This window comes from Anastrepha obliqua, chromosome 6 (assembly GCF_027943255.1).
Source record: "Anastrepha obliqua isolate idAnaObli1 chromosome 6, idAnaObli1_1.0, whole genome shotgun sequence".
Classification (NCBI taxonomy): domain Eukaryota; kingdom Metazoa; phylum Arthropoda; class Insecta; order Diptera; family Tephritidae; genus Anastrepha; species Anastrepha obliqua.
In genome coordinates, this window is record NC_072897.1 from 13,626,040 (window position 1) to 13,698,128 (window position 72,089).

At 38.5% G+C, this 72,089-nt stretch overlaps 2 protein-coding genes and 1 pseudogene across 2 annotated transcripts; all 3 read right to left on the minus strand.

The window, feature by feature from the left end:
- Positions 1 to 15,385: 15,385 nt before the first annotated feature.
- Positions 15,386 to 17,782, minus strand: LOC129250134 (protein aubergine-like; annotated as a pseudogene).
- Positions 17,783 to 45,595: 27,813 nt separating this feature from the next.
- LOC129250135 (uncharacterized) lies at positions 45,596 to 46,828 on the minus strand. The gene has a single exon (XM_054889778.1). The coding sequence runs from the start codon at positions 46,826 to 46,828 to the stop codon at positions 45,596 to 45,598; it is 1,233 nt and encodes a 410-aa protein (XP_054745753.1).
- A 492-nt stretch (positions 46,829 to 47,320) lies between these two features.
- On the minus strand, positions 47,321 to 49,860 carry LOC129250136 (uncharacterized). The gene is made up of 2 exons (XM_054889780.1): positions 49,177 to 49,860; positions 47,321 to 49,114 (listed from the first exon to the last, which is right to left on the minus strand). The coding sequence occupies exons 1-2, from the start codon at positions 49,858 to 49,860 to the stop codon at positions 47,321 to 47,323; spliced, it is 2,478 nt and encodes an 825-aa protein (XP_054745755.1).
- Between the last annotated feature and the right edge of the window lie 22,229 nt (positions 49,861 to 72,089).

Genomic DNA, 72,089 nt, shown 5'->3' on the forward strand with positions numbered 1-72,089 from the left:
ATTGTACATTATCCACTTATGAATTGGCAATTTTTATCGCGCATGGTCTTTTTAGAACCCCACGGCCCAAGTCTCCCAGTATACCTTCATCGCAATCGGATAACTCTTGTTCTTCAGGTGGAAATAAATTCACATCGATGCAATTCGCATTTCTGATGTCATCTTTAATAACTGCATTATCGTCCTCATTCAGATCTTCGAGCCATCCAATTATTTCCTCAGTTGTTGCTTGTCTATAAAAAGGTATTATAGGTATATGAATGCCCCTAAAGCCAAACTGGGGTAGCGTTTACGTATGATAAAACATACGCAATGATTTACAAAAAGATAAAACACATTTCGGGGCAAATTCACTGCATTTTATATGTATTCAATGCCTCATGGTTTCAACTTTGAGTTAATGCACGTTTTTATGTATATAATACTGTTGCTTGGTGTTTTTTAAGATATAAAACTCACCTGTCTGGCATTATTCACTTTTCCGAAAAACACTACATGAATTGGCGCAAAAATGTTAACAAAAGAGCTTTAAATTACAACTAAAAAGTTTTTCTTTTCAAATTACTCTTTTATCTCACTCGCCCTGCAAATATAATAAAACCTTTTTAACCAACCTTATAATATTGGGTTTTTGGTGAATTTTTGAAAAAAGCTCTTTTTGCGTATGATATATCATACTTTGTCATTAATGGGTTGAGGCTTCCAGTGATTTTTTATGAGCCATCGTACATTCATCCCATACAATAATTCTACATGTTTGTAAAACCTTTCCCATTCCAGAATTCTTAGAAATGTAGCAAGTTGGTTCTTCATTTACTGGCATATTTAATGGTAACTTTAATGCAGAATGTGCAGTGTGACCGCCGTCCAATAAAGTTGCCGCTATTCCAGATGATGCCAAAGCCAATGCAATATTATTCTGTGATCGAATGGTGGCCAAAATTAACGACAACAAAAACGTTTTTCCAGTCCCACCTGGTGCATCTAAGAAGAATATTCCTCCTCTTTCATTTGCAACATTGTCTATAATTGTGTCATATGCCTGCCTTTGTTCTGTGTTTAATTTTGGTAGGTTTGTTGTTACAAATGTGTTCAGATCATTTCGATCATATTCTTTTTCACGTCTTAATTCTGCATTGTATGCATCATGCATCGGACGATTTGGTGAGATCATACCTAACTCACTCAGAGTTTTATTTGCAATCATCAGGCAAAAGTCTTCGATTTTAATTAATGCTTCATTATATAATTCATCTGTATAATTCAAATTTGGATTTGCAGTAATGCGACGTACTTGATGTAGGATATCTTCTGTCATGTATTCTTGTCATGCATCCCACTGATTATCATTTTCAAGCAAATTCAATTCTTTGCATGCTGGCTGATAAGTACAACAAAGATGACCATTAACTCGTTTCAAACTTTCGAATGATCTTGGGCCGGGAATATCAACTAAGAGTAAACGTAAATAGAAACATTCCACTTTACTTGGATGCACAGTGTAAAGCCGTGCGATTGCATCACCCAAATGAACACCTGGATATCCATCTATAGGTATTCCTCGTAGCCTTCGTACCCACGATCTTGATGATGCATTCCAAGTATGATATTTAGGAACATTTGAATAAAGCAATGTTCTTGCAAATGAATCTGTTTCACATAAGTTGAAAAATGTAGTTAGTGTTGTTTCTGGTGGTCGTTCGGTCATTTGTTGAGCAATATTTTCAGTGAAATAAACGCTTTGTTCATTTTCTAAATGGACTGAAAAATGAATAACAGCTGGATGGCGATCATGAATCGGAAATGATATATTAATATTCTCCAAACTGCTTCGTTCCTACTTATGTATCTTTCCATTTGGTAATTAGTAATTTAATCATTTCGATTTACAACTCCAAATACTGCCATGTCACATCCTTTATTGATATATTTGCATATGTATTTGATGGATTTTACGGAGTTACAATATTCAACATTTATATAATATGTGCGTTAAATGTTTTCGATAATAATTTGGAATACGGAACTATCCAACGGTTATCGATCTCCACATCTTGATTATTTACTTTCACAGTGACTGTTTTTCCATTATCTTCTGGTGATCTTCTACGGTACAATGGATATCCATCATTTCCAGTCATTGTTTCAGCAATTAATTGCCTTGGGTAGTTTTTTGAACATTTACCATCAACCATACATGGAGAATTTTGATTTAACGTACCACACGGTTCATGAATCATGTTTTTGGTTACAGTAGTATGTAATTCTGGATCTTCATTTATATCTGGAATTTCAGCACATATAATATGATCAATTTTATCTGTGGTTAGTTTTTGTTTTAACCAAATCAAAATATGCGCATGAGGCAAGCCTCTTTTTTGCCATTCCACAGAATACATGAAACATTGTACATCTCCGTAAACTTTATGTTTTACAAGGAAATCCATTAGAGACTGTAGCTTTCGTCGAAACACTCTTGCAATAATGTCATGCCTAGCGGTAGCTGATTGCCCAGTATATAAATGATTCTTAATATCATCCCATTTCGGATTGCATGTGAAAGTTATGAATAAGTCGGGTCGACCATAATTTCTGCATAACACATTGCATCTTGGGCGTATTCATGCATATGCCTTGGACTGCCTGTATACGATGAAGGTAATATTACCATTTGACCAATGTTATTAACGTTGGTATCGTTGTTAATTACATCTCGTAAATGTATGTATTCGTCACAGCGTAATTGTCTTTGGTTGAATCTAATGTAATTCAATCGTTTTGTTTCTATTTTCGCATACATGTCAACAATATACTGATGGAATAATTTACGACATTTTAAAATGTGATTCTCTTGATTTTCTCTTATCATGATTCTGCATGATTCTGTATGCATAATAATTCATTGCGCTTACAGTTTTATTTGTTTCTTGACCATTTTCTGTATTTATTTGTTTTATATCAATCGAATAACCATCTTCACCACGACAGAACATAAGAGGATATTATAATGCATCATATTTTCGATGCGTTTCATTAACACGTTGCAGTGTATCATTTCTTCTTTGCAAAACAATATCTCTTGGTTGAAATTCATCTCCAGATATAACAATTGCAACCTCGTTGCTTGAAGTTGGTTGATTGTATCTTCCACGATGTTCGCCGGCAGGCGTTTTATTTGCATCAATTTTAATTTTATGATTATCAGTTGACAATTTTTCGATTGTTGTTTTAAAACTTTGCACCAAAACATTGTGTGTGTGTAATAAATCTTGTAACTCTCTCATAATGACTCTGTTTATATTTCTGAAAAATGCACACCGTGCTTCAAGTTCATCATCGTTGTCATTAATGAAATAAATTTGCAAAAATTTTGACTCTTGATCGGGTAGTGGTAGTAATGAACCTATTAAGTGATATGCTTGCCCTTGAATCTGAAAAAAGCCATAATTTGTGTCCATAAAATCTAATGATTCATTAGATGTGTCAGCAAATGTTGTTGAACGTTGAAGTTTATGTTGACTTAACCTATCAGCATGATTTACCTCACTTTCATTTTGTCTGTGATTTTACACATTTCTATTCTGACGTGTATTACGTCCGATGTTAGCATGTCTTCTACCTCTTGGCATTTCTTTTACCGAATCAAAGTGGTATTCTTTATGTCACTCTGAGCTCTTGATTGCTACTTTTCTTGTTTTTAAACTGGAATTCAAATTAACATACTGTTAGCGCCATATTTCAAAAATATAATTGAACTGTGAGCACGCGTTGAAATGAAAATTACGCAGAACAGAAATGGGAAATGATCAGCAAAAATAATATATATTTTTGAAATTTTTCTTGAAAATATCTACGGAAAGTGTGAAAACAATGTCTTTTCTTAAATAATATCTTGATCGGGTAGTGGTAGTAATGAACCTATTAAGTGATATGCTTGCGCTTGAATCTGAAAAAAGCCATAATTTGTGTCCATAAAATCTAATGATTCATTAGATGTGTCAGCGAATGTTGTTAAACGTTGAAGTTTTTGTATTACCTTGAACGTTGGCATGAAGTTATCGGTTATAATTTTTCCAGCACCAAAAGATGTCATTTGAAAACATGAATTATATGTGGAAATTTTTTGAAGAAAATGTTTCGAATCGGGTGATGTTCCCGCTAGTGGTTCGGGCGGATATTGTATGTCTGGTAAACGAACTTTTCCTGCAGCGCAACACATGCCTGGTGTTTCAGTTTTGAATTTCAATGCTTGACAAAATCCGCAAATTTTATCCATACTTCCAATGACAACGTATTTGTGAGATGAATAATCTAGTTGTGGATTATATTGAAATGCTGCACCATTCAAATTTACAGAATTGATATTTATTGGCCGATTTTGAGAACGTGACCTAGTACGATCTCTTTGTTGACTTAATCTATCAGCATGATTTACCTCACTTTCATTTTGTCTGTGATTTTACACATTTCTATTGTGACGTATATTACGTCCGATGTTAGCATGTCTTCTACCTCTTGGCATTTCTTTTACCGAATCAAAGTGGTCTTCTTTATGTCACTCTGAGCTCTTGATTGCTACTTTTCTTGTTTTTAAACTGGAATTCAAATTAACATACTGTTAGCGCCATGTTTTAAAAATATAATTGAACTGTGAGCACGCGTTGAAATGAAACTTACACAGAATAGAAATGGGAAATGATCAGCAAAAATAAACAATAGTTTTGAAATTTTTCTTGAAAATATCTACGGAAAGTGTGAAAACAATCTCTTTTCTTAAATATCTTAAGTAAAAACTTCTAAAATATTAATTATTTTTGCCGGCTTCTGTTGTGTGTATTTTTCACACCATTTATTCACTGTTTCACTTGTTATCAATCATTTGCAAAATTAATATATATTTTGTAAATTTTTCGTGAAAATGTCGTTGGAAAATGTGAAAACAATCTCTTCTCTTAAATATTTCTGATGCACTTTTTTATCGCTTTGGTTGATGGCTGGAATCTGCTTCACTTGTACACTTTACCAAATAAAACACTTCCTTGTTAGTTTTAACACTTACTTTCACTATATAGTATTACTGATAACCTTTGGTAATCTCCTAAGAAAACGGCCTTGCTTAAGTACTTTTTTAGCGACGACCTGTTCAGGTTCGTTGAGCTAATGGTTTTGCTTCGGTTATGCCGAAGTGTGGGTGTAAAGATAACAACAACACGCGTAAAAAGAATGCTGCCTCGTGTATACTGTGTGTTGACGAAGAAGTAAAGGAGATTTTAACCAAACATAGTTACAAACCTTCGCCACATGTGTCTCTTCAATGTGGCAAAGTTTGGTTAAAATCGGTTGAGCCATTCTCCGTAAAGTTCATCACAACGCGAAAAACAGCTGAATTTTTATATATATAGAAGATGTGATTGAATATACCATTCTAACTGGTTGTAGTACATAAGAATGCAATCTCTTAACCTGAAGGTTCCCAATTGGTCTATATCTGGAGTCCTTAGTTACCCAGCGAAAAGAAAAGTCCTCTTTTCATTAGCATTTATCAACAACTTACAATGGATACTCATGTGGTTCAAACACATCCTAGGGTTATCCAGGTCCACGTTTTGGTCTATACCTCGAGACCCTAGCTACGGAGGGGCATTAAAAATACTCTATACTATAGCAATCATCAACAGCTCCCATTTGCTACACATATTGTACAAACACATCCTTAAGTTATCGGGGTCCACATTTTGGCCGATATCTCGAGACCCTAGTCACGGAGCGGCATCAAAAATACTCTATACTATAGCAATCATCAGCAGCTTCCATTTGCTACCCATATTGTACGAACACATCCTAGGGTTACCCGGGTCCACGGTTTGGCCTATATCTCGAGACCCTAGTCACGGAACGGTATGAAAAATACTCTATACTATAGCAATCATCAGCAGCTTCCATGTGCTACCTATATTGTACAAGCACATCCTAGGGTTACCCGGGTCCACGTTTTGGCCTATATCCCGAGACCCTAGTATCCAATTCTTAAAATTTCAAAACACAAACCATCTACTGAATAGTCCAAACAAAGTCTAGAAATTGGGTTAAAATCGGTTGAGCCATTCTCCGTAAAGTTCATCACAACGCGAAAAACGGCTGAATTTGTATATATATAGATAGATATATAATTGAAAAAACTTTTCCGCTATTGGAAAAAACTTTTCCTTAATTTTGGTGTTTCACCGAGATTCGAACCTACGTTTTCTTTGTGAATTCCGAAGGGTGGTCACGCGCCAACAGATTCGGCTACGGCGATTGCAATAGTACAGTGGTTTAATATGCTCATTATAGAAAGAAGCTCCGTTCGTAGGTTATCAACCTTTGCCAGTAGCGCTAGTTTTTCTTCATGTAGAGATCGAAGTACACGGACATTCTCTGCTCTAAGCCCAGCTAATTCTTTCATTACAGCAGTGAACGTAGCCTTACCTTTGCCCTTTTGTTGCCCATTGTTTAGTTTTTGTGTAACGAGCGGAACGGGCCATCTGTTCTTGTTTTTTTGGCACATGAGCAATAACAGCATCCGAATTATCCACAGGCGTTTCAGGGTGGAGGCGGGGAGTGAATAGAGTTTCGCCGCACTTTTGGACAAATTGCGCAGAAAAATTCACGATCCGACATACATAAAAAGTCGATAAAATTTATTTTAAAAATACATTATAAGTAGATACTGAATCAGTTTCTTTTAACAGCTAAGTGATATTTCTAAGATTGTGATTTATATAATATAATAGACGGAGAGCTGGCGGCCGCGGAGGTACTACGATAACACCGACGAGAAGTGGTTGGGAGAACCATGAAACAGTGCCATTTGCAAGGATTTTGCTCAAAACCCCTGCAAAAAAGACGTCAGACGACTTAAAGTTGCAAAAAAAAGTTGCTAAAAAAATTTTCGTACCTCCGGCTGAAAATTTGTAGGCTTACTGTTTGAAGGTCACAAATGCTGTATATATAATAAATCGTCAGACGTCTAGATCGCTGCAAAAGTAGTGTCAGACGACCCCAAATTTGTAAATTTTTTTCGAAATTTTTTTTTTTTACCTCCGTCTGACGTTCTCACATATTATAGTAGGCACTATTTTAAGTGTATATTTAAATCGTCAGACGGAAATACCGCTGCTAAGTCATCCTACAATATCCGTGAAGTTCCGGTCTGCCTGAATTTTTTTTTTTTTCGGAATTTATTTTTGTTACCTCCGTCTGACATTTTTACATACTATTGCAAAAAGCATTTCAAGTACACATTTAAATTGTCAGACGAAAATACCGTTGCAAAATACCTCTGCGATAGGCCCTAAGCCACATTTGCGCATGCTCGTAACACATACACACGCATTTATGGCTATATATCTATACATTCTACGCAGTATATTTAGTCCCCAGCCTGTTCCCTATTCCTCTCCCCGTCTCAATATACAAAGCGGACATAGCGGCTAGGCCCTAAGACACATTTGCGTATGTTCGTGACACATATACACACACACACACGCACACATTTATGGCTACGTATTTATAGTCATCTGACGTCTTTTTTGCAGGGGTTTTGAGCAAAATCCTTGCAAATGGCACTGTTTCATGGTTCTCCCAACCACTTCTCAAAATTCTAGCCGGAGGTGTTATCGTAGTACCTCTGCGGCCGCCAGCTCTTAGTCTATAAAGTCGATCGGCCGTTTGCGTTGGAGTCGACGGGTTTGCATGAGTTCTTGTATTGGAAGTAAATTTACTTCGTTGTTATAGTGTGTTTCTATCGTTGCCTTGTACTTTCTGCTGACCTTTGTTATTTCTTCTTTGATTTTGGTAATGTCCAGTTCTCTGTGTAAATCGTGATTTGAGATATATCAGGGTGCACCAGTTATTATTCTTAAAATTTTTTATTGCTATCTTTGTATAATATTAGTGTTTGATTTTTTTGCTGTTCCCCATAGTTGTATTCCTTAAGTCCAGATAGGTTTTATAATTGTTGTGTAGATTAAAACTTTAGACAGAGTTGAGTTTTTGTTTAGCAGCCAGTAGAGTTGTTTGAATCTATTTTTGATTTGGTCCTTCTTATTGGTAATGTGATGATTCCATAGTAATTTGCTGTTCAGATGTATATCTAGATATTTCGCAGCTAAGGATGTAGGAATAGGAATTCCATTTATAGTGACGTTTCTTGGTATGAAGTTCCTTTTTGTTGTGTATATAACCTGCTGCGTTTTCAGAGCATTTATTTTAATGTTCCACGAGTCGAACCATTCTTTGGTTTTGTTAAATAGTTGTTGGATCTTCTTTGTAGCTTTGTAGCTGAGGTATTGTTGTTAAACTTAACGTAGAAATGTGGATCCGATATGTAACTTTCCAGTAGTTTGCGTTTATTGTTAGGAAGCACTAGTCATAACTTAGTGATCAGTCTTTGGTACCAAATCTTGTCAAAGGCTTTTCCTATGGCCAAATAAATGCCAACACAAAATTTATTTGCTTCTAGCGCACTTAATATTTTATATGATACTCGGTGTATTTGTTGTATTGTTGAGTGTTTTTGTCTGAAACCAAATTGATGTTCAGGGATCACTTTGTGTTGGTCAATAATTGCTCTTATTTTCATAAGCTTCAGCTTTTCAGCTTTTCGAATATCTTACTCATAATAGGAAGTAGGCTATGATGATGCTATTGCTGGATCCTTGCCAGGTTTGGTAATAGCAATTATTTCGGCTATTTTCCAAACCTTCGGGAAATATTTAAGCCTAAATATAGCGTTAAATATGTTGCGTATGTAGGCTATTGCGCGAGATGGTAGTTTTTTTAATATAAGTCCTGTGACTTGTTCAAATCCAAGGGACTTATGGTTTTATATCAGTCTTTATTATTTTTTGGATTTCTCGTGTAGTCAGTGGTCTTAATTTATAATCTTGAATGTGAGTTCGCTCTGATGCAAACGGGAAGGTATTGGGAGTTGTAGAACTTGAAAATATTTTTGCGTAATAATCAGTTAGTGTTGCTGCCTATTCTTTATTCGTTCTTGCCCAGTTTCCGTTTTCCTTCCTTATAGCCGGTTGGTGAATTGTTTTGTTTAGGAGCTTTTTGGTTGCTTTACAGATTGAACAATTAGTTTCTGCTGTTGTCGATAATTTTTTTTAAAGAGTGGGAGATGTCACTTTCGGATTTTGTTTTTAAGACTTGGTTTATGTTTTTAGTTGCTATGTTTAGTTTAGTTTCATCTGGGGGATACCTACTTTTTCGCCATTTTTTGTAAGTTCCCTTTTCTCTAAAACAAGTTTCTTAATAATATGACAATTCGCGTTGTTTTTATGGATTTTGTCTTTCAAATAAGGTGTCGACTTATGAGCTGGTTCTTGTATGATGTCATTAATGTAAACTATCGAGCTTTCGATGTCAGCACTAGATTTTAAAGCAATGTGTAATTGTGGATTTAAATCTATATAATCACGAATCCCAGTCAGGTTTTCCATTTGTTAGCTTATTAGGTTTTCCTGCCCTACTAACTTATTCCCCGTACGTTAGTAAGATTGGTGAGTGATCAGATGAAAGCTCGTACAGGCTTAGAAAAGATGGCAGTCCAAGTTTTTTACGACGCAATAATCGAGTAAGTCAGGTGTTTTATTTATGTCAGAGGACCAATATGTTGGTTATCCCGTACTTATGTGCTTTCCTCTTATAGATTGGATTGCTTGTGCGAGAATCTTCCCTTTTTTATTTGTAATTTTTGTAGATATTGTTCTGCAGAGATTTTGTGTTTAGGTGGGCTGTTAAGTGCCGAGATTGTGAGTACACTTTTTCCATCACTGATTTGTATATTTGAAGATTGAATATAATCTTTTTTGAAAGGTCCCACCTCTGTGAATTTTGTTGTGTTTTTAATTATTACTGCTGTTCCAGCATGCCATGTGGTTTGTATTTATGATATTATTGTGTATCGCGGAATTTTTAAGCAATGTTTTTGTGTGAAGTGCGTTTCTGAAATAAGTTCTATGTCTATAACGTTGTCGCTAAGGAATTGCTTTATTTCATGAGCGTGGTTAAACAATCCGTTTGCATTCCAGACAAGGATTTTAAGCTTCTGCTCCCTTTTTGCCAAAATAAAAATAGCACACTGAAAATTAACTAAACGTAGGCACATCCGAGCAGCTCGACAACATAAGCCAAAAATTTATGCCACTGCTCGCAGCCCATCTTCTTAGTTTCCCCAGAGCTCCTTCTCGTATTTCGCTAATAGTAGAAGTAAATAAACCTGTTGTTAGAATCACGACGTCATCTGTGAGTACATTTACTTCCCCTCTGTTGAGTTGCAGTATAATACTGTTTAAGGCACATAAACGTGGAGACAGAACCCCACCCTGTGGAGTATCTCTGCTTACAAATTGGGTAGCCGATGGGCCTCCGTTTGATGCTAGAATAATTTTATTGACTCCGATAGTTACTAACGAATCGTTTATGGTTTCTACTGATATATTGTTAAAGGCCCCTTTTATGTCCAGAAAAGTTGCCATAGTAAATTGTTTCTGATGTAATGACTTCTCAATATGACCAATTACTTTATGAAGTGCTGTTTCCGTAAATTTACCTTTCATGTAGGCGTGCTGCGCTTTCGATAGTAGACGTAACGCTTCTAGGAATTCTTGAGCAGAGCTTATCCATTCTCCAACCTCACTTGACCAGTCCTGTGACCAAATTGAACAACTTTTTTTCCTCTTCCTTTCCTCCCCTCTCTTCACGCGCAAATATATTCCATACGTGGCATTAATTTTTTTCCGCGTTCGATGTTCACTCAGTAACGAACAGCGTGGAACTAAAATCATCAACAAATCCACCCGTGCGTGGCGAAATGAGTTTCAACCGATTGTTTTGATTTGTTTCCCGTCTGTGGCATTTTTTTCCGAAATTGTTGTTCTTGCTCTCCTTCGAGCAGTCAAATCTCTTTCTCGCAACTCTAGTCTTGCCTAGTTTTGGATATAAAAAAGCATTAAAATGGTCATTTAAAGTGCAGGAAATAAAAAAAATTTAAATTAAAAACTTTGTATGCGAGACAAATTTACTACATACGTTTTTTAAAATAAATGTGTAATGGTTATGTATTGTACAATAGACTGTAATGCTAAGTTTCCACCGCAGCCGCTATCGTGTTCTCTGCCGCTATCGTGTTCTTAGCGCAAACACGAAACAAAACTCCTGTCAAATCCCATACAAAATTAAAACACAACTCCATACCTAAACTCACTTTCAAAGCGTGTTTTGTGGGTTTGCGTCTAATTTAAAGCGTGTTTTGTTGGGTTTGCGTCTAATTTAATTATTAAGTGGTGGCAATGTTGCTCATTTTCCTCATTTATTATTGCATTCTTATCGAAACATGGCAACAATGATTGCAATTTGTCAATATGACATTTGATTGACGGCCGCCGTAGCCGAGTGGGTTGGTGCGTGATCACCATTCGGAATTCACAGAGAGGTCGTTGGTTCGAATCTCGGTGAAAGCAAAATTAATAAAAACATTTTTCTAATAGCGGTCGCCCCTCGGCAGGCAATGGCAAACCTCCGAGTGTATTTCTGCCATGAAAAAAATCTGCTCATAAACATATCATAAAACAAAATGAAATAAATGTATAAAAAAAAAAAAATTTTTTTGTGATTCGAACCAAGGATTTCGGATCGGAAGCCCACATTGCTAGCCGCTGGGCTATCGCGCTGTGCTGTCGCCGCAAAATAATGTATCATAAATCTGCTTACCATACCAAAGACCATACACTTTGCAAACACATTTCGGTGGAAACAGTTGACAGTTCTCCCAAACACAACTCCTGCAAACACGGTGTTTGCTTTTGGTGGAAACGTAATATAAGACAAGAACAGAGTTTCAAGATTCCATCTTTGTACTTAAAACTTATGTTAAAAGAATCTCTTTAAAAAAGGGTCGAAACACACTTCTTGATTGAGGTTATGGTACGACAAACTACTCCTATTTCGTTACGGTTTTTTCAATGGTATCAGTTTTTTTGTGTTTTTTTACTATAATTACACCTCGTATCCGGTAAATTCAAAGGCCTTTGCAGATTACCTGCAAAATTGACAATCAGCTGTCAATACTGCTTTGAAAGGTTTTTCTTCATAGAAATTATTTTGGTGGAATATTTCAGTGTTTTTGGTTTCTTTAATTATCATTAATGATATGAAGAAAATACAAGAGAAGGAATAGCTAATTTAATTGCGCAATTGGCTGCTAATAATAAACAGTTGGAGGAAATCCGTATGTGACGTTTACTGAGGTTGCAAAAAATTATGGCAGCAATGCGCATGGGATTTTCTATATTACCTTTTATAATAAGTAATAAGAGGACAAAACATTTATGGACACACGCTTTTTTCTGTAAAATGAATCCATAATTAATATTGTAATATTTAACAAAAATATTATTAAAACTATATTTACAGACTATGTTTTCTTTGCCGGCATCCAAGTTAACACCACAGTTAACTCGCTCACATGCAGCAGAAGCACACCCGTGTATTGAAATATGCTGACAGTGCGTCTGCTTAATGCAATGTGATCCACACGAGCATCCGGCAGACAGCAACTTCACATGAAATGAACAACATCGTGGGAACCGCTGTGTCAGCAGAGTTAGGGTAGGAATAAGGCTAGTTTAAGTATAAAAGGTTCAGTGTGTGGCGCGGCGCGGGTAGCCTTGCACCGGTAGTGTCCAATCGGGATTCTGTTCAGGAAACATAATAAATTATATTGTCTAATACATACAATAAAGAAGGAGAATTAATTATAGCACAAGGCAAGTAAGTATAACGTAACGGGCCAAGTGGTTGGCCCGCAACTTTAATTTTTTGAACGATGTCCTGCGGGACACGTTAACTGGCGCCCGAGCAGGGACCCCTCTTTTTTTCAAAGATGGGGTACCTAACAAGGATCTCCGCAAGGGAGTCCTTGTGGCATAGTGGAAGTAGGAAAAAAGTGAAAATAAAAAAGTGAGTGCGCCGTGTCATAAAAAAAAAATGTGAAATAAAATTTAACCTGATAAAATAAAATAAATCAAATTGTAACTAAAATTAAATTAAAATTAGACAAGAAACCAAAATTGGGATCATAGCTACATTTTTTAATGTAAATTAACACAAAATAAATTAAGTTCAAATGAAATTAAATTTAATAAATATATTAAAAATCGGAGTTAACCAAATAAACTAAAATTAAAAGTGAATTTGAAATAAATTCAAATTAAATCTAATTAAGTGTTTGAAAAAATTCACGGCGCAAAACGAAAAATCACTTGCAAATGCCCTTCCACAATGTGAAGCCGCACTTGTGCAAAATAACAGCCGCAATGCGAGCTTCACAAAGGATTCCCTTGTTTAGTAAGGGAATATCCGACGAAATGGAGCAGAGTGCGACGATAATTTTGTGAGGTGCAGTGAAGGGTGGAAGCTCAAATAAAAAAAATTGTAATAAACATGAATCTCGAAGTAAATTGCTCAGCGATTCACCACCTACGGGGGGACCCTCCTGGCAATTTACTCACGAGGATGAAAGGTTTGTGAGGTGCAGTGAAGGGTGAATGCTCAAATAAAAAAAAAAATTTAATTATAAAATAAATATGAATCTCGAAGTAAATTGCTCAGCGATTCACCACCTACGGGAGGACCCTCCTGGCAATTTACTCACGAGGATGAAAGGAAATTTCTAAAATTTGTGAACTAAGTAAAACATTACTTATAACTACACTACTGCAATAAATAAATATAAAACTCGGAGTATATTGCTCAGCGATTCACTACCTACGGGGGGACCCTCCTGGCAATTTACTCACGAGGATAAAAAAAAAAAAAAATGTTTTTCTAAAATTTGTAAATTAAATAAAACATTACTTATAACTGCACTACTGCGATAAATAAATATAAAACTCGGAGGATATTGCTCAGCGATTCACCACCTACGGGGGGACCCTCCTGGCAATTCACTCACGAGGATAAAAGAAGATGGCTAAAATTTGCCAAGGAAATAAAACAAAAATGTTACTTGTTACTGCACCACAGCAATTTTTCGTCTGCGCTCGGTGACATTAGAATTGCCACAGGAGGCCGTATGCCTACGCCTACTAGGACGGACTCCTGCGACTATAATGTCGGTCGGTGACAGTCTTGTGTGCCCGCAATAGTAGTCATGCTACACCTTCCACATTGGAGATTGCATGGGGCCAAGTACTTGTTAATTAACTAAATGCCTTATTTTATAAAAAAGGCTGCAAAAATAAAAAAAATTTTTTTTAAAGATAATTACGCAGAGAATCGTATTAAAATCCCTGACAAATTGGTGGGCACTGTGAAACACTCATAGTGCAAGGTTCGACTCCTCGTCAGAAGGAAAGAATATAAAAAGAATAAAAAAGAATACAAAAAGATGCTTGAGAAAAATTACATATTTTAAATCTGTGGCGAATTGGTGGGTGCCATTGGCACAAGGTTCGACTCCTTGCCCGGATTCGTAAATATCAAAAAAAAAGAGGAAAAATCTTAATTGGCTAGTGTAATTACAGCCATGTTCATAAGTAAATTGGGTAACGTCAACGATCTCGGCATGATAAAGCAGCTGCAGCCAGTGGACTGGATACGCCCTATCTGGGTGCACGTTGTCGTTCACATGGGAACACGCCAACCATTTCTGGCCTCTGGCAGCTAAATTAGAAGTTGTTTAGGCTTCCGAGAATCGTGTGAAGGAAGCGTCCTAAGTAGGTTGCCTACAATCTGATTGCAGGACGACTAAAAAGGGTTCCCACGTCCCTTCCGTGACCTTAACCAATAAAATATAATAAAATAAAAAAAATGGTCATTACTACAGGAGCAGGCTTGTTAGTGGGATGAATCGTGCCCTAGTAGGCTCGTAGTGCCATCGAATTTGACAAATGGCTACACTACTTCCAAACGGGATTCTGGCGATCTCTCCGTAGCTGGTTCGAGAACAGTATGGCCCTCTGTCCTATACAAGAATCGAAAATGCCTCCTTCGCATAATCCGTTGGAGAAGGAAGAAAAAAAAAAAACAAAGAAACAAAATTTCTGAAAAACGAAAAATCGTTACCAACAAACATTAAAGAGGAAAAAACCCAACATATTTACCTTTTTATTTTTTCCTAATTTTTTGTTCCTTTTTATTTTTATTTATGAAAACTTTTGTAGTAACAATATAAAGTAAATTTACACAAATTTTTCTTTTTAATGTTGGAATACCCTTATCGACGCTAACACCTTTAATAAGGTAGTTGTCTCAAAGAATCGTCCCAAGGAAAAATTGAAATGGATAAAATTTAGTTTATCTCATTATGTATAAAATATATAAACTTTCAAACTGTTTAAAGGAAATCAAGTTGCTTTTCTAAAGCGTTGCTTGGCAAACGATGAATGCTCTCAGCAATAAGGAATGCAAGTTTGTGCACGTATTGGCACACGGCAGGTACACGGCAAGTGCCACTCCAACTATAATACAGATGGGTCATTTTGTATGTTAACATTTGTAATTTGTCGGCATCGAAACCCATGGTGTGGTAAATAACATTGTAACTAGTAGGCGAAATAGTTCCCTGACGCACTGATTGGGAAATCAAAAAGAAATCATAACGTTCCGGTAGAGTGATCACATCATCAACTACGGAACCTGGAGGTGGATTCCTGCCATTAATGAAGTAACGAGTATTAATTCGCTTCGATACTACTATAAACGCCAAGGGGCAACTCGTAGGTTTCTTCTCATAATCAGAATACATTTTGTTTAACCTTTCTATCAAAAATTTCACTTCGGTGCTGAAAACTTGATGCAATTGCCCATCACCGACTCCGTCACGATAGAAGAGGATTTTCTTTGGTAACATACCATGCTCTTGTTGATATGCTTTCAAAGCATAGCCCATGCGCAATGCTATTTCGTTTGATAGCTCCTGGCCTTTCACATGCTCTGAAACTGAAGAGGAGTAGATGGGCTTCGACTTCAGATCCATTGTGGCTACTAATACGCCGTAAGATTTAGTTTTCTCTCTGGAAGAATGACAAACATCAAAACCAACAGTCATTAGACCACTTACTGGAATTTCGGTTAACCAAGATGCTCCCATGAGTTTTGCATTCATTTGTATAACAACTTTACTGGCTATAGACATCAAACCAGCGGCTTTGTCTCCACGAGGGGCAATAGTACGTAGTGTCACTACCTGAGATGGCATTGGACGGTCAACGCAACACTTCTTTTTGACGAAACCATATTTTTTTCTTCATTTGCAGATACCAGAAGTACCATCACGATTTGAGGATCTCCAGTAGAAAACTGATTGCTTGTGAATAAGATCCACTACGATCGTCACTAATTTGTTGATATATAGGCTCTGCAATGCCCATACGCATTCCATTAGCTGCTCTTATACACATTTGTACGAAATTTTGAACTTCACGTAAATTCCGTGATGGCGTAATCACGTACCACCTCTTAATGTCAACGTGTTTGTACATTGAATTATTTCGAAATTCTCGCGTCCAATCTGCAAATTCATTGCAATCGTAACGTTTTTTATAATAGTCAATATACGAAATCTCTCCGTCTTTGGTTGGAAATTTCGACTTGGGTGACTGTTGGAAATCCACGTCATTTATCCGATATGTTTTATTATTATAGTCGGTAAGGATTATTGTTCCAACGATTTCTCTTTTAAAAGCATCATGGTAGTCTGGTTTACCGACGCAATCTTGTAGAATTTTATATAACGTATCAATGCGCATTACTTTATGAGCAATTTCAGCACTTAAGAGAATGTCTTGCTCATGTTGTCGTATTGAAGTTTAATATCCAGGTCATAATTCGAGGTAAAAACTGTTTAGACACTGCTTTGCCTTCGGATCAAAGAAACTACGCCCAACAAGTTCTAAATTCAGCCCTGCTATAGCACGACATAAAATAAGATTTAGCACTTGTAGCTGCTGTGAATCAGTCACCTCCAATTGCCCAAGGTGTTTAATTTTTGGATAGTTTCACCCTCACGATTTTTATGGGGGGAGGCACAGTACAAAGAAAAGCAGCTCTCTTCCAACCCATAAAATTGGTGGATATTCTTTGAATATCGGGGTTCGACTCCTCATAAGGAAGAGTGAATGAGTAAAAAATATACAAAAAATATATACCTATATATATACAATATAAAAAGAATGACACTTTAAAAGAAAGAAAAAATTATAATTAAAAATTTTTTTTTTTAACTATTATTAATACACAGAATTTTAATTAATTAATTAATACACAAAATTATAAAGTAAAACTAAAATTTAAAAACAAATATTTTTATATGAAACAATTTTTTATATTTAAGAAAAAAAGAGAGAAAGAAACTGTTAATCAAAAAAGACAGAAAAGAGAAAAAAACACGCCAAATTTATTCAAATAATGTAGGGCGTTGTAAATTGTACAAAAAAAATATTTTTTTTTTGCCATATATGTAACGCTCCTCTTTTCCCGAAAGCCACTTGTTTTAATATAAACGATGAAATGCTTTTTCTCCCTTTTCCTTTCAAAGGATATTCTGATTAGGAACAGGTTGCTTTCAAGAAAAGAACACGCGCAACTGGCAATATTAGCTTAAGGCTGAAACAAGAAGTTACCGATTTTTGTTACGTTATTTTATTGCCACACTAAGAAAATTTGTAAATTTTTATTGAAAATTTTATCAAGCTAGATTACTCGTAATCCCCTGCGTTTGCGGATTCAACATCTTCGGCTACGATGCCCCATTGGTAGCGATAAATCAAGGTCAAGGCTGGATAGTAAATGGCCATTTTAAATTGATACATAAGATTGATTTGAATCTCTTCAGTGAAGCATTGGAGAAATTCGAAACGGCTGCAAAGGGCATGAGGAATGATGTCGCAAAATCCTTTGCGGCATACAACTTGAACCACATTAGCCAACGCCTCGCCGAACTTCGGGCCACTAAACCCCGTAAAATCCGGTCAATCAATTGGCTTGGATCGGCCTGGAAATGGGTTGCCGGCTCGCCTGACCGGACAGACTGGGACACAATCCTCAGAAGTCAGGATGATGTAATCGCAAACAGCAACCACCAATTTAAAATAAATGAGGAACTCTTCAATGCCACTCGGGAATCTATGAACCAGATCAATTAGATGACACGTTACGTGAACACCATTGGGAAAGAAGTTGGCACTACGGCTGCTGAAACCGTACTGCTTAACCGTATACAGATCCTTAAGGAAGAAATAAGTGAGGTAGTACGCGCATGTCAAATGGCAAAGTCGGGCATAGTCAACACCAACCTCTTAAACCCGGTTGAGTTACATCAGCTAATTTCTGAAGAAGAGGCTTTACCCTATCAAAATGCCATTGAGGCAATTGAATATGCGAAGCCCTCCTTATTTTCAAACGGCTCTCTGCTGCTTTATGTACTCGCAATCCCTAAGGTCAGAACAGATGAATTCCGCTTTCTAATGACAAGAGCTGCGGTTCATGCAGGTATGAGGGTAGTGGCAAACTACACGAAAATGTTGGTCAGCAAGGAAGAAACGTACGGCATAATAAGTGAATGTCCTTCGATCAAAAATTCAACGATCTGCGAGATGAGCCATATGCAAAGATTACCCGAAGATGGATGCCTGGCACGTCTAATTAAGGGGGGTGATGCTGAATGCCACTTCGAACCTGAAAATGGAGAAACTATCGAATTAATTAGTGAAGGTACATTATTTCTAACCAACTTTCAGGGGACTGTTCGTAATGATAATCGCAAGAGCGTCCTTAACGGCACATTCCTCATCCAGTTCAGCAATGAGACAATTTGGGTGAAGAATGAAACCTTTTCCAACAGAGCATCGAAGAGCTTGCAGGTATTGCCAGCGGCGGTTACCAACGTGAAAAACCAAGGATTTAAACCAAGTCTAGAATACGTTCACGAGTTGAGCATGACGAATATCAACCATCTGGGCAAACTGGGCCAGAGATTCCATGTCTCTTTGGCTGTTGACGCTTTTTTTATTTGCATATTGGCCGTGGTCTCCTACTGGATTTGGAGAAAGATAACAGCAAGCCTTGACCTCCCTCCGATACGCCAACCTACCATTCCGATGCCTGTTGCTACCTACGCAAAGGAGACACCCGACGATTCCCGGAATACGCATGTCAATCTGCGGGACGCAAATATTTAGAGGGGGGGCAGTTAACACCACAGTTAACTCGCTCACATGCAGCAGAAGCACACCCGTGTATTGAAATATGCTGACAGTGCGTCTGCTTAATGCAATGTGATCCACACGAGCATCCGGCAGACAGCAACTTCACATGAAATGAACAACATCGTGGGAACCGCTGTGTCAGCAGAGTTAGGGTAGGAATAAGGCTAGTTTAAGTATAAAAGGTTCAGTGTGTGGCGCGGCGCGGGTAGCCTTGCACCGGTAGTGTCCAATCGGGATTCTGTTCAGGAAACATAATAAATTATATTGTCTAATACATACAATAAAGAAGGAGAATTAATTATAGCACAAGGCAAGTAAGTATAACGTAACGGGCCAAGTGGTTGGCCCGCAACTTTAATTTTTTGAACGATGTCCTGCGGGACACGTTAACTTCCATTTCATTTAGTTTTTATTTAGATGTTTCTACTTACATTCGCAATAATAACACAGTCCTGCGAGGGTGAGTTTCTAGAATGGCTGTACTTGTTTCTTGTAGTTTTTTATGCGCTGAAAACGAATCTGACCTTCAAAATGCACCATCACGTCAGGATTTTTGGTAAATGAAGCCTAAAAGGTCAAAAAATGGCCATTTTAGCCATTTTTGATAATTTTTTTTGGGATAGAAAATTTTTTTTTCAATTTTCGACGAAAAGGTCGCATAGTACAACTCTTTAGCTTTAAAACCCATTTTTTTAAATTATTGTACGATTTTTTAAAAGAAAGTTATGACATTTTGAAATTAACAGCTTCAGTTACGTGTACGTTGGGTATAACGTCTATTGGCGTAACTGAAACTGTTAATTTCAAAATGTCATAACTTTTTTTTTTTAAAATCGTACAATAATTTAAAAAAATGGGTTTTAAAGCTAAAGAGTTGTACTATGCGACTTTTTGTCGAAAATTGAAAAAAAAAATTTTCTGTCCCAAAAAAATTATCAAAAATGGCTAAAATGGCCATTTTCTGACCTTTTAGGCTTCATTTACCAAAAATCCTGACGTGATGGAGCATTTTGAAGGTCAGATTCGTTTTCAGCGCATAAAGAACTACAAGAAACAAGTACAGCCATTCTAGAAACTGAAAAAAGTTAAATTTCGCAGGCCTGTGTAATTATCGATAACACAGAACACACAGGGCTGTATGTCAAAAAATATTGTTTTATCTTGGATTATTTTACAACCTTCGATTTTGGGAGAGAAATTTTGTATGGGAAATCGCGCTTTTTAATTACGGATTTTGAGTTAAGAGCGAAAAAGTAGATTATCTACTTACATGTGAACGTATTATAATTCTCAGCGAAGGTTGTGCGCAACATATTGCCATGTAATAGCGCTCACACTCAACAACGCAAACATACATAAACTAACGAGAGCCCCATGTAGATGAAAAATCACCACCGTTCCGTTACGTAGTATCGTAGATCGTGTACGTGGGTGAATTACAAATTTTGGATTGTTTCGTAAAAACGTGTCAGCTGATTGCTCTCTCACCATACAATGTTGCCAAAAAGTACATTTCGAAACCATTTACAAAATAAACTTAAACAAATTTAAATTTGTTTTAAAATAACTTAAAAACAATATTGAATAATATTAATTATAAATAAATGAACTATTTGCATTTGTTGCTTTTTGGCTTTTATTTATTGTACATGTACAATGAAAACAAACCAACACAAACCGATGTATGGTGTAAATATGTAAATGTTGCGTATTTTACGGGCAATAAACAGGGAATACGACAACGTCGGTGAGTGCGAGTACCATAAGGCTTGACTACTTCCGAAGAGCGCAGGATTGAGTCTCCGTATATGAAACTCCAAATGATAGAAAAAGTTTTTTCTAATAGCGGTCACAATGGCAATGGCAAATCTTCGAGTGTATTTCGGCCATGAAAAAGCTCCTCAGAAACAAAACCATCTGCCGTTCGGAGTCGGCTTAAAACTGTAGATCCATCCATTTGTGGAACAACATCAAGACGTTACAAATACGTGGAGGAGCTCGGCCAAATACCCAAAATGGGCCAATTGCATATATATTATATATATATATACATAAATGTATATTATAAGAGTACAAAAATGTGTAAGAAACTATTTGCAATCGCAACAAAATAATAAGTTAATGCTTTGCATTGTCGGATATTTCGGTGCCCTGTGCGAAATTGCAAAACAGCGTTTATTACCACTGCGTCGAAAGTATCTACGTGCAGAAATATCAAATATTGAGTATTAACAGAGATTTGTTAAGCAATTTAAATCAAAGAAACCTTGCTGAAAAATAAGATCTATTATTTATGTCACACTTACATTTAAAAATGTTAAAATTATTTACTTCTTACCTATATGATTTATTTAAGTATATATGTACATACAGTGAGTCAAAAAAGTGTTGGCACACTCTAAAAATCAAAGTTCTTAGTGAAAGTATAAGAAAATAGAAAACGGTATTTTCTAAACGTATTTATTTATTACTTATCTGAACAAAAAAAAATTAATATGGACACAGGATTACAAGCTCAACCTTGAAATGCGTTCAGTGTATTTACTTTTACGTAATTACAACAAACTTAACAAAAAATATAGAATGAATAAGGTATTAGGTAGTATGAAATTTAGCAAACAAAAACAAATTTAAATAAAAAATGGTATCAAGAATATTGTTATTGTTTATATATATGTATGTACATAACGGCCACCTTATTATTAAAATTATTGATATCTTTCGGGACACCCTCTACAAATGTAAAAACAACTAAAAAACTACCAAATATTAAATATCAAGCCAATCTGAGTTGATTTAAAGTTTATGACTTGAGCTTTAACTTAAGAAAATCGTAGATTTTCGAAAAGTACGATCACATAATGTAAAAAAGTTATTTATATATATATTTTTTTCATTTCAACCATCATTGCAATCATTCGTTTAGATTTAAGTGTGTTTACACACTACTGATGATCAGAATCGCTTGATCACAGTATTGTGAAGGTTAAATTTAAAAAAAATTAAGCAAGGAGGAGCTAAACTTTAATTCTCTAAAAATCAGTATCTTACATTAAAAAAATATTGTTTACACTTACATATTTCACTAAGTGCTCATATAACTCCTTGCAATGATTTAGTTTTCTGGTGTTGTTTGGCTATAAATAGGTTTTCAATTTATATTTTTTTTGCAAAGTGCACGTGCGCACTCACAAAAGAATCTTATTGTTGTGATTGTTCTTAAAAAAATGAAGTTCAAAACAAATTTTTTTTTTTTTGCAACTCTCTCAGCCTTTTGTGTTGTACTTTCTTTCTATTGCTGTACGTTGGTTACATTAATATCACTAAGCTGGATGCTTGTGAAATTCGATCATTGGTCAGCTACTTGATCATTTCCAGGCGTCCAGGATGTATGCTTGGAATTATTAAAACAGCAATTCTAAAAGATAAACAAAAATTAGATCGATTGAATGCAGAAGAAAGCCGGAAGTGAAAGCATATTGATGAAAGTAATAAGTCAATAGGAATCAGTTTTCAGGGGTATGAAAAATGAGTATTTAATTTAATTCACTAAATTTAATGCTCAAAATAAATTTTGATTAGATCAAGAAATTTTTCTTTCGTCGGAAAGCGATATCGAAACACAAGATGATCCGAAACTTGAAATGATGGATACAGAAGTACTGGGGCCATTGAGAAGAGGCAAAAATAAATTCCTTACGCCACGACTTCTTGAAGCTTTGAACAGGTGGACAATTTCTGATAGGTCGGCTATTCATTTAATTATTGCAGTCGCAGAAGCACTTGAACATCCCGTTGAAACACTTGTAATAAATCGCACAACATTACAGGAGGAACGTAAAAAAAGCCGATTGATAATATCTACAAGTGTTGAAAATAATTTCATGGTATGGAAGAATTGAATTTTTAAATTGTTTTTATTTTGTATAATTGAATATATAAAAATATTTTTCTTTATAGCTTGCAGCTGGAGTAGTACACTGGGATGGGAAAATGCTTCCTGAATTAACATTACTAGAGAAAGTAGATCGTTTCTAAGTCAATTTCTCTCATGCAAATGGTGAACAACTATTGGGAGTTCCGAAATTAACTACTTCAACTGGCCTAGAAATTGCTGAGGTTGTTCACGGACTGTTGGTCGATTGGAGTGCTGAAAAAACAATTGGAAGAGTGCAAGGAGCTGCTACTTTATTAGAGAATATGCTAGATGTCGAACCATGCAAACGTATACAATTGAAAGTGGCTGATGCTGGGACATTTGTAAAAAAACAATTGTCAGATTTAATAACGCCACATACTTGGAGTTTTTTTGAACGTTTCGATATTTCCAAAGAGTTTTTAAAGAATAATCCAGATTTTTGGGACCCGGACGAAAATTTCAAAAAAGGGTTGGAAATTATTAGCAAAATTAAAGTTGTTAATGACACTGCTGAGCGTGGTGTTAAATTTCTTCGAACGTACAATAAAAAACTTACGAAGAATGAAGAAGATCTACAAAACTTACTGCAAGGCGCGAAAATTATTATTGAAACATAATATTTGTTTACTTTTTTTAATATTTAGATAACTATAAAATCATTATTTCTTAGAAACTATTATATGATAGCTTTAAAAACACAATATCTTAATTCTACAAGTGCAATCTTTCGAGCAGTAAACATACATAAACAATTTTTATTTTACTTAACTTGAGATTGAACTTGATTTTAAAAAATACTAATTTTTCTTTATTTTTCAACTTTAGGCTCTAGTCGGAACCTCTAAATTTTTTTCGATTGGCTTCAGATTTCATAATTTGCAGTTTTTTAGGTAACCTCACATTTCTAGAGGGTGTCCCGCAATAAATAAAGGTGTTTTATTTTTTCCATATGAATAACGGCCACCGTAATATACATATACATATATACAAATAATTGGCGCGTACACTCTGTTTGAGTGTTTGGCCGAGCTCCTCCTCCTATTTGTGGGATGTGTATGCGTTTTGATGTTGTTCCTCAAATGGAAGAACCTACAGTTTTAAGCCAACTCCGAACGGCAGCTATAATTTGGGGAGCGGTCTTTGACTTATTTCTTGTTAAGTTTTAAATAATTTGGTCTGTGAAAATTCGCTCTCTGTTGTGGCGCTTTTATGTGATAAGCATGACGATGTTCCTACCGATGCTCTTCTTGGCATTTTTTTTTATTTTAAAAATTAAAATTTTTTTACTTCATTCGTTACGTACAGACCTGATTCATCTAGCTCTACCGAACGTAATATAGTTCATTCTGGGGATGCAAACAGCAGGAATAGTGCATGTGATAACTTAAGGACTTCATATTTTTCTGTATTGAATATATCATATTATATCTCTCTACCCAGTGCTTCTGGGTAAGAAGTAACTCCTTCTTCAATCAGATCCTTTCCGAAAGCGGCATCGGTAGTGAACCAGCAGAATAACCGGAATATATCATCGGCTGCTGTAGGTAACTGAGTATCCGGGAAATGGTGAAATTAAGGAAATGGTGCCTACTAGGAAGGCAATTAAATTTTTAAGTTCAAAGGCAACTGAAGTCGATAATAGTAATAAAATTAGTCTGGATGTATCACTACTTGATAGCTCTTTATATTCAGGCAATGAGGTTTTATCACGAATATTGAAATTGGAATGGTATTAATGTAAACCTTGCGATGGCTGGAGTTATGAGCCCTATGGAATAAAAGGATATGATGTAATTTTGCGAAAACCTCTTCGGAAAATTAACGCTGTACCATATTTAGAAGTATTTGTAAGTTAAGTGTATGTCTATATCATGTGGTGTATGTTTTCTTGTGTGAATTTCCTTTTTATATATCTAGAAAAAGGTAATTTTCAAAATTAGAATGTGTCTTTGCGGAAATTTGTATTAAGAATAAAAAAATTAATACTGTATAGTTATAATGTGCTCTTGAAATCTCTTGTAATTATTTAAATGAAATAACTTTTAACTGTGAAATGCTAGAAATTTACGATAAAACTCCCTGTAAAAGCAAATACATAAGTGCATGCCTATGTACTCTGCAACATTTCAATAGATCGGAAAGCTAAATAAGCATAATTCACTGAGTAATCCTTTTCCTACATTGCGAACACGCCACTTTTCAATAATCGCTTCCGCTGTAGCGTTTAATTTCTAGTCTTTGCTTGTAACGAGTTTGAAGGGCGTGGCTTACTGCTGCTATAAGCATTGCATTGCAATGAGCTAACCGTATATCAAATAGTTATCTTTGTCGCACACCTCTGCATAACCATTCGATCTGAGATGTCTGTAGTTACTGCTGCTATTACTACAAGCAAATTCCGATTGGCCAGAGCACAGCCATTATAGGTTGGAGTGGTTCGGAGGTAACGAAAAGCTACTGCTGCATGTAATAGCATTTCAGAGGCGTTGAGGATTCGCCATGCCTTCAACTAGTTACAGCACGAAGCAAGAAGCTCAAATATGCTCATGCACATTCCACCTGCTTGTGTACGTTATATTTTATGCCTGGATATATCTATTCACATTCAGATTTGACCACCAGCCCTTCTTTTATGCCGTGTAAATAATTTATGGCGATGTATATTAATGGTAGCTCATATGAAAAAAATTATAAAGTGTTTTATAATTACGGATACGGATATTAAATTGATAACTTTGAAGTCGTTTTTCTCAGCATTTCAGTTTTTTGGATTATAACACTTTTGCAGCAAATTGGCGTTATGTACATACATAAATATATGCTTATATCGGGTGACCACCAACGTCCAATATACGCATTCACGGGGGGATGCTAATTTCGAACTTAGTTGCTTAAATTTTGCAAATGAATATTTTATAGTTTAGAAATAAAAGAGAATGGGTCTTTAAATTTATATGTTTTATATATATTATATTTTTGAACCCTGTTTTACCAGTTTGCAAGTAATCCACAAATAAAACTCCTTCCGCATCCCAAAAAACTGATGCTAAATCTTCTTGGCCGATTTCTGGACACGAACTCGATTCGGAGTCGAAGAGCAAGATTCACACACACCTCTTTAGCCTCCTTTTTTGATTTAGGACCATAGTGATCATCATCTATGGTGATGAATCGACGCATAAAATCCACTTTATTCTTTCTAAAACGTTCTAAATGTTGCTGGGAATGTCGTATTCGAATGTGTTTTTGTTCCATTGTATGCGGTACCCATTGTAAAATCTAATACTTGCGTCAAAATATTGCTTACGCTGCTCAATGAGATGCCTAGGGCTTCTACTAAATTTCTATTAGTCCCTTGACGATTTTTCAATAGGATTTCCAGAATTTTTTCTCCGATTTATGATGTTGTTGCTGTTTTTGGACGTCTTTGACGGGGATCGTCTTCAAGGCTTGTACGACCACGTTGAAATTCAGCAGCCTATCTTTCTAAATATTAGACTAACTGATGGAGAAAAAGCCTTATACACTTTCAACATTCGTTCATAAATTTCCTTTGCTTTTAAACTTTCCAAAAATAAAAATTCAATCACCGAACGATACTTAATTTTTTCCATTCTAGAAAATACTGTGACACGTCGGTACTAAATGGCTTGTAATCAAAGAATAAATTGACAGATTGAAATGAAACTTCACATATGCCCGTATGAAGAGTGTACCAACATAACAAAAAAAAAAATTAGGCTAGTAGCAATACCCTCTCTTATAGAACCGCAAAACTTATTGAACAACCTGGTATATATTCTTAAAAATATGTGTATGTACATGTATACAAAGATATAGTGTTGGACGATTACGTTTGAAGCGTGGAGCCCTAATTGATAAGCTCACTTGGTATGTTCACGCAAATGATTTCTTTGCTTGTCCTTACACAAAATAGGCTCTTAAATATATTGTAAAATTAAAATTCTACAAAAATTAAAAGCCCTTTGCAGACCATTCAACATCTTTGTTTAAGGTGACGACCAGATTGAGCGCTGAAAGCCGAGCCGAGATTGTCAGTGCGATAAAGATTGTCAGTGCGATAAAACTGATTACATACAAGTCAATACAAATAAGCTTGTGTATAACACAGTAAACGCCGACAAGAGCAGAGAGCAAAGCCGATGAGTGCGAGAAAACAGTTTCAAAGCGTTTTGCGCGCTTTTTTTAGAGTGCAGTTGTGTTTTTTAATGGTTTAAAAAAAATGGATATCAATCAAATAATAAGTGAAATTTTTTCCCGGCCTGCTTTGTGGGAGCAAAAAAACAAATTGTATCACAATCGTGTTTGTGTGGAAAAACTGTGGACATCGGTTACAGCAGAAATAAAAGTACCAAGTAAGTAATATTACATAATATTTGAGTTTATTGAAGCATAGATAGTTACAAAAATGATCTCTAATTAATCTACCATTCTTGATGCTAGTTTTATTGAATTCATTTTGCGGTTCTTTTGTGTTTTGCTTCTCAACTTCTTCTCTCAAGTTTTCATCCAAACCCTCTCGATCAATGATAATATTGTGCAGTAGGCAAATTGCCTTAACAATTACTTCGGCAAAGGAAGGATCGGTTTCTATCGGTTTCCATAAAATTCTAAATTTGGCATTTATAAGTCCAAAAGCGCATTCAATGCACTTTCTAGCCCTTGAAAGGCGCGCATTAAAATACTCTTGGTCTTCAGTGCAGTCTCTTCTGCTATATGGCCGTAATAAACATTCCAAAAGGAGATAGGCTTCATCACCACGAAAAACATATGGCAAAGTTTGGTTAGTATTTGGTAGACTTGTGCTTCGTGGTACCTGTAGTTCCCCAGTTTTTAAAAGTTTATAAATTTGAGAAGAACTGAAAGTACCACCATCACTTTGCTTTCCATACCCTCCAACTTCGATCGCAATAAATTTGCAGTTGGCATCGGAAATACCTTGTAACACAATGGAAAAAAAATGTTTGTAATTATAAAACATTGAGCCAGAACTTGCTGGACACTTGATACGTATGTGCTTTCCATCAATAGCACCAATGCAATTTGGGAAGTTCCATAAATTCCAGTATTGCGCTGCAACTTCTTCCAAGTGTTTTTTAGTTGGCGGCGGCATATGGACAGGAAATAACTCCTCCCATAGCGTTTGAGTTGTTTCTTTTACAATTAGTCCAACAGTTGATTTGCCAAGTCTAAACGAAAAAGCCAGCGACGCAAACCATGCACCAGTAGCCAAATATCTAAATAAAGAGATTGTCTTTTGTTAAAATGTTTGTAATATGAAAAATTTGTTTTTTCAGAGGAAGATTTGAAGAAAAAATGGAAATATTTGCGCGACCAATTCTGGAGTGAACTGAGGAAGTTTCCAACACCAAAGTCTGGTGACACTGCATCACTAATCACTTCAACTTGGCCATACTTCCAGTCTCTCCTTTTTTTAAAGGATCAGATGAAATATAGAAATTTAAGTGGAAATTTAAAGCCAACGAAATTTAAGAATAGTGAGGTGGAGTAGTATGAAAATGAAGACGTCCACAACACATCACAAGTTGAGGAAATTGAGGAAATGTATGAAAGCTTTGAAACAAACCCTGAATCATGCCCAAAGAGGAAACGGACTGCGAACAGCAGCAGTGCCGAACTGTTAGAAATAGAAAAAAAAAATACTTTTGATTGAAAAAAGAAATTCAGAAAAAAAAACAGTCTTGGACGAAGATGAGTCCTTTTTCTTAACATTACTGCCGGATGGAAATGCACAATACACTGTACAAATATGTGTATGGCAAAGCCATAAAGTTATAAAAAAAAAATACACTTTTTGAAATATTGAATTTCGAAAAAATTTCAATTTTTTTTCTTTTTTGCTAAATAAAAAATTTTCAACTACTTTTTTGCAATTATTTCTACATGAAGTCACTCGTGTAAGTAATGACGATCATTTAGAACCCAGAATTATTAAAATCGGTTCATTTTGACTAAGTTATGGGCATTTAAAAAAAACAATTTTCTTATATAATTAAAAAAAATCGATTTTGAGCCGAAAAACAAAATTGCCGATAACTCTTGAAAAAAATTTTTTTTCGGGCGAGCAAAAAAATACGTGTCTCATTATTTTGACCAGAGAGTAACATATTTGAGTTACATCGAAATCGAAGAACATGACCCGAATAGCCCGGTTGAATTGAAATGGAAAGCATCCACTCTAAGTGTTTTAGAAATCATAAACCAAAGATTTTTCAAACAATGAATAAATTTGAACTTACTTTCAGCATTATTCTTTATATAATTTTTAAGTTAAACTTTTGTTTTATTATTTCTTAGGTGCTGTCACACCGTTGTCGTTGGTGTAAAAATACTGAATAGAATGTAATAAGAAATAAAGAGTGAATTAAGAGAAAAAGGTCATAAAGTCACAAATATATTTAATATAACACAAAGAACAACAAAAAAACCATTACCACTATTTTTTATTGAACTGGAAACAAATACTAATATAATAACAAAGACATTTACAACATAGACAAATTAATGCACTGCATCGTATCGTTTGAGGCGCCACATCATAAACGGATAATTGCACAATGCACGAAATGTCAGAAGTATGGGCATACAAAGAATTATTGCACAAGAGACTCAGTATGTGTAAAATGTGCAGGAAAACATTTAACAAGCGAATGCAACAATCCAACCATTCAAGTGAAATGCGCACTATGTGGAGGTAATCATACCGCCAATTACAAAGGCTGCGAAATATATAAAGCCATAAAAATTCAACGATTCCCACCTTTACGCAAAAAGGAAGTCATAACAAACCAAAACACAAATATCACAAAATCAACAGTAATACCAGGTATAAGTTATGCTGATGCAATAGCCTCATCAAATCCACAGGCGATAGAACCAGAACTAACTATTAAACCTCAAAACAACAAAGATATTGATGAACTCAAAGACATGATAAAAACTTTAATTACCCAAATGACTAATATGATGAACATAATTACAATGTTAATAAATAACTCGAATGGACGAAAGGGATAACACAAAAATTCTTATCTGGAATGCAAATGGACTAACTCGGCAATATTTAGAGCTGAAGAGGTTTTTAATTGACAGAAAAAATGATATTGCGTTAATTGCAGAAACACATTTCACAGACAAAAGTTATTTAACATTTCCCGGATATAAATTATATGCAACTAATCATCCCGACGGAAAAGCTCATGGAGGAACAGCCATTATCATCAAAACAAACATAAAGCATACTGAACGACTGCCGTATGTGTCACCTCACATCCAAGCAACGTCTATACAAATTGTTGACAACAATGGACCTATATCAATATCTTCTATCTACTGTCCACCACGACACTTGATAAAGACGGACCAATATGATGATTATTTTAGGACATTAGACAACAGATTCATTGCTGGAGGAGACTTAAACGCAAAGCATACTGACTGGGGTTCAAGGTTGACTAATAAAAAAGGTATATATTTAATTAACGCAATCCATAAAAAAAATTGCAGGTTTATAAGTACGGGTGAACCAACTTACTGGCCTACGGATGTTAAAAAAATTCCAGATTTAATTGACTTCTGTATAACAAAAAATATTAACCATAACCAACTGAAGCTTAAACCAAGTTATGACCTATCTTCTGACCACTCGCCTATAATACTTAACTATACATCAAAAATTGACCCTATAGAGATAACACCCCAAATATTTACAAAGAGGACTGACTGGGACGAGTATCGAAAACACATCTCCCAACAACTCATTCTAAGTATACCTTTGAAAACACAACTTGACATTGAGCGTAGCATCATACATTTTAATGACATAGTTATTGACGCAGGATTCAGATTCACACCGCAGCAAAAATATAGCGCACAAAACACTTCAAGTGACATTTCTATTAAGAAGCAAATCAAGGAAAAAAGAAAATTGAGAAAAAGATGGCAAACAACCAGATCTCCTGCAGACAAACAGAGGTTAAACTTAGCTACAAAAAATTTGAAGGCTTGTTTATGTGACATAAAAAATAAGGAAATTGAAAAATATCTAAAAAATTTAACTCCTACACATGACACAAATTATTCCTTATGGAAATGTACAAAAAAACTTAAAAACCAGATAAAGCATCAACCCCCACTAAGAAAAGATGACAACACATGGGCTTTTACAAATGATGAAAAAGCAGCGACATTGGGAAATTATTTTGAAAATGTCCTATCCAACGATGAATATAAACAAATTGACACGATTAATAATGTTAATCCTGATACCATCACAAAAATAAGAAAAACAAGCACACAAGAAGTGATAGTATGCATCAAAACTCGAATTAAACATAAAAAAGCACCCGGATATGATATGCTGACAGGCAAAGCACTTACGGAACTACCAATTGAGGCTTACCTATTTCTTAGAAACGTATTTAATGCAATGTTTCGTTTACAATACTTCCCAAAAGTATGGAAAGTCGCAGAAATCATTGCGCTACCACAGCCGGGTAAAAACCCAACAGCTTTAACTTCATATCGACCTATAAGCCTACTTCCGACTCTATCTAAAATTGCAGAAAAACTTTTACATGACAGAATTACCCCAATACTTGACATGAAAAACATCATTCCAAATCATCAATTCGGTTTTCGAAAAAAACACTCAACTATTCAACAAATACATCGAGTTACACAAAAAATAATTTCAGACATGGAAAATAAACGATACTGTGTTGCTGTATTTTTGGACGTCGCAAAAGCTTTTGACAAAGTTTGGCACAAAGGCCTCTTGCATAAAATTAGGACAATATTACCACTCGACTATTATTTAATTATCAAGAGCTACCTTACTGACCGATGCTTCTACATTAAATACAATGACAAATATTCACATATACATCCAATAACAGCAGGAGTTCCTCAAGGCAGCGTTCTAGGACCACTGTTATATGTCTTATTCACCTCTGACATACCACTGCCAGACGAAACTAATTCTACTATAGCAACATTCGCAGACGACACAATCTTATTGTCATCTGACAAAAACCTCTCAACCGCAACAACAAAATTACAGATGTACACCAACAATGTAAAGAAGTGGTTTGACAAATGGAGTTTAAAAGTAAACGAGGACAAATCTGTACAAGTAATATTCACGACAAGAACAGAGATTGCTGCTATGCCGATTAAGCTCAACAATAAAAATATACAAATTGAAACATCTGCAAAATATCTTGGAATCCATCTGGACTCAAAACTAAATTGGAAAGATCATATCAAAAAGAAAATAAAACAAATAAAGGAAAAATTTCGACAATTACATTGGCTAATAGGCAGAAATTCTAAGCTCAATATTTCCAACAAACTTTTAATATACAAGGCGGTCATTAAACCAATCTGGACCTACGGACTTCAAGTGTGGGGAACTGCAAAAAGAACTCACATAAACAAAGTACAGCGACAACAATCAAAAATCTTACGTATAATAACTATGTCCGACAGGTACACAAAATGATGACATCCATACTACGTTCAATATACCACTAATCGACGAAGAAATAAAAGCGATATCAACAAGGTATTTTAACGAAATAAACCAGCACAAAAATAGAGAAGTCAATACACTCTCACATTACGACGTCTGAAGAGAAACCGACCAATTGACCTATTAAATTAAATATTAATTCTGGTATACTAAAATAACTGTATATATAAAATGTAATTCTTTTCCTAAAAAGTAATAGCTGTATTCGTCTTGGCACTGGCCATGATGAAATATATTTAAGAATTTTCCTAACTAATTGTCAAAAAATGTACTAGATGTCAATATGACAGATATATGATTAATGTAGGAATAATAATAAAAAAAAAAAAAAAAAAAAAAAAAAAAATGTAATTTGTGACCAATGATTGTACATTTAAATGGTTTAAACGCCAAAAACCTTCCTTGGTGCATAATATTTCTCTTATAATTTATATAGTTTACATATTCAGAGCATGTAAGTCTGCTTTTAAGATTAAGTCCCAGGTTTTCAATAACAGTTTCATACTCTTTTTTTCGTAATTTCATGAATTTTTGTAAGATCACTTAGGTTGTATCAGAGGCTAGAAATCTGTAACGTTTTCATCTAAGACGTATTTAAATACAACTTGTTTCCTTTGCCCATTCCTAATCTGGCTGAGGTCATAATTTATTAGGTCCCTCAGAATACCTGTCGGTTTAGAAAGATATGTTTGTATGTCATTTAATATTTTGACAGCAATACACAATACCATTCATGAACAAGCTGAATAGTAGAGGCTTCTTTGCTTCTTTACCCAGTTTGGAAAAGGCAGAACTAACAGCACGGTAGTTAAAGCGAGCGTCAACAATTGTACGCTCTTATAAAAAATTGTGACAGAGCGATTAAGTTTTGCGGCTCATACGATCTTTCAGGCTATATATTTCTAAAATATAATACTGTCATCTGCACCTGTAGAACAGTTGCTTTGATTCGCTAGGATTGTAAATCGGTCCAGAAAGTTAAATCTCAGCCATGCAAATTTTGAATTACTTCTTTTAAATCAAATTATATTATCAGTATTTTTACTAGAATTTCACTAACGGGATGAGCTTCTTGGTTAGAAGTATTAGCTCCGTTTCCTCTGGAGCTAATTTGAGTCCACGTGAATCTAGCCACGTTTACATATGTCCGTATCATTTCTTGGTTAAGTTTTCTACGAGCTTCTTCAAAGTTTTGCGTGTGACTGCTGCGAAATCGTCTGCTTATTCGATTAGAAAGGTTCTATCGGGCATTTCTATATTGAATATCTCGTCATAACTAATGTTGCACAAGTTGGAAACGAGAATTGGTCCCTCTGGGGTATGTCGGTTTAGAAAGATATGTTTGTATGTCATTTAATATTTTGACAGCAATACACAATACCATTCATGAACAAGCTGAATAGTAGAGGCTTCTTTGCTTCTTTACCCAGTTTGGAAAAGGCAGAACTAACAGCACGGTAGTTAAAGCGAGCGTCAACAATTGTACGCTCTTATAAAAAATTGTGCCAGAGCGATTAAGTTCTGTGGCTCATACGATCTTTCAGGCTATATATTTCTAAAATATAATACTGTCATCTGCACCTGTAGAACAGTTGTTTTGATTCGCTAGGATTGTAAATCGGTCCAGAAGGTTAAATCTCAGCCATGCAAATTTTGAAATACTTCTTTTAAATCAAATTATATTATCAGTATTTTTACTAGAATTTCACTAACGGGATGAGCTTCTTGGTTAGAAGTATTAGCTCCGTTTCCTCTGGGGCTAATTTGAGTCCACGTGAATCTAGCCACGTTTACATATGTCCGTATCATTTCTTGGTTAAGTTTTCTACGAGCTTCTTCAAAGTTTTGCGTGTGACTGCTGCGAAATCGTCTGCTTATTCGATTAGAAAGGTTCTATCGGGCATTTCTATATTGAATATCTCGTCATAACTAATGTTCCACAAGTTGGAAACGAGAATTGGTCCCTCTGGGGTATGGTAGACGAGTTTGTGGTCTCGTAAATAAGGCCTCATTATGCGCTATAGATATGCCGGATTTTTGAACCTTAGCTCTAAAGTGGTCCGCTCATCTTACGCTATTGAAAGCTTTCCTTACATCTAAGGTGGCAAGGAGAACTATACTTTTGGATATTATACTGCCCTGTTGCGGTCCTCCTACGCTGTTTATGATAGTTTCAATTGCCCCTATTATAGACGTAGATTTTCCGCGTCTAAAGCCGTGGTGCTTTGCTGATAGTTCTCCGGCGTTATCTATGGCTACGGCCAGTCGATCTTTCAATGAGCTTGCCTTGTTTATTAGCGCGAGCTGCTGCTTCCCAGATTTCTGGGGAAATTGCCTCTCATAGAGAGGCGTTGTACATGCCTAGTAAAATTTGTGATCAAATTTTTGCGATCTTCTTGAAGACATCTGCGACTACTCCATCCGGTCCTGGTGTCTGGTTGTTTTTAAGCCTTCTCGCTGATTGGAGCGCTTCACTGGTCAATATCTTTTATCACGTTTATTTGACAATACCTTATCTGGATTCGTGACTTGGAAAGAGTTCTTTTACGATGTAGTCCATCGCGCTCGAGCTTAGCTCCCGGATAGGTATTCTGGCTCTCAGTTTCTTCACCACAATCTTATACCCAAGCCCCTGTGATCTCTATTTAAGTCTGCCCGGAGTTCCTCACATTTTTTTTTCGTGCTATTTGCAATAGCGGCCTTTTTCCACTCTTGTATGCTTCTGCGCCCACAGTAGCTTGCCCTGTTCGTCTGGCTCTGGTATATTTCCGTCTGGGGCTATTTCCTCCGTCCACCAATAAACAGAGCTTTTATGTTTTTTCTTTGTCAGAGTCGGCATCGCTTTATTATAAGCTTGTTTGATACGACACATTTCAGCTCTCACCACTTGTGTGGCGCTTTTAAGGGCCGTTGATACTGGGAATGTGCATCAACGGTGGCTATTAGCACTTCACGGTTAAGCATTCACAGATTCCACTTTCGGATACCACTTTTTTTTCATGTGGTTACTCCACCTGTGTTCATGATCGTCAATTCGAGTCTGGCTGTCATATCCAGAACTCTCCTGCCTTCTGAATTCATAGTTGGTATTTCCCTCTCAATGGCTTTGGAGTTGAAATCCCCGGCAACGATTACCGATCCCCCGACTTAGCGAGCCATATCCTTAATATCCTCTAGTTTGTTTCGGAATTTTTCAATGTTATCGCTGCGCCTTACAAAGCCACTTCCGTTTTCTGTTGTGTTTACCCCACTTTCTGGCGGGAGCCGCAGTGCCGTAGTACCGGTGGGGTCCTCCTACCAGTTTGTATTTTTTTGTTTGTATTACTCACTGATTATAATAACGTCCGTGTTCTTTTTTGCTATCACCTGCGATAGAAGCGCGTCTGTGGTTTTGCTTCTGTGCATGGTTGCTTGCATTATGTTCATTTTAAGTTTTGACTTGTAAAGGTTGTTAAATTTTAAGGGCCGATGTTGAACGTGAATCACACCTAAAAGTCAAGCTTTTTCTACATTTCATTTGACATTTTTCAATTTGAGACTAACTGAATTTGAACCAAGGAAAATATACACAATCAAGCAATGCGTAAAAGTTATTCAGGCTTATTATGAAAACGGGCGTTCAAATCAAAATGCATATCGCGCACTTCGTGAAGAAAATCATCTTCAGAGATGAGGCACATTTTGACCTCAGTGGATTCGTCAATAAGCAGAATTGCCGCATTTGGGCGAATGATAATCCAAGAGTGATTGTCGAAAAACCAATGCACCCACAAAGAGTGACTGTTTGGTGCGGTTTATGGGCCGGCGGCATCATTGGGCCGTATTTTTTCGAAAATGAGGCCGGTCAGGCAGTTCCAGTTACGAACTTTTTATGGCCCGAATTGGAAGATATGGAGGTGGACGATATGTGGTTTCAACAGGACAGTGCCACTTGTCACACAGCTAACGAAACAATGGCTCTTTTGCGCGAAAAATTTGACGGCCGAATAATCTCACATCGCGCGATGTCAATTGGCCGCCAAGATCATGTGATTTGACACCGTTGGACTTCTTTCTTTGGGGTTACTTGAAAGAAAAGGTGTACGTCGATAATCCAGCAACAATTCAATAGCTAAAGGATGAGATAATTCGGCACATTAACGGCATAAAACCTCAATTATGCCTCAGCGTCATCGAAAATTTGGACAATCGGATGGAGGTGTGACGCCGAAGCCGCGGCGGCCATTTGGCCGATATTTTGTTCCAGGGTTTGAGGGTCGTATTTAGAGCGTGGTACTCCTTTGTTGTAAAAAGGAGAAAAGTATCAGAGAAAGAGATAGGAAAGAATAGAGACAGAGATAGAGATAGTGAGTCCTGTGAGTATTTTCCAGATTCTTTGGCCAATCTGTAAATATCCTCCAGTTTTAGAGAACGAATATTACTCATTCTCACGACATCGGAACCCAAAACTCGTAGCTGTGCTCTAGCAAAGGCAGGACACTGACAGAGAAAGTGTTCGATGCTATCCACCTCCTCCAAGCACGACAGGCACATTGGGTCCTCAATGATTCCGATGGTGGTCATATGCTGACCCCCAGGGTTGTGTCCTGTAATAATGCCGACCATCAACCTAACGTCTTTCCTTCCAAGTTTTAGTAGAAAGTTTGACAGTTTTCTGTTCGGACTTTTCACAAAGCATTTTGCAGTTCTGCAGCATTCTAGATCGGACCATCGCTCTTTATGTAGACTGCATATATAACCTCTGATCCAATTCATGATTCCTGCAGAACTGAGCTAGAGCCGATAATCCCTTTGTGGGGAACCGGTGATCCACGGTGGGCCAATTCATCGGCAATTTCTTTTCCTTGAACACCGGTGTTACCTATTGCTATTTATTACATATTTACTAAATCTAACTGTAACATCAGGCCACTGTGACTAGCTATAAATATGTGTGACTTGGTGTAAATCGACGTAGTTGTAAAAAATAAGGAGAAATTTGTTTTTTAATTTGAAATAATACGACTGCCTCTCTAGAAAAATACGCGCAATAGTTCTTTAAAACTTTTTTGGCGTAATTCTTTAAAACTTTTTTGGAGTAATTCTTTGAAACCTTTTGCCGCAATTCTTTAATACGTTTTTGCCGTGAAATTAAATTCGTGACTTAACTTAATTTAGTATTTGCTATAATGGTCAATATGGACAAAGAAACAACGGGGCAAAGTTGTCGAAAATGTGACGCCGCGGACAACGAGAGTATGGTCCAGAGTTACACCTGTGACGCCTGGTACCACTTCAACTGCGTTGGAGTACATAGCAATGTGGTTGACGAAAGCTGGAGCTGTGAAAGCTGCCAGAATCCTGCATCAAGCACGAACGCACATCCAACCGCGTAGTCATCGCCAACTACCAAGCAAGGTAACCGGCACGGGAATTTTCTCCCAACGTTTCCGACAACTGCGAAGATATCTAACTCAAGAGTCAATCCGCTTCTGAACCCTCCGACTAATATGGCAAATTCTACAGTTACTACCGTTACTCCAGTATCCACGAACTTTTCGACCTAGGCTTCTGCGAACTGGAATTTCGAGCCCAGTACATCAGTTTAGGGATCACAACTGCCGAATAAATCAAGTGAGTATAACCCAGGGTTACAACAATTCACAACGGGCAGCATCGCCACCTCTGCAAATGGCATGCAGTACAGTCAACCCAAAGTATTCTCGTCGGTGCAGCAAGTAGGTATACGAAATGGCCAAGGTATGCAGATGCCATTCAATTCCGAAATGTATCGAGACCTTCAGCTTAAAAAGTTGGAAGAGGAGATGAAATTGCAACGACAATATTGGACAGCAAATATAAAATTCTTTCGCAGTATAACGAGCTGCCCTCATCGAGCACCTCGATGGCCTCTCTTAGCAATGGGCATACACCTGGGCAATTAGCAGCAAGGCAGGCCATACCTAAGCGGCTCCCAATTTTTAATGGCGACCCTGAAGAATGGCCGCTGTTTATTAGCAGTTTCGATAACAGCACTACGGTCGTGGGGTACACCGATGCGGAGAATTTAATTAGGTTACAAGCGAGCCTTAAATGCAAAGCACGAGAGATGGTAAAAAGTAAATTGTTTTTGCCGTACATGATCCCTGAGATCATAAAAACTCTTAGAATGTGCTTTGGCAGACCTGAACACGTCCTTGAGCGCGCGATGAATAAAGCTCGAGATATGCCTGCACTCAAGGATAAATTGGAGGGCCTTATTGAATTTGCACTCTGCGTCAGGAATATTTGTGCCACGATGAAGGGATGCCAAATGTACATGCACCTGCATAACCCACTGCTTGTCAAGGAGCTGGTTGACAAGCTCCCCAACAACCAAAACCTGAACTGGGCGGTGCATCCGAAAGATGAAAAGACTCCGGTGGTGAAACAATTCTGCGATTGTACAACCAATCTACCCGAAGCAGCCAGTACTGTCGTCCCTTTAGCACCCTCTAAAAGTAGTGTTACGGTTAACACGCATACTATCGACGCGAACACCCAGCATCCATCACCAGCTCGCAACAGTGTATAATTTGCAAGAGCAACAATCATAAGGTAATGCAATGCGACACTTTAAAAAAATTTACACTTCAGAGAAAATGGGAGGAAGTTAGGGCGAACAACCTCTGTCCCCAATGTTTGAATCCGCATAGACGCAAATGCTTTATGAATAAAGTATGTGGTTTAGATAGGATGCCAACCAAAACCCATCACCGTAAGTACAAATACAAACAAATTTTCAGATGTGCAGATGAAGGTGTGCATTTTTAGATGAAGGCTCTTCTGTGACGCTGATAGAATAAAGAATATTTCATGAATTAGGCTTGGAAGGTGAACGAGACCCTCTGTGTTTGCGGTGGACAGGTAACACGACGCCTGTTGAAGAAAATTCCGTGAGGGCGACCATCAAAATTTTAAGTGTGACAAATTGGCAGAAATATACTCTCAAAGATATTCATACTGTTGACAATCTCAATCTTCTGGCACAGTCAATCAATGCATCTGCGATAGAGCGGCTATATCCATATTTAGCGGGATTGCCAATTGCATCATATAACAACGTAAAACCATCATTACTTATCGGTGCGGACAACTGGAGGTTGGCAATTCCACTAAAAATTAGAGAGGGAACTTGGTTCCAGCCCATAGCGTCAAAAACCCGTTTAGGATGGGCGTTGCAGGGGTGCAATTCAAGACAGACTGCCGAATATCGACTAAATGTGCATACATGCGATTGTGAAAAAAGATACGACGAGCTGCACGAGACTGTAAAAGAATTCTTCACGTTAGACTCATCCATACCTACTCAACTACTGTCGGAAGAAGATACCAAAGCTGTGAGTATTGCGAATAGCACTTGTAAAAAGGGTGATAACCATTACGAAATTGGGCTACCGTGGCGTACCTCAAGTGTATTGCTACCCAATAACTATGTATATGCCTTACAACGGCTGATGTGTTTGCAGAAGAAGTTTGTTAAGGATCCTATGCTAAAATCTAATATTCAAATTCAAATCGATAATCTACTTTCCAAGGGGTACGCACAAAAACCCGATTGAGGCTGCTATTTCTAACGATAAAACATGGTATTTGCTATTTTCATTGTAAGCAATCCAAATAAGCCTGGAAAGCTTCGGATGGTGTGGGATGCTGCTGCAAAGGTGAACCGGGTGTCACTCAACGACTTCCTACTGAGTGGCCCAGACTTGCTTAACCCACTCGTTAGTATTTTATTAGCCTTTAGCGTAGGCAAAGTGGCTATATGCGGAGATGTTTCACCGCATCAATATACGGGACAGCGCCATGCATGCTCAGCGATTTTTATTTATGTCATGCAAGCGTTGACCTTCGGATTGAATTGCGCTCCGTTTATTGCCCACTACATACGTGACAAAAACGCTGACCATTTTAAAAATGAACTTCCTCGTGCCGTAGAAGCTGTAAAGAAGAACCATTACGTGGATGACTTTATTGACTGTGGAGATGATGAACATTCTGCTTTAGAATTGGCTCAACAAGTAAAAAAATGCATGGCGCCGCTGGCTTCAATATACGTCGCTGGTCTTCAAATTCCAAATTCGTCGTGGAGCAGCGAGAAGAAGATCCTATGTCAGTTCAATCCGTCAAAAAATGGGGTTCAACCACGAAAGCTCGGTATGTTTTGGGACCTTTTAAGTGATAATTTTGAATATATTTGTAGATTTGCAAGACTCCGTCGCGATGTCATTAATCGATCGAATCGATCATACCAACGAAAAGAGAAGCACTCCAAGTCTTAATGTCGATCGTCGACCCTCTTGGATTTCTTTGTAGCTACACCGTAGGGTTAAAGATCTTGCTGCAAGATGTATGGTGATCTGGTATCGCCTGGGACGACCCGCTCCAAGACAATCTTTTCGACAAATGGAACCAGTGGAAGTCAATTATGCCATTAATAACAGCTGCCGAAATACCTCTATGTTATTCACTATTGCTGAAAGATGCTGAAGATGTTCACACCTTTTTTGATGCCGGGGAAAGCGCGTATGCAGCCGTTTGCTACTTTCGTGTATCAAAGGGAAACGACGTCACGGTTAGTCTAGTGGCTGGCAAATCCCAAGTCGCACCGCTAAAACCATTATCGATACCCGGACTAGAGTTGCAGACGGTGGTAATTGGTGTGAGGCTGGCGAACATGGTAAGCAATACGCATCGCATTAGCATAATGTCGAAATATAGGTGGACAGGCTCAAAGACGATGCCAAGATAGATGCGAATGGGCCCTAAAAACTTCCACCAATTCGTGATGCATAGAATAGGCGAAATTTAAGAGGCATCAAACGTAAGCCAGTGGCGGTGGGTTCCTTCGAGAAATAATCCCGCTGAATTAGCTACAAAAACAACTACACGTCAATGCCACCAATTGTGGTTTACCGGCCTTAATTTTTTAAGGTCGAGCGCAGAAGTTTGGCCGCAGTGCGAAGAGTTAAGCTTAGAGGGGTGCGACGATTCGGAAATTAAACATTGTGTTCTATATATGAAAAAGGAACACATGAACAACCTGACGCTGAACGTGGAGCACTTTTCCAGCTGGAAACGTTTGTATCGAGCTGTGGCTACATTTCACGTCGACCGATTACGCTCAGTTGTACTAGCAAGGCAACGGAAAACATCCATCGACTTTGACATGATTCAGAAAGCTCAATGTCTTCTTATAAGGCTCAGTCCATTGAATATAGTGAAGAGATCAGGTGCCTTAAACGTGGTAAGAATATTGAAAACTCTAGCAAACTCTTTACTTTAAACGTGTACTTAGACACAGATGGCGACTTACTATATGCAAAAGTCGAGTTGAACACTTAAACAACCACTAAGATGTTATAGTGATGCCAAATACTCAACATGCCACCTTTTTAAAAGTGCGCTGGACTCACGAAAATTTCCTTCACCAGATGCATGAGTCTGTAATCAATCAAATTCGTGGTACATACTTTATAAATCGACTAAGGGTGTTGTATAAAAGAGTGCGCACAGAGTGTCAAAATGTAAAAACAACAGCTCCATTCCTCTGCCACCACAAATGGCAGCGCTGCCAGATGCAAGGATTGCCGCTTTCGAGAGACCCTTCACGTATGTGGGTATCTACTATTTGGGCCCATTGCTTGTCATCGTGGGAAGAAGGCGAGAAAAGAGATGGGGCGTTCTATTTACATGCTTAACGCTTCGCGCTATACACATCGAAGTTGCCCACAGCTTAAGTACCAGTTCCTGTATCATGGCGATACGCAACTTTATATCACGACGCGGCTATCATAGGGAGATATTCTCGGACAATTTATCCTGAACGCCCGAAGCTCTTACTACCAACCACTTGCTGATTGGGTGATCGGATGGCTACCAGCCAATATGTAGCGACACCGTTAATCTGCGGCAACATTGGCAATTGACCCAACAATTCGCCGACCGCTTTTGGCATCGATGGGTAAAGGAATATATACCGCTCATCTCTAGACGTACCAAGTGGTTCACAATACAACGCCCATTACGTATTGGCGATGTCGTGGTAATTGCAGACCAAGACCTGCCGAGGAACTGCTAGCCAAAGGACAAAATTGTGGATGTGGTAAAAGCAAAGGACGGCCAAGTTCGGAGCGCAATGGTAGAAACCAAATCAGGCATTCTTCATCGACCTATTGCAAAATTAGCGGTGTTAAATGTCGGTACCGAGTGAAGTAAACATGTGTTGTCAGACTTGTTTACGGGCGAGGGAGTGTTACCGACGAAAAGTACGGCCGAGCAGTAAATATCATTAATTCTCTTATTTTTGTATGTTGCCATCACGGTTGCCACAAGCACAAGCGGAAAAGTTACCAAAAGTTACCAAGGTGTTGGAAAAAAGTTACCAAGCGGTTCTTAGCACAGTTTTATTGTGCTAACAAAAAAAGTAACAAATATGAAAAAAAAAATCAATTCGTATGCTTTGCATATCAGTTAGTATACATAAATAATAATAATAAAGTTCGATACATTTGTATTTTTGGCATTGCACATTAGGCCGGTTCTTATTACGTTTAACTAATAAATCAATATACTATAAATACAAGTTTTTTTACATTGAAAAAAAAAAAACTAAATTTCTTAAATTTTTACACATTTGTAGGTAGGGTAGAAGGGAGAGGCTTCGACATTTTCAAATTTGGCTCGCATTATAACTGCTATTTCTTTCATTTCAAGAATGAACAACGGCGAAGTTGAATTCGACGCTTGCATATGAATTGATCAGTGATTGCTTGAACGCGGTGGTGAATAGATCAATTTTTTTATTTTTGGTAAGTGTACATGTAAAATAGTGCGTGCAAGTATTAGTGTGTAAAAAGTGCAAATTACGACGTATAGGTTTCGTTTTTTGCCAAACAATATTATATTAGAAGTGTGATTTGGTGTTTTTGATGATGTTTTAAGAAACATAAGCAAATAGAGTTTTAAGCGGAAACTTGAAACAAGTGCACGAGGGAGGATTCGACAACATTTTTTGGGAGGTTTCGACAAATTTTCGAAGCCTCCCTTCTGTCCTATTTTACTCAGTAAATAATATTTTGCAGCTACCAAGATGCCGAATGTATATAAAAGGAAGTGTCCTGACAGAGTGATCGACGAGGATAATATGGAAAAAGCCCTGGAGGATGTTAAGAAAAAGAAAGAAACCCCTTCAAGTGCTGCTCGCAAATATGGAATAAACCGGACAACTCTTATATCCCGATTATTAAAGCAGAAAACAGATATGGGAGTTTTAAAAGATTTTCAATCCAAATTTTCGTCGAACCAAGTTCTTACGGCATCGCAAGAAAGAGATTTAGCAGCTTATTTTAAAAAATGTTCAAATGTTCATCACGGACTAACTTACGACTTAGCTAGACGATTCGTTTACGAATTCGTGTCTAGATACAAAATAAAACATCCAGCAAACTGGGACAAAGAAAAGAGAGCTGGGGCAGATTGGCTGAAGTGTTTCATGCATAGAAATAATGATATAAGTCTACGAAAATCTGAAAACACTAGCATATTGCGCATGGATGTATCAGTTTTTGGACCTTTCAAAAAATATTGTAAACAATCCTTTAATGATTTTATGGTAAATAATCCTGGAAAGAAAATATACATTTCATATATCGCAGAGCTCACAAAAAATCCATTTTTAAGAGCTTTTTCTCCCGAAAACATTATAAAAGGATTTTCAGCCACTGGGATCTTTCCCTACAATTCATTAATCTTTCCTCAGTCAGACTTTTCCCACTCCGAAATCGAATTAAACTCTGATAGTGCCGCCGAAACTCACCAAGTTGAATGCTTGTCGTCCGAGAATATTCAGAGTTATCCGTCCAATTCCCGTATTGAGGAAGAAGAAAATCTTACCCTAAAATCAAGGAAAGTCGAGAATTTATACGGATTCTCCAGAAAAGTTACGCTTAGAGGAATTAAAACAGCAAATCATTGATAAATTTAATTTACCGAAACTAAAATTGAGTAAGAAAGTCAAAACACTGCGAAATCCAAAAGCTAAGAAACACCGAAGCATAAGTTCCTCACCATCAAGTAAAAACACTTCCTATAGCTTGGCTGATTCTGATAACTCATTTGACTTTGATGAGGATCTCAGCAACGAGGAAACGGCATTGGAGGTTGCTAAAGAAATTCATATTGAGGGCAAAGATCCTATGAAGAAGCAACTATGTGTGGAGAACGAAATGCAAATTGAGAAAAACAAATTTGTACTGGTTAAATTCACAGACAACGCCGATTTCTTTTACATTGGTGTAGTCGTAGAAGTGGGAATTACTACGTGCATAGTCAAATTTCTTAGACGGCAGCTCAAAACACAACTTCTGTTGATGACGGCAGTGTGACGCGGCTAAATTCCCTTCTAGCAAGCCCTGGTGCAGTACAAAAGACTCCGTTCGTTTAAATTTTAGAAAGGCTGAAAACTTTATTTAACATCAATAAGTTTACAATTAATAAGTGAAAATATTGTATGTGTCTTACAATTGTTTTTATGCGCGTCCATGCGCTTTCGTCAACGGCTAGAATTGAAAAGAAAGCTTGCTTCTCTTTGACAGTTAAGCTTGCTTCTCTTCGCCAGCTGTTGATTGGCGAGTGAGAAAACAGAGAGGTGAAAAATGCGAAACGGGTTGCCAAAGTAACCTTTCGCAACACCCCCCTTCGTAAATCTTATGCGGTTTTATGCATAACGTTTACCCCACGTTTTTCAACCTCGACGTCCAATTTCGCCAACTTTACTATCGGTCGTGTACATAATCCATTTACTGTCTTGACTACTGCGCTACGAGCTTAGCCATCTTTACCAAAATTCATATCTATTACTACTCCTTTCGGCCACGAATTTCTCTTGGAGTTTTCGTCTACGATGACCACCACGTCGTTCAATTTGATTGGGTTTGCTGGTGGCTGATACCACTTTGCACGTCTGGTAAGACAGGGGAGGTACTCCTTAACCCAGCGTCTCCAAAATTGGTCAGCCAACTGGCTAGAAATTTTAAAGTTTTGCCGTAGAGCCGATCCAGAGTTGGTATTATCTGTTAGTTCTCGAATAGCACTAGAGTGTCCCGTCAGAAAGTGGTTTGGCGTAAGAGCTTCATCTTCGGCTGAATCAAGCGGCACGTACGTCAGTGGCCTTGAATTTAAAATGTTTTCGATATCGGCTAGAACGGCTCTTAACACCTCCTCTCGCATACCGAAATCTGGTAGAATGTCCATTAGAATCGATTTCGTAGAACGTATCATGCGCTCCCATGACCCTCCCATATGTGGTGAAGCGGGGGGAATAAAAATCCATTCAATTTCAGGGTATTTCCTTTCTATATCATCCGACGATATTCTTTCAATTTCTTTTACTAGAAGTACACTAGCACCGCGAAAATTGGTGCCGTTGTCCGATATAATTCGCTTCGGTACTCCACGGCGACTCACAAATTGTTTAAAAATCAGCAAAAACGACTCGGTAGATAAAGTAGGTGAGATTTCAATGTAAACTGCGCGGGTGGTAAGGCATGTGAATAAAGCACCCCACCGCTTTTCACGCCTGCGGCCAATTACAACGTCCATTGGTCCGAAATAGTCAACCCCTGTAAAGGTGAACGGCCTGGTAAAAGGTGACACACGTTCCATTGGCAGATCTCCCATTTGAGGAGGTTGTGGAGAAGCCCTACGGTTCCGGCAGGTTTGACATTTTGCAGCACATTCTTTTACCAGCCTTCTTAAGGCGGAGATGCAGAACCTTTGCCTCATCTCGTTGACGACGATCTCGTTGTGATGGTGGTGAAATTTCCTGTGATAGAAGTCGACGAGTAGTCGCGTTACGTCGTGCTTGCGTGGCAGGATTATTGGACGCTTGACATTAATGGCAACACCCTCAGCAGCATCAATTCTACCTTTTACTCGCAGCAGACCAATCTGGTCTAAGTATGGGCAGAACTTGAAAAGAAAAGATTTTCGATTAATTTCCTCACCATTACGCAGACGACAAATCTCTTCATGGAACACCTCGCTTTGACAATTAAGCATAATTGCAAGCTCTGCTGTCTCTATGTTGTCTGGGTTGAGTAGCTTTTGAAGAAACTGAGAACGTGGCTTTCCCTTCGTAACCAATCGTAGAAAACGTAAAACAAATCGATGCGCACTGCGAAGCTTCTCCCATGTACTAAATCTTTTTACATCCGGGGTTATTTCTGCGTTCGTACCCAATGAGTTGTTAGCAAAATCCATATGCTGTAGAACCTCAACTGTCTCTTCGTCATCATCTGGAAATTGTATAATTGGCCAGCTTGATTCTCATTCTAGTAGGAATTTAGGTCCACTGAACCAGCGTTCGTTGTCATCGAATTCTCGGTTGCTGCTCCATTTAGTGCCTTCGTCCGCAATATTCTCACCAGATGGCAGCCACCTCCATTCCCTAATAGCAGAACTCTCGACGATCTCTCCGATTCTCAGCGCCACGAATTGGTGGTATTTTCTTGTGCTCGATCGCAGCCAAAACAACACATTTTTGGAGTCTGTCTAGAATACTCTGCGATTTACTGTAATGGACAGTTCATAGCTAAGAACATTTGCCAGCCTAAGTCCCAAAACAGCAGCTAACAGCTCCAGCCTGGGTATGGAAGTGGGCTTCAATGGCGCAACGCGAGTTTTCGAAGCCAAAAGTGAACAAGATATTTGCGAACCTACTTCTGACCGGATGTAGGCCACCGCAGCGTAGGCTTTTATGCTTGCATCTACAAAAATGTGCAACTGATTATTTTGGTTTTCGCTGGCAAGTGAAAGGCAACGGGGAATTTTTATGCCGTTGATCGCAGGAATGCGTTTTACCCAACGAAACCAGTTGCAACGTTCTTCTTCTTTAATCGGTTCATCCCAACCTACTCCGGAGCGCCAGACATCTTGTAAAATAATTTTTGCCTGTACAATGACAAAGCCGAGCAAACCCATAGGATCGAAAATCGTCATTATTGTGCGCAAAATTTGTCGCTTCGACACGATCGTATTTTCATTAAAAACTTCCTTTGGAAAATTTTCAATGTATGTTAACTCATCCGAAACTGGCAGCCACCACATCCCTAGTACCTTTTCTATAACGGCTTCTGGCTCTTCAAAACATTTGGCGGCTGGAACGTCGTCAGCATCTAATGAAAATAGTACATGTTCGGAATTAGATTTCCAGTTTCTCATTTGGAATCCGCCCTCCTGATGAACCCAACGAACTTTAGTTGCTAAACGAGCCAATTCATTTTCAGAGTCTGCACTCTGAAGCCAATCGTCAACAAATGTGTTACTAACGATGGCCCGTTCGGCGTCGGGATGAAGATCAGCAAATCGGTGAGCGTTACGATTTTTTATGTAATTCGCCAAGGAAGGCGAGCACGAAGCGCCGAATGTCATAACCCTCATCACGTAGATATCATAGTCGCGAGACGAGCCATCGTTTCGCCAAAGAAATTTTTGCGCCACTTGATCTTCTTTTATAATTTTAATCTGGTGGAACATTTCGCGTATATCTCCACAAACTGCGAAACGTCGTTCGCGAAATCGGAGCAGTACCCCCAGTAGAGACTTAAGTAGATCGGGCCCTTTCAGCAACATATCATTGAGCCCGACACCCTTTACCCTTGCTGCAGCATCCCAAACCAATCGAGTTTTCTTTTTATTGGCATTGAGAACAGTAAATATAGGGAGATACCAAGACCTAGCGCTATATTTTATTTCGTTTTTGTTCAACTTACGTACGTACCCTTTTTTCTCATAATCATGTATTTTGTTTATAAGAAATTGACGAATTGACGAATCACGCTTCATTTTACTTTCTAAGCACGAGAGTCGCCGGATTGCCATATGCAGCGAATCGGGAAGCTCGACAGCTTCGTGCTTCCAAAGTAACCCGGTTTCCCATCTCTTTTCAGCGGAGATAAAGCGCGTGGTCTTTTCCATGATTTGAAGAGCGCGTTCATCATCTTTAGATATTAACGGCTTAATTGGTGCATATGATCCGATGGCATCAATAGAAAAATATGTTTTCAGTTCCTGGTCCATACGATCGTCTCTGGTTGTATCACATTCGCAGGTATGCAATATTCTCGGTTGTTCAGCGCAGTTAGTTTTATCGCGCCCATATACACTCCATCCTAGTCGGCACTTTGCGGCAATAAGGTTGGATCCCCTATCTTCTCTTATTTCGATAGGGATTCCTATTTTAGCGTTGTCCAAACCTATCAATATTCGCGCTCTTGCTTTATTATAGGGTCGAATCGGCAGACCCTTAATGTGTGCGTGCTTACTACGGTTCGAACGTTTCGAAGGCTGTATTTTTGAGAGGGTAATGTAATCGGTGAAACATGAAGATTGACAAATTTGGAATTTGCCTCATTTTGAGTAATTTCTCCCGTCCAACGCAAGCATAACGATTCAACTGGCCCATCTAAATCAAGCTCGTTCGCCAATTCAGACTCAATTAGCGTACAGGAGGCTCCTTCGTCGATAAGGGCGAACGTACGTATTGATTTGGTACCGCTATGTAAAATAACCTCCACATACCTGAAAAGCGGTCTTTGCGTTTCTTTATCAGCTGCTGTGCCCAACTCGTGGTATAATGTTGCTTGTTGTTGTTTACCAATCGCCAACGAAGTTCCATTGTGAAGCAGTGGATGGTGAGCCATTCTACAATCATCTACGCCACAGCACCTTTTCGAATTACATCGACGAATGAAATGACTTTTGAAGCAGCGTAAACAGAGTTTATTTTCCCGTACAAATTTCCATCTGTCACTTTGCGATAGGGCACGAAATTCATAGCAATCGGACAGCGTATGGCTCGCACCGCATTTCAGGCAATTCATCGACTTTTCACTCTGCTCGTTATTTTTCGCAACCACATCGTGAATCATTATTCTGCCCTTTAGTGATTCGCGATTTCCCTTTTTTGCTTCGACGTTGCTATTACACGATGCTATCGCCGATATCTGGAAGGAAGTTACCTGGCTAGCGCACATGGCTAGACCGAAAAGCCAATCATCGAATGCAGCAATGTCAGCGCGTCTCAGGGACATACATTGCTGGCCCCAACTCAACCTTTGGTTACATGGTAGTTTAGCTACCAGCTCGTTTAATATATTAGCACTGGATCATTTAGATAATCGTTTAGACCGACCGCCTGCATTGTAGCGCGATAATTTTGTACCGCTAATGAAAATGTTACTAAGGTTTCTAATTTGTCTGGCTTTACAGATGGTTCCTCCCTTAACCTACGCAGCATTACTTGGTGAATTACGTCTGGTCTACCATACAACATGCGGAGTGTATTAATGGCCAATCCAACCGTAGACGGCACCATAAGCCTACCACGAACTGCCTCTAATGCTTGGCCCTTCAAGCATTTCTGCAACCTAATAAGGTTTTCTTGGTCCGTGAATCCGCACCGTATGATAGACTGCTCGTAGTTAGTAATAAATACGGGCCAGTCTTCAGGCCTACCTGTAAAGGTTGGCAAATCTTTCGAAAGCACTTGACGACTAGCTATATGTGCCGCAGTCAAATTTAGGTCGGCTGTCGTAGAGTAACTATACGGATTAGTAACGGTCGGATACCCTCCATAAGGCATATTTAAGTTAGGGTTAACATTTGGGTGTGAAAATCCTGAAGCAACCGATGTTGGCAAACTGTGAAAATTGTGCATTGATGTATATGCAGAAAAGGGTTGAGACGAAGATATAGCCGAGACTGTATTGCTGTTTGAGGTTAAGTTGGGCAGCATGGTCGTCATGCCGTTCGTAGTCGAAGTATACGGAAATGTCGTCGCGTTTGCAAGGTTAGGGACGACATTGAACGCGGTCGATGGAATGTGTGTTCCCGTTATACCTGCAGTTTGGTTGCATTGCAGTTCTATAGGTTGTGGAACGCCACATGCGTATGGCTGTGCTGTACTGTAAAGGTGTGTAGCCCTAATCCCGGAGGTGCCTGAAGTGCAGGGAGGTGCAAATGGTACAGTTTGACGAACAGGTGTAGATGCGTGTCGATCTGGCGTGGTGTCAGCAGTAGGCGTTTCGGTGCCAATTGTCACTGCGTGGCCAGTTTTGTCAGCCTCATCTAATAATCCCTCGACTGCGCTTATTGTATCAGCATCCGCGTTTCCCCGTAGCGATGCAGCTTTAGAAACATCCTCCATTTTTATAGGTTATTAAGTTTAAAATCAATTTTTTCAGAATGTTGATGACGGCAGTGTGACGCGGCTAAATTCCCTTTTAGCAAGCCCTGGTGCAGTACAAAAGACTCCGTTCGTTTAAATTTTAGAAAGGCTGAAAACTTTATTTAACATCAATAAGTTTACAATTAATAAGTGAAAATATTGTATGTGTCTTACAATTGTTTTTATGCGCGTCCATGCGCTTTCGTCAACGACTAGAATTGAAAAGAAAGCTTGCTTCTCTTTGACAGTTAAGCTTGCTTCTCTTCGCCAGCTGTTGATTGGCGAGTGAGAAAACAGAGAGGTGAAAAATGCGAAACGGGTTGCCAAAGTAACCTTTCGCAACAACTACTTTATGAACCCCTTATTGAAGACAAAAACTTGGTTTCAAAGCAGGACATACTGCGTACTTTACCAACACCTGAACATCCCCCAGGGACTTCACGGGCGCACAGCAAATTTATTTTTGACTGCGACTTTTCGAATTTAGATGTGCGTTAAAGTATGTAATGTTATAAGTAATTTTAATGGATAAAATGTTGAATTGAAATGAGTGAATTGCATTGAATTAAATGTTATAAATAGTGCTAATGGATAAGATGTATTTTTGAATTGAAATATAAAACACATAATATGCAAACTCGTTTGAAATTTTTATTATACGGAATATATTTTCCAAAAATTCCACTTAAAATTCATATCTTACTTATATGTTTTATAAGTGTCGAAGCCTTCCCTTCGCTGTCGAAGGCTCCCATAAGGCTGACGAAGCCTCCCTGAAAGTGGGAGGTTTCGTCAAATATTCCCGTGATAGATTTTTGATTAAAAGGTTGAAAAAAAAATTAAATAAGAAAAGTAACGACAAATTGAGAGTGGCACAAACATGCATAAAATAAATAATTATGAAAGAAAATAACTGCTTCGTACTCCAGTTTCTCCAAAAACAGTATTGTTTCTTAACCTGTCGAAGCCTCCCCCCTTCTACCCTACATACTTATTTCAGTCTTATGGTGACCATACATGCTTAGCGTCTAGAGCATGGCACAATTCTTTTGCTCTCATTATATTATTAACAGTATGATATTCAAGTTTATTTCTCAACTTAGTTTTAATTAAGCTTAATTCAAAAAATTTCCGTTCCGCAGCTATTAACTTCGCCTTTCTTTTGTTTAACAACGAATCTAAAAAAATATAGAGTAATAATTATTTGTGTACATTAACTAATTTTGGTTAATAGGTACTTACCTATCCATTTTCTTCGTCAAATAATAATTTTCTTCGCCAGAAAAAATTTGCGCGCTATTAGTGATGTGAATGAACATTTCAGGCACATGTTAGCGATCAGAGTTGCGTTCAACTATGTGCAATTGCAAGCAACTGATAGCTTATAAGGGCGCATATACCGATAACAATCAACATGTTAATGGTAACTAAACCTTGCATAGTTCAACAATGCATCTGTGTATCGATTTATAATATTTTAATCGGAGGTAAGCTCTTCTTGTGCATATTCACAATGAACAGTCAGATCATCAAAATTATTTGCATTATCAATGTCTGATAATCAATTTTTGTTTTATACCAAAACTATGTATCAGAAAAAGTTACCAAACGCAAATTAAAGTTGCCAAGTTACCAAAGGCGAAAAAAGTTACCACGTTTGGTAACTAATTACCAGGTTCGGCAACCGTGTTTGCCATTATTCTCACATTCGCATTCTTTCTCGCTTGCACTTCATTTACGTTACGTTATGAGCACCTCTCATTCTTTGCATATATACATACAGTAAGCATAATTACAGTAACATACATTCTATTGCTATTTATTACATATTTACTAAATCTAACTGTAACATCAGGCCACTCTGACTAGTTATAAATATGTGTCACTTGGTGTAAATCGACGTACATAGTTGTAAAAAATAAGAAGTGAACAACAAAAAGTTTTAAAGCGTACGGACGCTGTTAGAAATTTGTCTTTTAATTTGAAATAATACGACTGCCGCGCTAGAAAAATACGCGCAATAACCGGAGTGTTCTGGAACCCATATGAGTACAGGTCTGCTCTGTCTTGCCACAGAATAAAGCTTCTTCTTACAATCTTTGAAGTTTGCTTCGCGTTCTCCACGGCCTTCAGTGCAGCCTGACTGACATTGTAACGTTGTGTTTCTTTTATTATTTAAAACTTGTAAAGTGGTATTTTAAAGGGAATGTAAATTAATTTCTTGTAAAATTTAACTCGAGTATTTTTAATCGTAATAGAAACCTCGGGTTTTTTATAGGCAAAATCAATCTTATTAGAAAACTCAAATATAGCGTTTGAAATAGACTCCTTCCGAGAACAAGCCAACATCTACTGGTTACCGCTTTTCCTTGGTCGGCCACGCTTCTTCAAAGGCTAACGGAATGACCATCTCTTTTGGGCACGAATTTCGCTGTTATGCCACGTGCTGCTTGGCTCAGAATGTGCGTTGTCACCAGTACTTCGGTACCAATATCGAAACTAGTTTGGCAACTCTGTGTTTATCAAGGAAAGTTTTGTTTTTGTCTTCAAGACGCTGCTCAATTTCTTTTGCTGATTTTAAGTTCTCAGTGATGTTTCGAAGGTAAGGCGAAATTAGTGGAATAAAATCTTCGCTCTCCACTATTGCCCGAACGTCATGTTGCACATCGTCGAGGGTTCGCATTTCTCGTCCAAAAGTGAGCTACGCTGGAGTAAAACTCGTATTTTGGCATTTGGCGCTGTTCATTGCAAATCTAATGGAAGGTATATGCTGGCTCCATGAAGTGTGCTCGTTACCAACAAGAATTCCCAACTGCGCTTTGAGATCTCGATTTCTGCGTTCAACTGGATTAGCTTCTGGGTGGTAGACGTGTGTTAGCTGCTGCGGAATTCCTAATCAATACGCTACTTTTTGCATAACTGCTGACACGAACTGGACACCATTATCAGATTTCAGTCGACGAGGTACACCGTAACGTAGAAATATTTCGTCTATTAGTGTCTTTGCGCAGACTTCGGAAGTAGCTTCACGTAGAGGAAAAATTTCGACCCAACGCGAGGCAACATCTTCTGCTATCAAAATCCATTGGAATCTATCTTCCGTTTGTGGCAATGTTCCAAAAAGATCAACTGATATAACCTCGAACCGTTTATTGCTACTTGTTGTTTGCAACAGACCCATTGGCTTCATATTGGCCGCCTTGTATTATTGGCATTCAATACAGCTTCTTATATGTTGAGCGATTTCTGTGGGCATACCTGGCCAATAGTATCGATTAGAAATACGAGATATTGTGCGTGCTACATCATAGTGACCAGCTGAATCTTCGTCATGGTACTTCTTTATGATCAGTTTGCGTTCATGAGTAGGAACCACAAGCTGTGCGTCTTCTGTGTCCCTATTATAACAGTAGAGTATTCCATCATTTAAATTATACCCTACGTTAGTCCAAAGGATCAGATTGTCATCTTGCGACTCCAAAGATAATATGATTGCATTAATGTACTCGTCCTTGAGTTGCTCCTCACGTATTTCTGTCACATTTCTTCTAGGCACGTCGACATGAAAAGCGCAAATACAGGTTGGCAAATTAGTATGATCCTCTGCATCGCATGGTGGACGAGATAACATGTCAGCTAAACAATTGCTTTTGCCGGGTGTATACTTCACTTGGAAGTTGTATTGCTGTATTTGCAACGCCCATCTTGTGAGGCGTCCTGTTGGCGACTTCAACGTAAGTAACCATTTCAATGGCTGATGTATAAGTATCATTTCAGCTCCCTCGATATATCCTCGGAACTTAGAACAAGACCATAATATAGCTAATGCTTCCCTCTCAGTTGTGGAAGAATTTCGTTCTGCTGCGGTTAAAATTCGGCTAGCGTATTCGATGGGATGCTCATCTTTCCCCTACCCCTGGAGTAATGCTGCACCTAACGCATATGCACTGGCATCTGTTTTAACCACAAATGGCATGTTGTCTTGAGCCCGCTTTAAGACCGGCGCTGATGCTAACATAGTTTTCAGAGCATACATGAGGATTTTTGCTTTTCTGACCAACACCATATAGTATTCTTTTTTGTCAAATCAGTTAGTGGTTTAGCTTTTTCTGCGTATTGTTTAATAAATCGCCTGTACCATGAACATGTTTGGATAAAAGATATAAGCTCTTTCGTATTTATAGGCTCTTTTCGCTGACTTATTGCGATCGTCTTTTCTGGATCCACATATATACCATCGCAAGCGAGGATATGACCAATATATCTCACGTTTTCACAGCAAAATTTACTTTTCAAATTGTTGATATGGAGCTTGAATTCGCACAGCTTGCCTAAGACGCTATGGAGATCCTCGATGTGTTGCATAAACGATGGTGTGCAAACAATATGGTCATCTATATAGGCTTGAAGTTGCACTTTTGGAACTGCTGTTTTAAAGCGGTCAAAAAGACATTGAAACGTTGCGGGTGCATTCCGCAGCCCGAATGGCGTTCGTTTGAAACAAAATGCGCCAAATGGTGTATTGATACATGTTTTATTACGATCTTGCTCTCGCACTTTGATTTGATAGTATCCGCTTTGGAGATCTAAGGTTGTCATAAACTTCGTGCTCTTTGCATCGTGCAAAATATCATCTATGCGAGGTAACGGGTACCTGTCTGGTATAGTTACGGCATTTATCTTCCGATAATCAATACAAACACATATTCCACCATCCTTCTTAGGTACCATGACTACTGGAGATGCCCATGCAGACTCACATTCTTCGATAATGCCGCTATCAATCATATTTCACTTCTTAACTGAAGTGTTTTCGCAAAAGAGAGTCGATATGGTGGACTAAAATAGGGTCATGGTCCCTCGTATCAATTTTGTGCTCTGCATATGGAGTCGGTTCGTCGATTTTCCAAACGCTTCTGTGTGATTATGAAGTACGCTGTCGAGCTGTCTTTTCTGCTCCTGATTCAAATCCTTACCATCAGTTGATTTTAATATTTTGAAGTCTATGGAATAAAGCCTTGGAAAATCGTTGTCATCATAGTTTGCGATATTGTAAATTAGACCATTAAATAGTGACGGCTGTAGCTTTCTGTCTGGAGTTACAGCATCGGCTGGCAAAGCATCTTTAAATATTGCTTGTATTGAGTGTGGTGAATAGTTATTATTTGGAATTTCTAGACCATAAGACTCGAACTCGGATATGTAAATTTTCGGTCTATCTATTACTCGCTCAGGCTCTTCTTCTGCCCTTCGTTTCGGTCGCGTGCTCGATACTTTTACAGTCTCTATCAGATTCAGCTTTAGAGGCAAAGGTGGTGCAAAATCAAAATGCTTCATGGCATCGCTCTCGAAATACCAATATTTCTGGCCCATATTAAGAACTATACCAGCCTGTTCAAGAAAGTCCGTGCCAATCAAAGTCCGATTACCGGTAGCGTTAGGTAACACCATGAACTGAATGTTGAGACATCGACCTCCAACAATTATTTTGCACACAGTGGACAAGCATTCTTGCGTAGATGTACTACTATCAGCTAACGTAATTTCACACTTCCCGAAATTTACAACCTTTAAAGTCCATAACAGACTTTAGATTAGCGCTCGCTACGCTAGTACGTGCACCACAATCAAAAAATGCTTGACCTGGTACACAGAAAAGTTGTACGTTGACCATAGGTATGTCTCTTCGAATACTATTCGCAGTTATTGAATTAAAATTCACGAAACCTTCCGCGAGTTGATTTTTGTTCCGACATGTTGCACAATTTGCGCGAGTAACGCCTGGGGTATTACAACCATAGCAAGCAAATTTAGGCTTAACAGTTACTGCCTGTGCAATCGCCACTGGCTGAGCTTCCGCAGCATCGGCCTTTTGTTTTTTGAAACAGTTTTCCGGCGTGTGACCTTTCTTTCGATAAAAATTGCAACGCAATGCAACTTCACTGTTAATACTTTTTGCAGTTTGATCGGAGTTTCCACTCCTACGTCCACTTAAAAAAAATTCGGCTTCTCGAGCCTCGCTGAGCAAATTTTCATAAGATGATATCTTCTGTCGGCTTACTCTTTCCCGGATTTGTGCGTGCACCATACCAAAGAGCGTATCTAGTTATTCTGATTCGGCAGGAACGACATCTAGCTGCTAACGTAACGCTCGCTTCTTCCGAACAAAGGTGTCCGTCGGTTCACTCTTCTGTTGCTTTAAATCAAAGATTTCGGCATAAATTCGCCAGGCCGGTTTTGACGGTGCAAAACTTTCGCGCAGTCTACGTGTAACGTCTGCAAAATCAACTACTTGCTCCTTAATGCCACGCCACCATTCTGCAGCATCACCCTCAAGTAGTATTGGCATTCCTTTAACCGCGTCCACATCCGCAATTTTCTCCACCGGTTTGAAAGTTGAAATTGCCGCAATAAACTCCTCCACTTTTGCTGGACTACGTTCACCATTGTAACGCGCACTACACGTGGTAAATTTTCCTGTGCGGTCGTTGCTGGTATGAACCAAATTCATTAACCGCTCGAATTGCTCCGTTGTAAACGATACAGCCATGCCGCTTTGCAGTCTTGAGCTTCTTCTCGGAAAATTGGGCAAATTAGCCACTTTTTTGGGCGCCAGTTGTAACGTTGTATTTCTTTTATTATTTAAAACTTGTAAAGTGGTATTTCAAACGGAATGTAATTTAATTTATTGTAAAATTTAACTCTAGTAATTTTAATCGTAATAGAAACTCCGGAAAACAAACGGAATGTCTTCTTTCCAAAAACGCGCAGGTTTTTTATAAGCAAAATCAATCCTATTAGAAAACTCAAATTTAGAGTTTGAAAAAAGACATCTAGTAGTCATTATAATCTTAGGGCATTGCCATATATGTAAGAAACTTTAAATTAAATCTTAACAAGTAGAAGGTATTGCCATATAGAAATAAAAACATTAATACTTATAAAATATAAGTATGCTACAACATTAAATTTCCTTCCAAATGAAACTGTGGGTATCAGGTCGTCTTTAGGTGCCAAAAACAGTGGATACTACTCAGATAGCAAATTCCGTTTTCGTGCCAGAAACCATATTTATGGACTCTACACATTGCTTTTATTGCTTCCTATTGTATCTTAAGATCCAAGGGGAGCAATTCAAGCGTAGCATTTAGAGCATCTCCAGAGGTTGTACTCATGGCACCCGTTATGCATTAACATACACTTCTTTGCAGCCTATATAGATCCCGGATTGTGGACTTAACCATGCTCCGTCGCCACCAGACCACAAAGGCCTAAGTGAAGAATGGTCTGATAAGTGCTGTGTATATCCATAGGACCATAGCAGGTTTCAGGCCCCAGGTTTTACCAAAGGCTCTACGGCATTGCTGAAAAATTCTTAATGCGCGATTCACCTTCAGTGAAACGTGTGTCTCCCAAGTCAGCTTCTTATCCAAGATTACTCCTAGATATTTAACTTCATCGGAATGACCAAGGAGGTGACACACCTTTCAGTGTTGGAAAACTAAGTCCAAAGCATCACAGCAGCGGGAACACCCCCTTGGGGACAACCTTGCTGGCCCTGACGGTGATTAGTTCGTCACTGTTCTCACCAGCGGTTAACAGCCTCTCAGAGAGCATGGAATATATCCATTTTACAACGGTTTGATTAACTCCGTGTCGTTCGGCAGAAGAACATATTGAGCCGAAAGTGGCATTATCAAAAGCCCCCTCAATGTCCACTAACACGCACATTGTGAATTCGTCAGCTTCCAGCCCGGCTTCAATCTTGCTAACAAGATCGTGTAAGGCTGATTCACATGATTTTCTACTCTGGTAAGCGTGTTGATTTCTACTAAGTGGACTTCTCGGCAATACCCCCACTCGAATATGTTTCTCCACTACTCGTTCTAGACTTTTCAACACGAAAGATTTCAAACTGTTTGGTCTAAAATCTTTTGCTGGGAAATAGTATGTCTTTTCCTGGTGTTGGAATAAATACTACTCTTACGCGTCGCCATTGGGATGGTATCTAACCAAGTGCAAGACAGGCTGTGAAGATCCTTTTCAGAGCCTCAATCAGCCTGTCTTCTCCTTTTTTAAGCATTGCTGGATATATTCTGTCAGGTCCAGGGGACTTAAAGTTCTCAAAGGAAGACAAGGAAACCCTTTCGTCACTATCCGACTAGCAATATACCAGCTGTAACTAGAGATTCCACCGTCGCTACCGTTATTGTTGATGCCACTCTCTACTCCAGTGTTCCACTACCCGGAAAATGAGTTTCGAATAGAGCATTAAACGTTTCTGATTTGGAAATGGTGTATGAACTATCAGGTTTTCGAATGGAATCCAGCCTTACTGAGCGGTCTAGATGAAGAACCTTACAAAGTCTCGCTGTTTCCCTCATTTCTTCGACGTTACTGCAGAAATTTCTATAGGATTCAAGTTTGGCTCTCCGTACCTTTTTCTTATATTCTCTCTGTGTAAGTCGATAATTAGTCCAGCCCTCTTCTGTTTGGGTCGTTAAGACCTGATTAAGAAGTTTTCTGGACCGTAGACGAAGAAACCGCCAAGAAACCGCTTTTCCCTGCTACTTTGCCTGAGTGAGCACTGTTCCTCAAAGCAATTGATTAAAGTACCTTCTTCTTCTTTTTCTCAGTAGCATCTTCAATCATTTGTATTGATTTGAGTTTTTTCAGGTTTGGTAATCGCTCTGTTACAAGCTGGTAGCGGATTCCTGTCTAGTGCACAAGTATACTTTCCAGAGAGTCGTGTCAAGATCTTTGGTTTGAACACGGATGCGTGTGAGGAGTTTTGCTGAACTACACGAACGACCCGGCATCCAGACACTCGCTCGTACCAGTCTTTCTTTGCTACTCTCAACAAGAATGAACTTGCTGCTTTCGCAGGCTGGAATTTTTGCTATCTCTTTTTCCAGCCATTTTCGGGAAATAGCATTGGTTTTACGATGCTGTCCACTACGCTTTCACCATCGAAAGTCGGCGCGTCTCTCGACTGACCGATAGCTTTCCAAAGATAGCTGTCAAGATAGTCTTGTTGCCCTTTGGACAGTAGACCATCTTGTTTGTCGGTATGTATCTCTACCGTCATTGTCTTTGCTGCCATTCTCGCGCATGTCAGGCAAAGGTTTATCTGCCTTGGATTGGGTCGGAGATGCAAGCATTTTTGACTTCCGTCTCTCGACTTTCCTCTTCTTTGCCTTTCTCCTCTTCCTGGTCGTTGGCACAGACCCCGTTTCGTTTCCAGAAGAGTGCTACGTTACAGAGGAATCCTCTGTTCTGCTGCGATTCCCCGTTTCCATAACTGGTGTCGAAGTTGACGGAGCTTGAGTACTTGCCTCTGCTAATGCTTCGCTCTCTGTTTTCTTCGTTTGAACTGCCTTGCGGATAGACTAGCACCTGCGTTCGAATCTTCAATAACGTCAGTATTTTTACAGGTACTTTCCTGATTCGCACCAGGTTTGACCATCGTCAAAGACTTACTCGGTACCAGAGATCCATCTGAGTCTACTGAGAGATTGCCCGCCATCTCCACATCCTCCACAACTTGTTCTGTTGCTTCGACTCGTTCCGACGACGGTGTATCGCTCACACTCACTCGGCTCTCCATTGACAAAGCCAATGTGCAATGTTTTAACACTAGTAGTGCGCTTCCCTCTATCGTAGTTTTCGGTTTAAGATCTGTAATAACAGCCGATCCCTGTAGAGTGGCTTTTGGTGCCTCGCAGAAGGTTGGCTCTCCTTTATCTAGCTCACCCAGTGTTGCTCCTGCTCTTGTTTTACGAACGGCTTTTATTTTGCCTTCAGCGTCGCCAAGTTTTATGTTGCTAATGAAGTTTCAACCGCGTAGCTGTGTCCTTCTGCGGGCCAGATAAGAAGTGCTTCCGATTTAGTCTTGCTTTAAAAAGCTCGTTAAACTTTGGTTGCACTTTTTGCGGCACTTTTTTTGGTTCTTTATGTGCTGTCATCTAGTTTCGTCGGTAGCTGCCAATTATATCGAACAAATCTTCCAATTCTGATACTCCGTCTTTTATGTTCACGCTGGTGTTCTTTTACTTTAGTAACGCAAGCTTTATTTAAGTTATTGCTCTTTTACGTTTCGTAAGGGATTCTTCTTCGGTGGCTCTCACTTTTTGTATGAACTCTTGTTTTGGAGAACTGTGATAGTAAGGCAATAGTCCGGCTTTTGTAGGAGTGGCGTATTGTGTTGGCTGTTTCGATGCATCGATTAAAGCTTCCACTGTTGTTTTGTTACGCTTCCCTTCGAGAGCCACCGTAATCTCCTTTGCCTTTTTTGATGATTGAGCCGTCCTCAGGACCGGAGATCGCAGTACTCTGCTGCTACTTTTGAACACGCTTCTCTCGTCTACGCTTTCCTTGTTTATATTTTTATTGTTGTTGTTTTTTTATTCCATTTTTCCCTTCTGGGTCTCTTCTTCAAGCCGCTATCTCCGCACGATGTAGAGTTATCTTAAAAAAAATTTATTTCCGTGGTTGTCTATGTAAGTGCAGGGTTGATGCGAGTCCTTTTGGGGGCTTGTGTTCACAGCCAGAATCAGCCACTAGTTAGGAGTTGTCTCAACTGAGCCTGTAACACAAAGTTAATGGTGACGTAGCACCGAACGTACTTGAAGAACTGTTAGGGTTTAGCGAGACAGAGCCGATTGTAGCATTAACCTCTCAGTCATTTCGGGGAGTTTTCACCCTCCTGTACTGAGGTGATAGAATACTACTTTTACCAGCCCTTAGACTGTTTAATCCGAATAATTTTTCCAGTATACCACAATCAGGATCTTACTGGCCTCGATCCTGATGAGCTTCACAGAAATTCTCGGGGTATAAGAGGCCTTTTAAGTTGGGCCCCTTCCTCTTCGGCCGCATTTTAGCCGCCTCTTACGACAATCATGCCTTACAGCAAGTGCATTCTTTTCCCCGTGGACAATTTGAACAATGGTCCATAATTGGCAATATTGTTCTTATAGCCACTTTAGAATACTGGACTAGTAATTGTTACTTTCCAGACATCTAATGAATTGTCCCCGTTCAAGATTGTTAAACATCAATAAAAGTGGATAAGAAATTGCAAAGCAGTCTTTTAAAATTTGATAAGACAGCCCCTTTACATCACCTTATGTTGATGGCTTGAGTTGCAAAATTCCATCTTGAACATCAAAAAGCATTGATATTGATGATAGCTTAGTTTCCATTTCTTTGGTGGCAGCACCCCAAGTTTAAACGCAGCAGCAGGGTTCACGACATCGTTCTCAATGGCAACAGGCGGAAATAGAACAGAAAGAGGAGACAGACTTATACTTCAAATGAAAACACAAAAGTATTTGCTTTTCATTCGAGCGAGTGATTGATGGTTAAAATAAGATTTCGAGTAAAAAAATTAGTCAAAAGAGTGGATCGATGAGTTGATGCAGTATCATGCAATAAGCGCCAGCTTCCTCCTTCGCAGTATTCAGGGCGAATTCGACGAATGCCTTACAACAAACGCTTCAAAACGCCAAAATAGAAAATTTCACGTTGGCACGAACTCCTTGTGGACAATTCCCTTGAAATCGTAAAAACAAATGAACATCGACTTGATTTTTGGCTTCTCCAAACGCGATTTTTTGGGTGGTGGCTTATCTAGGACCTTCCATTCGGTACTTCGACGCTTAGTTTCAGGTTCATGTGGAAAACACCACGTTTCATCACCATTCACAATGTCGCAATGGAAACTCGTCTTTTTTCGTCTCTTTAATGAGGTCTTGAATTCTGAGCAATTTTTGGCCCTTGTGCGGAATGAAACGTGCACAGACCTTTCGTAAGCCCAAATCATCAGTTAAAATTAGAGGTCGCAAATAACTGATGACCGTTTCTCGTTGTCTGCAAATAAGTGTCTTTTACTCAAGCTTTGAGAACAGGCTCAGAGAGCAACCGGTTCTTTAACGAGCTCGCTCGCCCTCTTTTGCGTATGCGTTGGTATATATGCGAGTGTTGCTTTGGCTACACATTATTTGCGTTCCTGAATTGAGTGTGTGCGGTTAAATATTATTATTTTGTGCAAAATGGGAAGAGATTTGAATAAAAAAGTGCATCAATTCTTTAAATTTAATCCGCAAGAAAATAAATCAATTTGTAATGTATGCGGTTTGAAATTGTCATGCTACAAATTTAAAACGACATATAACTACAAAACTTGCAGAAATTTATAAAGAATGGGACAATAACGAGGACACTGAAAAGCAACAACGTGAAAAAAAGAAAAGTGACGCATCGCACGAGTCAAAATTAAATTATTTCTTCAGTATTAAAAATTTTCACCACCGATGGAAAACCATTTATGTTCCTGGACAGTAAAGGGTTTAGAGAAATAATGGGTCAAATTTATGAATCACTTGGCATGAACCCAATAACTTCACGAAACATAATGAATTTTGTGTCTGTTAAAGAGCAGTCTATCAAAGACAACATAAGGGCTCTAGTAAAGGGAAAGTTGGTGTCGCTCAAAATTTATGTTGCCACTAGAATGGATAAAGCCATTTTTGGAGAAAAAAATATATATAATACTGAGATAGTTGTGATTTAATGTTATTATTATTAATGTTGTTTTATTGTTATTATTATTAATTTTTTTATTATATATGAAGGAAAAAATGTATGGCAATATTTACCATATACCTTATAAGATAAATAATTTATCCTAGTAGGTGGTCCAATGACCGACACTGCGACCTAAAAGATCTTTTGTGTCAAGCTACCTAATTTAATATGGATGATCCTTCTGATCATCCGCGAAAGTTGCCCGACCACTACATCAGGTTCTAGTTTGCCTAGTTGTTCTCTGCCTTTGGAAAGGAGTTGGTTGAAAGCCATGTTCTTCCAACAATTTTTCTGCTATACGTATAAACCTTAGTATATCTGTAATAGGAGCTTTCTTTATTTCTTCCGGATCCAGTTGATCACGGTGGAAAATTTGCATTCTGGTTCTAGCCAGTGCAACACACTCGCACAATAAGTGCTCCGTTGTTTCATCATCTTCAAGACAGAGTCTACACTCAGTGTCCCTGAGGAGTTGAATTCTGTTAAGATGATAGTTTAGATAGTAGTGGCCCGTAAGAAAGCCTACTATTTTCCTGATATCTACTTTTCGTAAGTTAATCAGTTCCTTTTTGTAGGTAAAGGGTCTAACCAACCTCTTGGCTTGACGAAGTTTCAGATTATTTTCCCAGTAAGCTATTCTGAGAGCATGTTCTCACTGGTCTACCCTGGATTTAGCTTCCGCCCAGTTGATACCACAATATGGTTCTGGTCCTATAAGGTCTGATGTCGATCCAGCCCTTGCCAGTTCATCAGCAATTTCGTTACCCTCGATTCCAGAGTGACCTGGAACCCAGCAAAGTACAACCGTATTTTTTGTACTTAATTTTTGAAGATTATTTACACATTCTTCCACTAGTCTCGACTCCAAAGAATGAGACATTAGTGCTTTCAGTGCCGCTTGGCTGTCCGAATATATAGTTATGTGGGCCCCTTTGATACCCCTTTTTAGATTTGTCAGTGCACAGATCGAAATCGCTTGGATTTCGGCCTGGAAGACACTGGGCCATTTGCCCATGGGTTCTGAAATTTTTGTGTTGGGTCCAAAGATCCCGGCACCAACTCCAGTATTTGTTTTTGAACCATCAGTGAACCATATTAGACTTTTTGGGTTAACCCAAGGTCCTCCAATTTCCCATTCATCACGGTCTGAGATAATTATCTCATAATTTCTATTGAAGACCCGTTTCGGAATCATGTAGTCTGTTACTGAACAGCTAATATCCTTATCCGGTATTTTTCTTAGAATACTCATATGACCAAAGTCACTGTATTCCTTATTTGACAAGATTTGCATTTTTAGTGCATTCCTGGCTGCACATTTCCATATGAATATATGCAGTGGGGATAGTCCTACTATCGCTTCAATTGCAGTTGTGGGACAGTTTCGCATGGCACCTGTTATAGACAAACAGGCCTGCCTTTGAAGACTTGCCAGTAATTTCTTGGCTGTTTCTTGTGTGGTTTTGGGCCACCAAACAAGGGACGCATAGGTGATGATTGGTCGAATCATCATTGTATACATCCAATGAATCATTTTGGAGTCAATACCCCATGTTCTCCCCAGGAGACTGCGACATGCCCACATGGCTCTGGTGGCTTTATCTATCACCGATTTAAGGTGAGAGTTCCAATTTAATCTTTTATCCAGAACAACTCCTAAATATTTGACCTCATTGGAATAGTTTATATTTGTTCCTTCGACAGTAATTGAACCAAGGTCCAACTTATATCTGTTTGTGAAGGGTACAATAATAGTCTTGCTGGGATTTATAGAAAGTCCTTCTGCACGACACCAGTTTAGAATGAAATTTAATGTTTGATTCATAATGCTGGATATTGTTCTGTCGAATTTGCCATGAATAATCACTGCAATATCGTCAGCATAGCCAATTACCTCCAAGCCTAACTCACTTAGTTTGACTAGGAGGTCGTCACTAACCAGGGACCATAATAAAGGTGACAAAACACCACCCTGGGGGCATCCTTTTAATGCTTTGACCGAGACTGATACATCTCCTAGAGATGAGCTGATTTCTCTGCTTTCCAGCATTGCCTTTACCCACCCTATGGTCGGCTTGTCAATGTTTTTATTTTGTAATGCTCTATCAATCGAGCGATAATCTGTATTATCAAATGCACCCTCGATATCTAAAAATGCGCATAAGGCGATTTCCTTAGAAAAATGAGCTTTCTCTATCTTTGATACGAGAAAGTGAAGAGCTCCTTCTGTAGATTTCCCTTTATTATATGCGTATTGCGATTTATGCAAAGGTGTGTTCTTTTCTAGATTTTCTCTAATGTGAAGATCCACCAATCTTTCCATTGTTTTTAGGAGAAACGAAGTTAAACTAATAGGTCTGTATGACTTTGGAAGTTCACTGGACCTCTTGCCCGTTTTTGGAATAAATATCACGTTGACCTTACGCCAAACGTTTGGTATGTATTCCATACTAAAGCTATTCCTAAAAATGGCAACAAGTGGTTTTATTAGTATTTCTATCCCTCGTAAGAGGAGGGCTGGAAAAATACCGTCTACCCCTGGTGCTTTAAATGATTGGAAGGACCCAACGGCCCATCGTACTTTGTTTGGGGTAAAGATACGTCCTGACAGACTCCAGGATTTTTTGTTAGCCACGACCCCTTGGTCTGGTGTTAACTGATCCTCCCTCACTGTCGATGACGTATCTATAGATCCCGGGAAGTGTACTTGAAGCATATATTCCAAAGTATCTTTCCGATTTTTTGTATACGACCCATCTGGTCTTTTTAAAGTTGTAACACCGTTTGAGTGTTCCTTGCACAAAGCTTTAAGGAGCCTGGCGCCCTCTGGCGCTTCGATAATACTTTCACAGTATCTTCTCCATGACTCGCGTTTAGACTTTCTCAATTCTTTGTTGTAATTTGTTAGAGCAACCCTGTAGTCGTCCCATACCTTTGTATGTTTACAACGATTGAAAAGTTGTCTTGTTTCTTTACGCATTTTGGCAAGCTTATCATTCCACCATGGGACCTTTCTAGTCACATTACGTGTTTTGACTACGTTGCTTTCGTGGTATGCTGAAATTATTGTATCCCTTAGTTGAAACGCTGCCTCATCTAGTTCACCAACAGAACTTATGTTGATAGGCAGTGAATCAACCTTTGATTCTAGTAATTCCTGATATCGTTTCCAATTTGTTCTTTTAGGATCGAAGACCTCATTTCTGAGATCCCTTCTGCCTGGTAGATCAAACCTTATGTGTAGATGGTCTGACAAAGAGGCTTCGTCAGACACATGCCAATTTCTCACAAAGTTAGCAATGTATGGGCTTGTTAGAGTAAGGTCTAGTACCTCCTCTCTAATAGCGTTAATAAACGTAGGTTTAGTACCTTTATTACTAATGTTTACGTTTTTGCTTAACAGATAATTTAAGAGAGACTCACCTCTATTGTTGACATCCGAGCTGCCCCAGATACAGTGATGCGCGTTTGCATCGCATCCGATCACGAACTGTGTGTTCCGTGAGTGACAGTGCTCAATAAGCGCCTGCACCTCTACAGGAGGTATATCGTTGGAATCGCCCGGGAAGTAGGCAGACGCACAAACAATTTCCTGTGTCCCCTTTTCCGTTGCGATTTCTATTTGGATAGCTGCCAGATCCTGGCTGGCAAACTCTGAAAGTGGAAAGTAGTTAGTGTTATTGTCAGTGATAATAAACCAACTTACATTCCTTGCTAGATAGTCCTTTAACTTGACCACCAAATACCCACGGCTCTTGTAGTAGAGCTATGGATATTTTTTCCTCGGCGAATCTCTTGCACATGGTGGTTGATGCCCCTGTGGCATGGTGCAAGTTCGCCTGTAGCACCTTCAATGTGCTCATTTGTGGCTATTTTCTGCAACAAGGTGCTGGAGCCTTGCGCCCCGAGCTCCCTTGCTTTTGTGGTCCTTATGACCCCCCACCGGCCGTGGTTTTGCTTGCTTTGGCACCTGTGTGTGCCGAGCTGTAGCGGTAGCCTTTTTCGCGACCTTTATCGCTCTAACGCCGCTTTGCTTGTTGAGGGTTTCTCCTCTTCTTCCTCTTTGGGTGTCGTTTCATCAGTATGCCCAGCAGCACTACTTACGGATGTTGCGGCAGGTACTTCTTGCGCGCCCAGTGGTTCTGCTGTACCAACGCTTTCCTCTGCCTTTACCCCCGCTTTATTGCTTTTGAGGATAAGGCGCACATGGCCGAAGCGATATGCAATCTTGCCTTTCAGCTCTGTTAGCCTACTCAGCGATTCGTCGTCAACCGCCATGATAAGGTGAAGTATGGCACCTTCGGTCGACCTTTGAATCACTTTCCAGTGTTTGGCTGCTAGATTGTTCTGGATCCCAATGGTCGCAAGAATTTTCTCGTTAGAGAGTTCAATACTCTGTGGGAAGAAACCCCTCACGATGAACGCTTTAGGAAAATCATTTTCCTCCACGAGCATCATTTCTAGCCCACATTTCTTCTTAATCAGATCGAAATTGCTTCGCATCCATTTGGCCGTGTCATTATTGGAGCAAAGAAACAGCAACCAACCGTTCCTGTGTATTGCACCCTCAAATACTGGCTTGTTATTGTCGTCGACCTCGATCATTACGTCAATAACCGTTTCTTGAATAAGAACCAATTGTTCTTTGTTAAAAGGTGACTTAGCTAGATCAGAAGGGACAATACCCAGCCGAACAATGCTAGCCACTTGGCTAAAAGTTGGCCTTCCCACGTGCGAAGACGTTTTGGGTTTTTTGCCACCTGGCGTTTCTTTGGCTGACTCTTCCGAGCGCACTCTTTTCGCCGTGGAGGCGTTTCTCGCTATCTCCAGAGCCTTCTCTCTAGAGTGACCACTTGCCATCGCTTGCTTGAAACGCCTTTTCTCAGCTGACTTCATTTTGACGAAGCCAGATGTTAGGTTCAGTTTACCAAGGTCTGAACCAATGACTGTGCGTCCAGATTTTTCTGAGACAACACTATTGTTGTCTCCACACAGGGTGTCGGTATCAGAGGAGTCCATTGACTCATGACCGGATTCTGAAAGTTCCGACGTTGGCCTAGGAGCCAGGAGAGGTCGGTCTTCCTTAGATTGTGTGGATGTTGATGCGGGGATTTTCTTTTCAACAGCACCTGCCAAAGTAGATGCTGTTGAAGGTTGACTAGGCGCATGTCCAACAACGCTGCGCGCAGCCGAAAGAGGGTTATTCAGCCCGATGGCTGATTCGGTCGAGTTGACCGACGACGATTGCCCAGCAGCAGATTCGTCGTGTTTTGTTTTTGTTTTTTCTTTTGGTTTTTCCATGTGATTCCCACGAGTGTTAGGGAAGTGAGGTCACCCACGGCAGAGCCCTTGTACCGCGGGAAGGCATTTAATTAAAACCGGAGGTCACCAGGTATCCGGAGTTCGCATATTCACGACTAAGCACCCTCTTAGCCACGCATCCCTCGGCATATGCTGTTCCGCCTTGGATTAGGAGTCTGTCTATCTTAGCCTTCTGCGTATTTGTCGATTAAAGCATTTGTTAACAAAATAACAAATTACGACAACCAACAAATACACAGAAGTTTCCAGCCGTTACCGCGTGGAGGTGATAGCTCAGGCTTCCATCAGAGAGTCAATTACGGCACGCTCCAAAAAAGCATGTTATTCCCCTTAACTCACTGATGGCTTAACGGCCTTATAAGATATGTTGTATACTAATATATGTATATAAACATGCATATACATATACAATTTCGCGCAATTTTCAAAAAGAACAAATCTATATGTAAAGATGCATACAAGTCATATGGACATATCAAATATACGAATCTATTCCGTACGCAAGCAAATGTAAGCTAATGTGCTTGAACTGCAAGCGAGAGCGTGGAACGAACGACAAAGAGCACAATCGGTTCCCGCGTTCGGCAACGTTCGACATCTTGCTCTGTCCTACTTGAGTGAGCATATATATGTATGTATATGCGCATATGTAGATATAAATTCACAAACTTGTATTTGCATATGCCTTCTTCCTGTGTGCATGGTAATGAACCATTTCTCTGTTGAGAATAGGACGATGATAGAAAAAGTAGGAAATGAAAGGGAGTGTTTCGTGTGTAAAGTGTCTTGAAAAAGGCAAATCGATGATGGTGCCTCTTAGTGTTGTTGACTTATTAACGTCTGATGCACAATCGAAATTGAAGATATCTTTCATGAATTTGATAAATGTTTCGTCATTTTGCACGTTTGTGTAAATGTAACTTAACCTATTCCATTGCAATTCCATTTACCTCCTCCTCTATATCCATACAAAATATCTATCAAACAAATAAAATTAAAATTTTGTTTTGAAAATTGCAACCATTCAATCAATATTTTCTTATGACGTTGTCACGTTAAACTATCGTCAGTAAACCGACTTTACAGACAACCTCTTTTTCTAAAATATTTTTATATATGTACATATATATATATATATTTACATATAACCTGCGCAGACGTTTCTTAATCGAGCACAAAAACACATACCTTCGCTCGATGTTGTCACAAGATGGAATTCGACTTACTTAATGGAGACAAAATTATTCGAGTTGAAGGAATTTCTGCCTACGCAGTCTAATATTTGTGTTGACATCGATTGGAATTGGATGGAGACATATATTGACGCGTTCAAGGAGACTGTAGGGGAAAAATTTGGTTTTTAGTGAGTTCTTCATCAAATGAATGGAACTAAAATTGAGGTGTGATAATAGTCAAAACTTCATTTAAATAAATTATCGGCACAATTTAAAATAATAAAAAATAAAATAAATAAGAAAAAATTGTTAGAAAATGAAGCATTGCTATTATAGCTGCCATATACACTGGTAAATTGCATATTGTCGAATGATCAAAAATGGTTGGCAAAACAAAATTTAAAGAAAATAGCATATCGTTTATTCGATTTGTAAAAAGTAACCGATAGTATGGTTGAAATTGTGGTCCTGTTTCATTTATGTTAGCTGTTTACAGTATTGAGCAATTTGTTTTAGAACAATAAAATTGCCTTCGTCTAAAACTAATACTTTTACTTAAATAAAGTTAAAGAAAAAGGCTAAATTTTAAGCTCTTGTGCATAAAGAGAAATTGGAGGCGTTATATATATACATAATTGGCGCGTACACCCTTTTTGGGTGTTTGGCCGAGCTCCTCCTCCTATTTGTGGTGTGCGTCTTGATGTTGTTCCACAAATAGAGGGACCTACAGTTTCAAACCGACTCCGAACGGCAGATATTTTTATGAGGAGCTTTTTCATGGCAGAAATACACTCGAAGGTTTGCCAATGCGTGCCGAGGGGCGACCGCTATTAGAAAAATGTTTTTATTAATTTTGGTGTTTCACCGAGATTCGAACCAACGTTCCCTCTGCGAATTTCGAATGGTAATCACGCACCAACCCATTCGGCTACGGCGGCCTCCTTAGTCCTTACTCTCTCTAATATTTTCAAACTCATCCATATCCGAAGAGAATTCGCTGTTTTCGGCATATTTGGATGACGTACAGACATTGTCAGAAACGAAAGAAGAGCCTGTTTCTGCACAACTTACTAAAATTTATACTGACGTCGAAAACTTTGACATAATGTACAATCGTTTGCCATTAAATGCAAACGATTTGGACTTTTCCAATGAAGTAAAGCTAAAGTTGCCACATTTGAGTGCGGTCGCACAGGTTCAGCTGGCTCCACCGGCAACTCAAGTATCTGTGGAGTGGGCATTTTCAGCTTTACATTTTATTTTAAGTGAAAGACGAAATTCGTTAAGCGCAGAAATTCATAACGTTTTATTAGTTACTAGTGGACCCTCACCCGCTTCGCTGGGTGTAAGAAAAATATAAATGAAAAGTGTTCTTTGTTTTTTTCTTGTTTCATCATTTAATTCATGCTCAGCCATTATTTTGTGACTTATTCTAATAACAATGTTTTATTTATTTTAGTGACTTACTCTAATGATTGTAAACTAAAAACTTATTCTAAAGCCTTCTGATACACAAAATTTTTGGTTTTATTTTCATGCGGTGTATAAATATAAAGTAACGATGGTTTCCCTACTCGAGAACATCCTACATACAGTTGCCCATGTCCAAAGCATGGATAAGTTAGGTCAATTCCACATAATTGAAGTGTTTGACCTTGAGACTTGTTGATTGTAATAGCAAAAGCAAGGCGAATGGGAAATTGAAGTCGCTTAAAATCAAAAGGCAAATCTGTTGAAATCATTGGAATGCGCGGAATCAAAACATCTTCACCTTTAAATTTGCCTTTCAAAATTGTTGCTGCAATTACAGTGTTCATTGTCCGTTTCACTGCTAATCTTGTCCCATTGCATAGTTTCGGCTGATTGATATTTCGCAACATAATGATCACTGCGCCGACTTTCAATTGCAAACGATGTGGTGGCAAGCCAGGCAAATTAAGTGAATTCAAAAATTCAATTGGATAGTTCACTACATCGTCGGGATTAGTGATTGAATCAATTGATTTAT

What these genes read in the sequence shown, in the direction of transcription:
- LOC129250135 (XM_054889778.1), bottom strand. Translation starts at nt 46,828, where the DNA reads ATGCTTAATTGTCAAAGCGAGGTGTTCCATGAAGAGATTTGTCGTCTG.
- LOC129250136 (XM_054889780.1), bottom strand. Translation starts at nt 49,860, where the DNA reads ATGTCCCTGAGACGCGCTGACATTGCTGCATTCGATGATTGGCTTTTC. An exon ending in GAGAAATTACTCAAAATGAG is followed by an intron (nt 49,115 to 49,176) that starts GCAAATTCCAAA and finishes TCAAAAATACAG; the next exon opens with CCTTCGAAACGTTCGAACCG.